At 46.6% G+C, this 72,089-nt stretch overlaps 1 protein-coding gene across 2 annotated transcripts; it reads left to right on the top strand.

The window, feature by feature from the left end:
- The first annotated feature begins 27,854 nt into the window (after nucleotides 1-27,854).
- Nucleotides 27,855-56,585, top strand: SRSF4 (serine and arginine rich splicing factor 4). 2 transcript variants are annotated; one of them, XM_069623004.1, is made up of 7 exons: nucleotides 27,855-28,232; nucleotides 33,242-33,384; nucleotides 38,467-38,544; nucleotides 38,747-38,850; nucleotides 39,916-40,130; nucleotides 44,494-44,577; nucleotides 54,367-56,585. In XM_069623004.1, the coding sequence occupies exons 1-7, from the start codon at nucleotides 28,126-28,128 to the stop codon at nucleotides 56,036-56,038; spliced, it is 2,403 nt and encodes an 800-aa protein (XP_069479105.1). In that variant the 5' UTR covers nucleotides 27,855-28,125; the 3' UTR covers nucleotides 56,039-56,585. The 2 variants fall into 2 exon arrangements, with proteins under 2 accessions (XP_069479105.1, XP_069479106.1); XM_069623005.1 differs by lacking the exons at nucleotides 27,855-28,232; nucleotides 33,242-33,384 and adding an exon at nucleotides 37,797-37,974.
- The last annotated feature ends 15,504 nt before the right edge of the window (nucleotides 56,586-72,089 follow it).

Here is a 72,089-nt window from a genome sequence, read left to right as displayed (position 1 = left end):
TTAACCCCTGAACATTAACAGTCTGAATAAAGGTCTCACTAGCAACAATACCGGCTCCTGTCCTGATAGTCACAGGAACACAACTCCACCTAATTCTGTGCAGCTGGGCATTTAGTTCTTTTTTTCTTTTTGAGAATGCCCAAATTAAATGTGACCCCCGGTTTACCAGTGTACTTGCTGCTGACTAAGATTCTAAGCTCATGATGCCAGTAATTGTTTAGCATCCGCTTCAAATCCCAGTGACTGTTCTGCATTGTTTCCTCACAGGATTTCCCACTAATTATTAGGGAGGCATTTAGACTTTTGATGTCAGTAGAACACCACAGCAGACGATTCCCCTGTAGATACACCATTGGATTACTAGACAATGGCCCTCATTACGACCCTGGCGGTAAGTGAAAAACGATGCCGGTAAAGAATTACCGGCATTGCTTACCGCTAGGTCTGATTATGACCCGAGATAGTGCTATTAGCAGCACCGTAAACAACGATGCCGTTAAAAGCACCAAGGGCGTGGGCACACGACACCCATTCCATAAATACCGCCATGGCGCTAAGTAGGTAACATCACGAGTCAAGCGGACATGGAAATAACGCCATTGTGAAGGCCGTAAAGTACCTTACCGCCATGGTGCTAATACCGCCATCAGGGACCAACCGGAAATGGCCATGTGCAGTGTCCCCAGCTGCCACAGGTGCACACAATCAGCACAGATGGAGTCAATACAGACTGGGCAAGCACAAAAGGAGCACACCCCACCCCTTCCCACACATAGTTACACTCCACAATGATTCCAATACAACTAGCAATGCTGGGGCTGGAGGACCTGATTGCAGTGGAAGTGCCACAACAGCAACTACAAGAAGTACAACAACAGGCAGCACAGAGGAGACGCAGCAGGAGAAGGAGGGCAAGGCAGGGCCAGCATGCCCCACCAGCACAGCCAGTGCCAGCACGCAGGCAGCCCCCAATCCCATGCATCAGAGCCAGTCCATTCAACCTAACCGCAGAGCAGATCCACACCCTGTACCGCCTGCACCGGGACACCAGCACCACCATTGTGGACATGATACATGACGACATTGTTAGCCTCATTGAAACACGCACCGCCATCCCACCCCTACTGAAGGTAGTGTCTGTGCTCCACTTCCTGGCCACAGGCACATACCAAAACACAGTGGGCCAACAACATGGCATTACACAAACATAATTCTCATGTACGTTTAACCAAGTGCGTGATGCCCTCCTCCAGCACACAGATGGACACATTTCCTTACCACGGTCTGCCCAGGAGGTCTCAAACACCAAAGTGGGTTTCCATTCACTGGATGGAATACCTGGTTGCATTGGCGCCATCAACTGCTGCCATGTGGAATGGGTGGTCCCACATGCCATGGAGGTAGCGTACCGCAACCGTAAGCAATCCCATTCAATCAACGTGCAAATGGTATGTGACTCAAACAAGGACATCACACATGCCTGTGCTCGATTCCCTGGATCAACCCATGAATCATTGGTCCTGCGCAACTCCAGGATTGCAGGCTACATGGAGCGACATGCAGGGCAGAGATCCTGGCTTCTCGATGAGTCGCATGTTAGGCTCATGGAAATGTGATGTGGGTAGGTGATTGAGGCATAGATGCATACTTCACCTGGCTGAGATTGGGGGGGGGGAGATGCAAACATAACCTAGCTGCGAGTGCCAGTGGACATGGAGGGAGCTCACACCCCAAAATCCACCCACACTGGACCTGACACCTGACCACATAAAGCAAGATGCAAGCAGCCCTACTATGTGAATGAGGCGGTGTCCCTACCATCCCACAGACATCTGCATGTGCACTGTACCAAATCTGACCGCATCTCCCACAACGAAATGCAGCCACAATCAACAACCATAGGCAATACAAAGCACAAAACACCTTGAACTGAAAGGCCAGTCCCCCATTACCGCGTACAAAGGAGTCACATGAGGGTGAAATATATCAATACACCGCTACACTGACACAGAGGCCCAACTAAATTGCATGACACCATTTGTTGTGCGTAGTGAGAGCATCATGAGGCTGACATCAACGTTGCCAGGATGACATCATACAAATAAGTGGACATCTGCAAGATCACAGAAACAACGGATGTGCACTGACACAGTGCATGTGCACTCACAAGGAACTGGACCCCCCCCCGCGCACATCAATCAATGACATGCAAAACAGTCCATGAGAGGAATGCACACATAGCAGTCTCATCGTGTTAGTCCATCCATGCATGGAAATTGAGTACAGATGAAGAAACAAATGCATGCCATGGTATCACTTAATTTGGTCAAACATGATGAGATAACTTACACATACATTGTTGCCCACATGCAGGTGATGCAGGATATCCCTTGAAGCGGTTGCACCTTACCCCAGTCCGGAACCCACAGAACAGGCACGAGGAGGACTATAATCGTGCCTATACACGAACCCGTGTGCTGACTGAGCAGACATATGGCCTCTAGAGGGCACGGTTTCACTGCCTCACCAGGCCTTGTGGGGCACTCCTGTACCGCCATGAGAGGTTGGCTAAGATTGTCATGGCATGTGTCATGCTGCACAATATGTGCATCAGACGGAATGTGCCCCAGCCCCCGGACGCAGAACGGCAACCACCTGACGAAGAGGATGGGGAGGGTGGGGATGGGGCAGCACCTCAGGGAGGAAGCGATGCACAGGAGGGACGTGACATGCGTCGGACTCTGTTCTACCAATTCTTCTAAAACACATGGATGGGGGGTGTCACATGGAGATGGCACTTGGGGCACTGGGTGTGTCTGGGACATGCACACTGTGGACTGTTCAGCAATAAAACACACGTACGCAATGATGAATGTCCACACAAGTGATTTGTGCATAACCAAAGTGTGTATTGAAATAGTAATTCTAAGTGAACACACCCACTCTCCCCTCAACTCCCCAACACACCCACTCCCCCCTCAACTCCCCAACACACCCACCCCCCCTCAACTCCCCAACACACCCACCCCCCCTCAACCGCCCCAACACACCCACTCCCCCTTTCCCCTCAATTCCCCATAGCATGGTGTGGATGTCTGTGCTCCAGTGCATCATGTGGGATCGTTCCACAGGGCGGCCTCTATTGGCACCCCCCTCTCCCGGCACCCGGTGCACCCCTGTCTGTACGCCGCAGGTTCCTGCCCGATCTGCGGAGGGGGCTGGTTCGGGTAGAACTGGCAAACGAGGAGGAACTGGGCTGCTCACAAGGACGCATGTCCCTCATAGTTTGGACAAGCACCGAAAGTACGTGCCGCACCGCAGCCAGTTCAGCACAAATATCCTTGGAGGTGGACTCTATGGCAGCCTTTACAGTTTCAGCACATTCGCGCATTTCCCCCCTTGCGCTGGCGCATTCTGCGACATGCTGTGTCAAGAGGGAGGCCAGTTGTTGCCGCGTGATGATTTCATGCATCGACTCCTGGGTTTTTTGGCCTGTGGATGATGCTACTGGCGTGTCCATTGTGCTGCTCCCCTCCTGCACATCTGCCACTGGGCATGGAGTGGCCGGCCAAGAGTTATCAGGAGATTGCCCCTGTATGCCATCGTCATGCTGGCTGCATGGGGACAGGTAGGGGGAATGAAGGAGGGCAGTGGGGGGACCCACGACAACATCAACATCCCCTTCATCATTGTCTGAGCTAGCTGCGGTGGCAGCAGTCTCACCAATCGTGCTGCTTCCTGCACACCCAGTGCCTTCAGTAGACACCACTGGGCGGATGGTTGTCGTTGCTGGTGCCGTAGTGCTTGACTTGCTGCACATCAGTGCCGTGGCCTGTGATGTGCTTGTGAATTTTGGCTGCTGTGGGGGTTTGCTTTTTGCACCAGAGGTGGAGGGACAGTGTTTTGGGTCTTCGGGCCTGGGCTTCTTGGCAGGTGTACTGCCAGTGTCTTCGTCGGCAATGTCCGAATGAGAGCCTGTGGTGGACCAAAGGAGGGAAAAGGTTAGTGATGGGTCTGCGGACATTGAGCAGGCATTGTGATGGCTGCATTCATTTTGATTACTAGATGGTGCACATTGGAGGCAGTGACATACAGGTTGTCTCCCTCTTAGGTGGTAGAAGCATGGAGGCATGTGGGTGGCTACGAAAAGGGTGTGCATAATGCATGTGTACAAGGTGGAGGTCAGCACTGCCTGTAGGCAGTCTTCTGCTAATGTGCCGTGTCGACCCTGTTAGGCATCATTGCACTTCCCAAAAATCTGGACTTCAGTGAGTTTGGCATGGCTAGATTTAAGGCACCTACCTGCGTCACCTGATGTCAGGGCTCCTCTCTCCATATCTCCGACCCCCTCTATGCTCTCTGTGCCTATGGTTGCGGCACATATCTCCTCCCACGGCTACAGTTTGATGGGTGACTCAGCTCCTCCGCCAGTCGCCATGCCCAGATTTCTATTTGCTGCCAGTATACTCCTGATGCGGAGACGTAGATCGTCCCACCTTTTTCTGCACTGTCTGGCATTGCGGGGTGTTGTGCCGACTGCACTGACCCTGTGGGCTACCATGGCCCATATGGCCTTCTTTCTCATAATTGCCAGTCTGGTCATCTCTGTTGAGAAGACTACATCGGCATGCTCTTGTAGGGTTTCAGCCAACATATTTAACTCCTCCCTAGAAAAGCGCTCCTGCCGCAGCCGATCTATGTTTTTTTTCAGAACTTTAGGCATTCTGATGAGTAATGGGTGTAGGAGAAGGTTTGGGGAGGTTGTGGGGGTCAGGTGTCCACTGGTTGAAGAGGATGGCAATGGATTGTGTTTTTAAAGATGGCCGTCGTGCTCTTTCCCGTTCCTGTGTGGTGACGCAACTTCCGGATCCGCTTATTTGCGGTCACTGCTAATTGCGGTTCCCGCTATTTGCGGTCACCGCTATTAGCAGTGACCGCTAATATCGATAGCTAGGGTGACGGAGGTGCTATTTGCATGGCATACGATGCCGGTAAGTGGGGTTTTAAGGACTTTAGCGGCATGGCAGTGATTACATTACCGGCATGGCGCAATGCTCGTGCCCGAGAAGTCGTAATGTGCCGCTTTTAGCGGTGTCTGGCCAGCACGCACACATTAATTCCGCCATGCTGGTAATGACCGTTACTTACCGCCAGGGTCGTAATGAGGGCCAATGTTTCATATGATTTTACAATGGAAACAGTTCACTTCATGGTGAGCATAACAAGATCACTCATATCAATCTTGGACGTCAGATAGTGAGGCATCAAATCCAAGATTGTCGAGTTCACAAAAATAAAATACAGCTGCTGTGCACACCATTAGTCCAAGTTGCACACCATTAGTCCAAGTTGCATACTCTCAGAGAGCATATTGACAAGGGGATGTAAATCAAATTGTGCCAAGAGCTGACACCACTCCTGGCCCCTTTTTGATGCCAATGATGTTTGCCCTAATCCCACTGTCCCTGAAGAGGCTGATAAGCAATCAGCTTTAAAGTCACCCATAAGTATGATTCCTGCCTTGCACCACAATGTAGACCAGACCCGCAGAGTGTCTGTCACTACTTCCATAAACTCTGCATATAGACACCTCTGAGGGTCAAGAAGTGTGGCTACCAAAGTCCCACTAGTGCCATGAGGGAAAGTGCAGAGATGGATAGGAAGAAAGTTAATATGTTCTCTCACACCAATAAAAGGTGACATTGCAAATTCACATTTAGCTCTGATACAACGGCCGCCCTTAGGATGACCTGCAGTCGGTCTAGGGGAAAGATGGCAAGCCTGAGAGAAACCATCAATATTAAATGGGGAAGTAAGCCATGTCTCCTGCAATAGGAAAAGGTGTACCTTCATTATCAGAATACAACAAAAGTACTCTTAAATTACTGTAATGATCTGGCTTCATAACTGTCACATAGTAGCTCGCGCTGATCTTGCTCCTCGTGACCAGCGCGAGTCAACGCACGTTCTGAGGGTGGCAGTTGGGACAAGAGAGAGGCTCCTGCTCGGCCGCCCCACCTGGTCTTTCCCTCGGCTCCTTAGCCATTAATAAAGCCATGAACTTAACTATTTGTCTGGCTGTCGTTTCCCTCGTTACAAGTGGCGATGAGGAATGGGATCAAGCAACTGAGGCACGTCGGCGGTGGTAACTGAGCTGTGTGTTTACACACATTTCTCTGCACACCGACGTATGCTATCTCCACCTCGTCTCCTGTGAGGAAATCTTAACAGGGACTTTAACCCTGTGAGTGCCGTGGGGCTTGCAGCCACTTACGAACCAGCTTAAGGTTGGTAAGGAGCATCCAGAGGGAGAGTGGGGCCAATTTGATTTAAATTTAAAAACTAAAGGGAAGCAAAACCATACACCCCCAGAAAAATCATCTTTTTGGGGTGTTATTGAGGAACTTTAAGGTGATTATCGTGGAGTTGCTTTCCATTCTTTTTTTGGTCTTCTAAAAAGAGAAAAAAATAAATCAGAATAAATAAGGAAGGAAGGCTCCACAAAGGAATAATCATATTCTCAGATTAACATGGAGGGGGACAGAAATAACGTGAGAAGGAACTTCAATATGGCTGTACAACCACCAATACAATTTTTACAATCTCCAGGGAACCCCAGCATGAAATGGGAATTGTGGAGTGATTTGTTTGAAGCATACTTAGATGCACAGAATAGTGAAGAGTTATTAGCTTAAAAGAAACTGTCACTGTTGAAAACAGCGATTGGAGTGGAAGTTGTGAGGCTCATGAAACACCTCTGGGGCAGGAGGAGGAAGATAAAGATCTATTTAGCATATGGATGTTGAGGATAGAAGAATGGTTTGCAGAGAAAACTAATGTAGTTCTTGAATGGTTTAATTTTTATTCAAGAAACAGATGCCTGGAGAAGGTATTGATGGCAATGTGGGAGTATTAAGAGGTTTGGCAGCAAAATGTGAATCTGAAAAATAACTGGATCAAGTGCTGCGGGATCAGATTTTGATGAGTGCACTCAACAACAAAATTAGAGAAAGACTTTGGACTGGTGCCAATCTGGATTTACAACACACAGTAGAGATAGCGAGGAGCATTGAGGCGTCAGAACTGTGCACTAAGAAAGATGATTTGTATGCCATTCTGTAAACTGGTATAGAATCAAAGACTTACATTTTCACCAACCTGGGCAGACAGAGACTTGCACCAGAGACAATAGGCAGAGATTGAGGAATGCCCTGTGGCAGTCCTGCTCTCTCTCACTCCCCGGATTGGATATCAGAGAGGAGGGAGGCAGAATCCCCAGGGAAACCCTCCAGGGGAATAAAACCCTGAATCGTGGTGGCTCTTCGGAACGAAGGGTAGCAGCTTGGAAGGTCCCTCTAGGCGAGCTGTAGTGCGAAGAGGATTGGAAACCTTTCCGGGGAACAAGATAGAACAGGTAAATGCCAGGTAGGAAGGAGTGAGAAAAAAGAGAGTACTACTGTTTTGGAAGGGAAACGTATGTGGTATTCAGAATGAGATCCTCAATGGGATGAGGACGTTCTTGGGAATCTCCGGATGGCTGGAAGTCTTAGATTTGTTGTGCTGAGTGAACGGATAAGTAAGGGAATGAATGTTAGCAATGGGAGGATTGAATGTGTTAAAGAGTGCACTAAGTTTAAGGGAACTTACAGACACGGGCGAAACTCCTAGCTTGAAACCTATGGTGGAGACGGGATACGGCCTGAGAAAAAATCTGTGGGTATGGGAGGCAGACAGAAAAGAGGTAAGTTTAGATTTCAGAGGAGAATGCAAGATAGCAATATCAGAAGGAGGAATCCTAGCGGCGAACTTACGGAGCTTCGGTATGAACAGTAGCGATGCGTATGCTAGTAACACTTCCTTCCTTATCAGGAGTCACGTGAGTAGACGCAGGAACGTAAGATGTGCGTGGAACAACTAGACCGTGGTCTTCCTCACAAGGGACCGTCGCTTTGGGAGCCTGCATTATAACGTTATGTGCCGTTCTTCCTAATCTCCTTCTTTGTCACCATGACCAACGCTGATAATGTGTAACACATTAGACCAGTGAAATAGGTGATACAAAGAGGAAGAAGGGATTTTCAGAGTTCATATGTGCATCAACCAAGAGAAGAAAAGGGACATTGCTTTAGGTGCGGGATGGAGGATCATCTTGCTAATAACAAGAACTGTACAGCCTTGGAGAAAGACTGTTTGAATTGTGGTCGGAAAGGACACTTCTGAAGCATGTTTTAGGTGCGGCATAAGAACAAGGTGCATTACACTGAAGGAAATGCCATCAACATTGAGGAAGGTGCTGCTGATTATGTTTTAATGGTGAATGGAGGTCCTGATCAGGATGATCGCGAAAGGCCTTGGTGCTCGGTCTCATTTCATAAACACAATAAGATAGTAATGGAAGACTCATGTTCAAAGTACACCATTTTGGGGTTGGAGGACTTTAAGGATTTTTTTGGGGAATGTAAAATGTTCAAGACATACATCAATCCAGGAGGATATTGCAGTGGTAAAATTGACATTTTAGGATATGTACTTTGTGACATTAAATACAATGGCAGGAAAACAAGGGCTAAAGTGTATATGGCGGAAACTGGAGAACCTATTCTAGGATGGATTCAGCAAGGAGAGTTACAGATGAAGTTGGATCCTGAGGAGGATGAGGTTTTATGTATTGTGGCGGGCGAGGAAAGATATAATTGATGCCTGTCCAACAGTGTTTAAGAAGGAATTGCATTTGTTGAGCAAATGTGTGCATGATATAAGGTTGAAGGAGGGTGCCGTGCCTGTGAGAAGCAAGGTGCGCAAGGTACCCATTACAGTGAGGAAAGATTTGGACTTATTATTAGAGGAGATGGTAAGCGAAGATATTATAGAACCCATAGAGTGTGCAAAATGGGTGTCCCCAGTGGTTCTGACAAGAACATGTCATGGAAATATGAGGCTATATGTGGATTTGAGGAATGTGAATGAGTTTGTGGTTGCTGATTGTCATCTCTTCCTAATCTGCAAAAGATATTTAAGTTATTGGCTGAGTCAAGAGTGTTCAGCACTTTGGATATGACGAGTGCATATCATCAGGTGAAGTTACATAACAACTCAAAACATTTGATAGCTTTCATTCCACCTAATGTATCAGTTTAAGAGGATGCCATTCGGTTTGGTTAGTGCCTGTTCTGTGTTCCAGAGAATTATGTACAATCTCTTCAAGGAAGTACGAGGTGTGGTGGCATTTCAGGATGATGTTTTGGTCACTGGTAAGATTTAGGAGCAGCACGACCATAGTCTCAAGGACGTTTTAACAATATTGGAATGTAGTGGCATGACCCTCAAAGGTGGAAAATGCAAGATTGGTCTGAATGAAGTAGAATACTTAGGTCACTGCATTTCAGGGAATGGCATTAAACCAAAACAAAATCACATTGATGCAATACAAGGAGCACCCGGTCCAGTGAACGTTGAACAGTTGACGTCATTTCTGGGGTGAACAGAATTTTACTTGAGATTTGATGAACTATTTGCAGACAAAACAGAACCTTTGAAGAAATTACCTAGAAAGGGTAGAGTGTTTGAGTGGACTGAAGAGGGAGAGAGATGTTTTAAAGAAGGAATTAAAGTGGCTTTACTGCTCAAACACTTTGAGAGTGGGAAAAGATGTGTGTTGGGTGTGGTTGCGAGCAGTTACGACTTGGGTGCTGCTCTACCACAGAAGGAAAATGGGCAGCTACAGGTAGTAGCACACGTGTCTAGAACTTTGTCAGTGAACGGAAGTTTTCCGTTTTTGAAAAGGAGGCCCTGGCGTGCACCTTGGCCGTGGAACATTTTAGGATGTTTTTGAGGGGTACGGAATTCACAATCAAAACCGATCATAATCCGTTGTTACATGTGTGGGCACCAGGAGGGGGTACACACCTATCAGCTAGACTGCAGAGACTTGTATTCAATCTTCAAGGTTATACATTTGAAACAGAATACATCTGCGGTAGGGATAATGTGCGGGCCAATTGTCGAGATTACCAATGGCGATATCTCAAGGTATTGTGAAGTGGCATGGATAGAGGATGAAGAGCAGATAGACATTAAAGGGGCTGGCTTGGTGAGAAGGCGATTTAAAGAGATGAATGGCGTGAGGAAGGAAAGAAGGATGAGGTGTTAAGGCAAGCCAAGTAGTACTGCGTCAAGGGTTGGCCTTCAGAGAGAACTTTGCGAGGTGATAATAATAATGTATTTCTTATATAGCGCTACACACCCATATGTCTCAGAGCACTGAAATAACAGAAGACATTATTGATCTAAGTTCAATGAGGAAAATTGTTGATGAGATTTGTATTCAAGGTGATTGTGTGGTGAGGGGTGAAGTGTTGATTCCCCCCAGGTCATTGAGAGCGAGAATAATCAGAGTTGCGCATGAAGGCCATCTGGGTATTTCGACTACCAAGAGAAGAATAAGGGCAGATTTTTGTGGCCGAGTATGGGCTTGGAAATAGAAAAAGTTGTGAGATTATGCATTCTGTGCCAAAATAGTGACAATGGTATAACTACAAGAGTGAGTCTGATGACTTAAAGGGATTTGCCTGCGGGGCTGTGGAAAAAAATAGCCATCGATATAGCAGGTCCCTTCCAAGTATTGCCAGAGGATTGCAAATATTTGGTGTTTGTGATGGACTATTAGTCTAAGTGGCCTGTTGTTCAACTCATGAGGGAGGTAAATACTATGAATGTGTTGACCCTATTAGAGAAACTATTTGCTAATGAAGGTGTACCAGAAAGAATTGTGTCGGACAACGGTGTACAGTTTAAATCACAAGAGATGAGGGCATTTTTGGGTGAACATAATGTGGTACAGGTGTGTATATCTTTGTATCACCCTCAATCTAACGGTATGATGGAAAGATGGTCCAGATGTGTGTGCAGAATAACTGGAACTTCAAGAGAGAGCTGGTTAAATTCCTTGTTTCTTACTGTACTATGCCCCCCAGTGTAACGGACGTGTCCCCATTCCAATGAATGTGGGGTGACTCCCCTGCAGTCGGTTGTGTCCTGGATAGGTGAGAGATGAAGAAAGACAATACAAGTGGGATGAAGAAATGCAAAGAGAGTTACAAGAGAGAGTAGAAGTTATACAGGGTGTGCAGAAGAAGTATACTGATGAAAAACAATGTACCAAAATGCTTGGTATTAAAAAAAGAAGATTGGGTCAGAATAAAGTTGCCAGGAAAAACGGTCAAGGGGTTGTTGAGATGTTCAAGTCCCAAAAGAGTAAGAGAGTGTAGTGGTTTGTGCATGTATTTGGAAAATGAGAAAAGATGGAATATGAATAGGATCACACCCAGTCAAGGAGTGGAAAGTGCATGGGATGAAGGAATGTGTGGTTCATGCTGGTGGACTATCAAAGAGAAAATGAGCAGGACATTCCTGTTGTTGAGGAGGATCATGTTTGTTTTTTAATTGAAATTTAGCAGAAATAAATCTACTTTTTTCAATTTTTAAGAAACTTTACAAAATCTTTAGATAGTTACAACAACAAGATAAAAAACATTCTTAAGATATACACATCATAGCATAAATCTACTGCATTCACTCTAAATTACAGAAAGAAAAATTAGGTAATTTATAAAACGTCAATAAAGTTGCTTTAACTATTTACATGGTTAACATGGTTACAAAACCTCAATGACTTGCAGTCTAGAATGGGAAAGAAAAACAAAACCTTGTCATATACATATTACCCAAGTTCATTTTCCTGAAACAGTGTGTCGAAAAAAGTCACCAAGGCTATAATCAAACTCCTATTGTTGGTATTAAGAAGAAAAGCCCATCTAAGTTCAGGCTGCACATTTGCAACAAGGGAGATATGCTTCACAAACATTTTGTTTCTCAAAGGGATCAACCCTGAACACTGAATTATTAGATGTTCTAGTGTTTCCTTTTGTACTGGATCATTGCAAAATCTACAAAAGTTCTCTGACACAAGAATTTGTTTTCGTTGAGCCAAAACTACACGGGTAGGCCACAGGTTGAATTGCGTTCTCACCATAGCCATGCGAATATGCGGAGAGGGAGATTTAATCAAATACGAGGCAACAACTTCATTTCTCTTGTCAACATAACCTTTAAAGTGTTTAAACTGTAAACATAATGTGCGTGTAAGAATCCAATCATAGAGAAAGATTTTCTGTTTAGCTCTAACTGGATTCATTATGAGCATTTCCAGGTCTACGTCTGCCATTGCTAATACTTGATACACATATTTGGTCCATTTCTGGATGAAAGCATGGTTTGATGTGAATAGATAGGATGCTAATATTGCAAGAATTGACAATGTATTAGTGTTGACAAGGCATTTACGAAATAAGGCACATAGTTGCCAATGATATTTTGCACCCAAGGATATCAGACCCAGCTCATATCGCAAACAAGCACCAGGAGTTGATTGAGGAACCTTAAGAATTTGTCTCCAAAACTTAGCTTCTAGTTTGCTCAGAACATTAGTTGACATTATTGCTCTTGATTCTAGCCCATACAACAAAACAGGAGAGACTTTTTGTTGCCAGAAGAGAAGTGCTGGCTTGATGGTGAGTTTACCGTACTTGTATAACATTATTTTAGTTTGAGATAAGGCTGATGTTAGTTTTTCTTGTAGCATCTGTGCATGCACTAGTGCAGAATTATTGTTTTCAAAAGGTAGACCCAGATATCTATAGTGAGGTACTACATCTAGAATAATGTCCTTGACTCTCCATACAAATCGATTTCTGCGTGTCAGGTTTTTAGAGTATGCTACAATTTGTGACTTTTTGACGTTCATCGTTAATTCATTTTCATCAAAATATGCAGTTACGACTGATACGAGTTTTTGTAGTCCTATAGAAGTCTTGGAAATGAGGACAAGGTCATCAGCATACCATAGTGCCTGAATTGGAATGGTGTTTAACTTGGGTGAATCTGAACAAATATGATTGAAAATGTCTCTAGCATCATGGATGAAAAAGTTGAATAGAGCCGAAGCCAAAATACAGCCCTGTTTCAGTCCTCTTGCAGTTTTTATGACAGCTGACAGCAGTCCCGTGAAGGTTAAACGAACTTGAATGGAGGTCAAGGAGTGCAGTAAGTAGATGATGTCAATCAGATCCTGAGGGCAACGAGCTTTAACCAATTTCTCAATTAGTTTCACTCTTGAGACAGAGTCAAAGGCCGCGTTTAAGTCGATAAACGCAAAGAACAATAATGTATTTGAATTTTTTGCTTGCTCTTTTAGAGCATTAATTATCATTAGGTTGACTGAAGTCCCAAGACCTGGAACAAAACCCGTTTGATTTCGGTCACGTAGATTAAACGATTGTGACCAGTTATTAAAGTCTCTCAGAACTAAGCGATTGCAGATTTTGCCCGGGGAGTCTAGAAGAGTTATCAGTCGGTAGTTCGATGGAATACCACGATCATCCTTTTTGAAAATTGGTACAATAAGTGATGTGCGCCAAGTGTCCGGAATTTTCTTTGTAAAAAGGATACGTTGAAAGATGTTGTTGAGGATGACTGCCCAAAGACTAGGATGCTGTTTTAGCATTTGGTTATTAATTCCATCCGGTACGACGGCTCGCGATGAGGATGATTTTGAAATAAGTTCTTCAATTATACCCTCTGAACACTCCAAGTTCCATGGTGAGGTAGATGGTATTTCATAGATGAGTGAATCAAAGGACTGATCCATATATAGGGCTGTAAAATGAGCAATCCACTTGATCTCAGACACTCCATTTGCTTGTGAGACAAATTGGTTATCAGTTGTATCTAGATTTAATAGTTGCCAAATTTGAGCTGAATTTTTATTTGATGTAGCCACCAAAAACGCTTCTCCATCCTGTTGGTAAAGTTTGCCTTTGAACGATCGAGCCCATGATCTAAAATGAGATTTAATGGTTTTACGAGCCTTAATCTTCTCCATCAAGGGCAGCCTATTGGTGGCTCGTAGATCTTTTGGCGATAGAGTTTTTTTGTTTGATGCATATGGTGGTTAAATGCATGATTATGTTTTTTCTTGGTTGGTATTTGAAACTTTTTAAACATTGACAAGGAATCCGCATCCGATTGAGATTGGCATGATGTCAATCATTCACACAGTATTGCATTGTATGCCATTAGGGACTTTGGAGTCCACCTGAAGCATGTCTTGGCATTGTTTATATTTAACTCCTGGGGCATCCAAGAACGGTTTTGTTGATTTTCAAGGTCAATGCTGGGCCAAGTAAGCATTAACATGTAATGGTCACTTGCAGATTGCGTTATTATTTTGAGACTTGTTGCTTGCATAAAAAGTGTATTTGATAGATAGATATAATCTATTGTGCTGGTAGATGCACCTCTCTGCCATGTAGAATGAGATCGAATATCACCTGGCAGCGAGCCATTTCCCATTTGCATCCCGGGGTGAGTCATGTAATTATTGCATTTATTTACTTCTTCACTTTTCTTCCCTTTGGATGTTTTAGTACAGTCCAAATTGAGATCTCCAACGAGAATAGTTGACATGGTTTCATTCGATTTTGCAATCAGTTCAAATAGTGACGTTAGGTCTCGATAAAATAAACCATCCGATATTGCTGCAGGGTTTCTATATAGATTAATTACTGCTAGGGTCTGGCCATCAAATTTCATTTTAACTAGTTGCATTTAAGTGTTAGGACTGGCCCATTGGAGTAATTCGATGGTTGAACTCAATTTAACTGCTACTAAGAGACCTGCCATTGGACAACCTTTTTGTACCGTTATTGCTGGAATGAAGAATATGTCATGGTTGTCCCATAAGGGAAGAGAGGTCATCCAAGTTTCTTGTAAGAGTACAATATCCACCTCCGACAGCTGTTTTGATCCCACTGTAAATGGCTATGACCTCTCGTATTCCAACTTATAAGTGCGATAGAGTTTGCTTGCCTTGTAGAAGAATCACGCTGCAATGATGGTTATGCGTGAACATGAGTGCACTGATCAGTGGAGATTTTTCGATCTAGAGAGCAGAAGGAACATTGACATTCGCTTTCACATGAATTTTTGGCCTTCTGTGCTTCACATGGGACTTCATAGTTATTTCTTTCCGGATCTTGTGCCAAGAGAAAGCCCATTTTAAATAAGATCATCTTCGCTCGTCATAGTGTATTTAGAACCAGACCAGACTTCATCCATAGTCGAACTATGGATAAGTTCACATCGCAAATGAATTCCACCTGGTCGATGTCAGCAAATGTTAAGTCTTCTAGTTTCGGGATATCATTAAAGATGTTGAGCACACTAGTTCTGGAGAGATCATACTGATGGTGTGGCGCAGCTCGACATTTCAGTATGAGCGTATGATAGTTGTTAAAACTATTTCTTTTTGTTTTGATGTCTGATTTTTGCAGCTTTAGTTTAGGGCCTTCTATCATTTGTTGGTCTGTAACTGAGGATTTTTTTGCAGAACTAGGAATCTTGTACCATGGCGTTGCTTCATTCATCAAAATATTACTGATTGAATGTAAGGAGCTTAGCTCTGTAATTGTAGTTTGAGTGCTACAATTTGGTGCTAGAGCGTACTGCTTGAAGTATGCTTCAACTGCTGTTTTGATGGTCTCGTTATGTTCATTCATTACCTGAGATTGGTTCATTTCTTTAGCAAAACCTGGCAGAGAATTGGCAAAGGTCACTTGTCTCGGTAAATCCGAGTTTTCTTGTCGGTTCAGTTTTGGTTGAATGACATTGGCTGTGGGGTCCTAAATAATTTCAATTGTTGTTTTTGGGGCAGACTGATTTAATGTCATACCCTCTGCTCATTCCACTAGTGAACCTAGGTCCCCTTCAGCCTGACTGACCCCACAACCCCCACAACTCACTTCACGTAACTCTCATGGTTTCCGGGGCTCACGTTGGCAATCCGGTTTTGCCCGCGGACGGGCGCAACATCGGCCCAAGGTTTGCACCCTGCATTCACGCCTGCGACCTTTTCTTCATTGGCAGTTGCCCTGGAGACTAGGAAGCAGCACGCTTCGAGGAACGCATCCTCGTCGCGTTGCCGTTTCCATTCATACACCTGACCCAGAGTCTCGGTCACGTGACACGTTCTCACTTCATGTGACCAGGAAGCGTTCAGTACAAAAGCTGTAATTTGCTTTCGTAACGCGCTTCACAGCTGTTTTTTCTTCGGAAACTCTGTTTGGCTCTTGTGCTTCCTGTGTTTGCTCTTGGAAACTGTACCCGGCTTCGTCCCATGGATTGTGTTTGGATTACCCTTGGCTTTGGATTGGAACTTTGAAATTGCTACTTGCCTGCCGACCTCGGACCGTTTTATGGACTTGCTTTTGGATTGCCCCTGGCCTTCGTCCTACTGACTCGGAATTCTACGGACTCTCCTGCTATCACGTGCTCTTGCCAAGTACTAAGTAACCCGCTCCAGGAACGAGCCCAGGTGGGGTTTCTTTCCTGCTGCTTCCGTCGCATCTTGAACCTGTCTGCGTGAGCCCTGGAACCCTTCCACACCCCTAGGTTTCCCTCAGTACTTCTGACAACACTTGGTAAGGTCTCTTGTTTTACCTACCTTTGCACAAGTTATTCCTGCTTGCCTGGTATTTAACCTACATTTCTTTTCAGCTTCCTTGGGGTTTCCAGCACTCGGCGGCGTCGGATCTCTCCACCTGTGGCCTCAAGGGTTATACAGGGAGTAGCATTATATCTCCCTGTGTGACAGTTGGGGACGGAGGTCTCACATATCTGCACGACGATCAAGGTCTAACAGACTGTGAAGCCATTATCGTGCCGGATATGGTGGGCGCCGCAGAGGACCCCATGGCTGCTGTAATTCAGGCAATCACGGTACTTCGGGCAGACATGGTTGCTGCTAATACAGCAATCCACCAACGTCTTGATCTGTTACAAAGCGCCCAGCATCCCCTGCCCTCTGATCCGGAGCTCGGGATGCTGCCCCGCTACCCCCACTGCCCGTGGTCCCGAACCCAAACATCCCGAATCCCGTTCCTGTAGTGCTACCTTCCCCCTTTCCGCTGGCAGCCCCCGAAAGGTTCCAGGGAGACCCTGGGAAGTTCAGAACGTTCCTTAATCAATGTAAGTTGCACTTCCTATGCAGACCCCTTGCTTTCCCCGATCCCACTACAAAGGCGGCATTTATCCTTTCACACTTGTCCGGCATAGCTGCTACATGGGCCAACCCTCTGTTAGAAACCGACCACCCCGCCCTCTATGATTTCGATCTCTTGATAACTGAAATGTCACGTGTGTTCCATACCAGACACAAGGCGCAGTCTCATGACTTAGAACTGTTAGAACTCACTCAAGGCAGAGGGTCCCTTATCGAATACATCACTCGATTTAATCAACTAGTGGCGGAAACATCATGGCTGGAAAATAAGAAATCAGTGGTCTTCTACCGGGGTTTAAGTAATCCGATGAAAGACGCCCTCTCAGTGGTCCCATCCTTGCCTACCCAATTTCCTGATCTTGTTGATTTGACTCTCCAAGTGGACGTTCTGAACGGAGGGCCCAGGCTGGGTCTCCCTTCCCCTCAGATACACCCACACCCGCGTCCTCTTCTGATGCCTCCGGGGAACCCATGCAGATCGGAGGGGTTAGGTGCCCTATTACTTCAAGGGAAAGAGAGAGGAGGAGAACAGATAATGCCAGTTTCTATTGTGGCTTGAACGGTCACTTTGTTAAAGAATGTCCCAGTCGACCTAAACCAAAGACTCAGGTTTTTCGCACAGCTTGACCCTAGAATTGGGGCCTGGATCGAGCGCTCTTTGTCAGACCCCAGACTCTGTTCCCGCGTTTGGCCGTGTTAGGCCCATTCAGTTACAGGCCACCCTTCAGCCTGGCACCATCCATCCAGTCACTATCATTATCGATTCAGGAGCCACAGGGAATTACATTGATATCACCGTAGCCCAAACACTGAACCTACCTTTAGTTAACAAAATCCGACCAGAACCTGTACAAGCAGTCGATGGAACTGCATTGACCACCGGTCCCATTAAACAACAAACAGCACCACTCATGTTAACAATCCAGTCCGTGCACAGTGAAACCATTCATTTCGATTTGATCGCCATGCCCCAGTTTGGGCTGATACTAGGGATACCCTGGTTACGGGACCATAACCATCATATCAATTGGGGAACGGGTCAGGTGCACTTCGAGTCGGAGCTATGCCAGAACTACTGCCTCCCTATGGTCAGAGAGGAAGGAACAGCTGGGTCAGTATCGGGGGCTATCGCCCATCTCAGGGTGTCAGACGACCTCGAATCTCTCCATATGGTGGGCATGGTTGCCGCTAATGTCCCCGCGGTATACCATTATTATGCTGAAGTCTTTGACCTGGGTTCTTCCGAGGTACTTCCCCCGCATCGCCCCTATGATTGTCCCATTGATCTAAGCCCTGGGATCCCAGTACCTGTGGCTCGAATCTATTCTCTGTCCCCATCCGAGGATCAAGCCCTTAAGGACTATATTACAAAATCCCTACGTTTGGGCCATATTAGACCCTCCAAATCATCAGCTGCCAGTCCAATCTTCTTCGTCCCGAAGAAGGAGGGCGATCTTCGTCCCTGTGTGGACTACCGACATCTCAATGCTATTACGGTTAAGAATCGGTATCCCATACCCCTTATCTCTCCCTTACTGGACCGCCTAACCAATGCTTCAGTTTTTTCCAAACTGGATCTACAGGGGGCGTATAACCTCGTTCGAATGCGCAAAGGGGACGAGTGGAAAACCGCCTTCTGTACACGATATGGTCTTTTCGAATACACTGTCATGCCTTTCGGGCTCTGCAATGCCCCAGCCACGTTCCAGCATTTCATGAATGATGTTTTTTGTGATATACTGGACGTGTTCGTGGTAGTATATTTAGATGATATACTCATCTTTTCGCATAGTCTGGAAGAACACGTACAACACGTCCGAGAAGTGCTCTCTCGCTTGAGGAAACACTCCTTATTCGCTAAACCTGAGAAATGCCAGTTTCATGTAGATAACATCGAATTCCTGGGGTTCAACATCACACCTGGTGGCCTGGCGATGAATTATTCCAAGGTACAAGCGGTCTTAGAATGGCCAACTCCGAAGACCCTAAAGGCCCTACAATCTTTCTTGGGTTTCTCCAACTTCTATCGCCGCTTTATCTCTGGGTTCTCTTGCATAGTGTCACCACTTACGTCCCTTACTAGCCCTCACACCCCTTTCGTCTGGACAGAGGTACACCAAAAGGCCTTTGAGGATCTAAAGACGGCCTTTACTACCGCTCCCGTATTGCAATATCCCGATTCCGAACGTCCATTTATTGTCGAGGCAGACGCCTCCTCATTTGCTCTAGGGGCAGTTCTGTCACAAACCTGTGCCTCCATTGGGCGTTTGCATCCCGTGGCCTACCACTCCCGTAAGTTTAGCTCCACGGAGGCCCATTACACCGTCACCGAGAAGGAGCTCCTGGCGGTTATGGACGCCTTTCGGGTTTGGCGACACCACCACCTGGGGGCGAAGCATAAAACCACTGTGTTTACCGACCATCAGAATCTGCAAGACCTAGCCTCCCTTAAGTGTGTGAATAGCAGACAGGTTAGGTGGCATCAGTTTTTTGCAGCCTTCGACTTCCAAATCAGGCATCGCTCTGGCATGGCTCACGGCAAGGCTGACGCGCTGTCTCGTTCTCCTGGGGGGGTTGCACTACCTGTCTTCCCGAGACACTCCTACCCCAAGGAAATGTTATCTGTACCTGTACACCCCCACTAGCGCTACTTGACACGATCCGTACTTGGGTACTGCCGCACCCCGATCAGGCATCAGAATGGGACCCTGTATTTTATGATGGATTACCTTATGTGCAAAACCGTCTAGTCCTACCCACCAGCGAAACCAGAAATATAGCCCTGGAGTGGTCCCACGACTCCCCTGTCAACGGCCACCCAGGTCAGGACCGTACTCTGAACCTCTTGAAACGCTGGTGCTGGTGGCCCTCCATGAAGCGGGACGTGGTACAGTACGTACAGACATGCTCAGTGTGTTCCCAGTGTAAACACCGCAGGGGCCGACCGGTGGGCCTCCTACGACCGCTACCCGTTCCACCGAGACTTTGGCACACTCTGATCATGGATTTTGTGACTGACCTTCCTAGGGTCCTGGGATTCGACACTATCTGGGTGGTGGTTGATACCTTCACTAAAATGGCCCGTTTTCTTCCCTGCCAGGGCATTCCATCAGCCCCTAAATTAGCGAACCTGTTTTTTGAGTCAATTTTTTGTTTTTTTGGCCTGCCATCGGTACTCATTTCGGATAGGGGTTCCCAGTCTACGTCCCGTTTTTGGCATGCCCTGACCGGCCTTCTCGGTATTGACACGCGCTACTCCTCTGCCTACCACCCAGAAACCGATGGTCAGACCGAAAGGACGAACCAGTCAATGGAACAATACCTGCGTTGTTTGACTCTGCAACTACAGACAAACTGGTTGCAGGCCCTCCGGTTTGCGGAGTTTGCCTACAACAATGCTGTCCATGCTTCCACCGGTTCCTCACCCTTTTATGCTTTGTATGGCCAGAATCCGCGGGTTTATCCCGTCCCAGATATCTCTTCGGCGGTCAATCCGGCCGCTGCTGCCTGCATTCGGGATATGTCCTCCGTTCATGCACAAACCATCACTCACCTCAGAGAGGCGCAGGCATCAATGAAGTCCCGGGCATACGCGACCCGGCCCCGGTATATTCTGTGGGGTCCCGGGTATGGTTATCCACCCGTCACCTTCGCTTGGTGGGTTGTCGGAAGCTGCTGCCCCGTTTCATTGGTCCCTACGTGGTTTCCTGAGTCATCAATCCCGTAGCTTACCGTCTGGTACTCCCGTCCTCTTGGCGCATACATCCCGTCTTTCACACATCCCTGCTCAAACCTTGTCTGGACACTTCCCGTCTTCGTTCCTCTCCTGCCCCGGTGTCCCTAGGTTCCCCTGATGTTTTCGAGGTTTCTGATATCCTGGGTTCCCGTCTCATTAGGGGTGGCTTGCAGTATTTAGTGGACTGGAAGGGTTATGGTCCGGAAGAGAGGTCCTGGGTTTCCGCTGCAGATGTCCAAGCCCCCCGTTTGGTGGCCCGATTCCATCTGGAACATCCTTCCTGCCCACATGGTTGTGGGCCTTTGGGAGGGGCCCTGTCATACCCTCTGCTCATTCCACTAGTGAACCCATGTCCCCTTCAGCCCGACTGACCCCACAACCCCCACAACTCACTTCACGTAACTCTCATGGTTTCCGGGGCTCACGTTGGCAATCCGGTTTGCACCCGCGGACGGGCGCAACATCGGCCCAAGGTTTGCACCCTGCATTCACGCCTGCAACCTTTTCTTCATTGGCAGTTGCCCTGGAGACTAGGAAGCAGCACGCTTCGAGGAACGCATCCTTGTCGCGTTGCCGTTTCCATCCATACACGTGACCCAGAGTCTCGGTCACGTGACACGTTCTCACTTCATGTGACCAGGAAGCGTTCAGTACAAAAGCTGTAATTTGCTTTCGTACCACGCTTCACAGCTGTTTTTTCTTCGGAAACTCTGTTTGGCTCTTGTGCTTCCTGTGTTTGCTCTTGGAAACTGTACTCGGCTTCGTCCCACGGATTGTGTTTGGATTACCCTTGGCTTTGGATTGGAACTTTGAAATTGCTACTTGCCTGCCGACCTCGGACCGTTTTATGGACTTACTTTTGGATTGCCCCTGGCCTTCGTCCTACTGACTCGGAATTCTACGGACTCTCCTGCTATCACGTGCTCTTGCCAAGTACTAAGTAACCCGCTCCAGGAACGAGCACAGGTGGGGTTTCTTTCCTGCTGCTTCCGTCGCATCTTGAACCTGTCTGCGTGAGCCCTGGAACCCTTCCACACCCCTAGGTTTCCCTCAGTACTTCTGACAACACTTGGTAAGGTCTCTTGTTTTACCTACCTTTGCACAAGTTATTCCTGCTTGCCTGGTATTTAACCTATATTTCTTTTCAGCTTCCTTGGGGTTTCCAGCACTCAGCGGCGTCAGATCTCTCCACCTGTGGCCTCAAGGGTTATACAGGGAGTAGCATTATATCTCCCTGTGTGACAGTTGGGGACGGAGGTCTCACATATCTGCACGACGATCAAGGTCTTACATTAAAGGGCACCACCATATTTGCTTTGTTAGTACGTTGTAAAAGATAGGCATAAACCGCTGCTTTAATAATATCACTCTGAGTAGGTTCTTTAGGAATTGAAGCTTGTTGTGTTGCCGCCGGTTGTAAAATATGCTTTGGTGGTAATTTAGATTTCGCACATGGGCCCTGTGAGGTTAGTTGGTCCGAGAAAGCCTGCGCATTATCATCCAAAGTGATAAGTTGGTTCAAAGGTGAGCGATTGATAGGTGGACCGCCTGGATTTTCAGTTTGTGTTATTGACAGTTGTTCTTCAGGCAAATCATCAACCACTGTAATTTGATCACAAGGAGCTTTTGCAGATTTGGTTAGATCAATTGAGGTAGTACATGGTGCAAAAAAGGCAGCTTTCATCGTTTTTCTAGTCGTTAAAAAGGGTTTGGTCATGAGATGTCGTGCCTTGCCTTTAGCGCAGGAGCGCTTGTTTAGAACATCCGGAACTACCTTTTTTACTTGACGCTTTTCAACTGGCTTGGTACTATCTACACTTATCCACGAGGAGTTGTGGGGGGCTGATGTTGGAGAATCAGATTCAATTGGGCAAATAACGTGTTCAAATAATGGTAATGCTTGTGTGGTATTAGATGGTAAAGCTGAAGATGCTGATATAGGTGGTATTACTGTGGCAATTTCTATTTCATCTAATTCATGACGTAAAGGAAGCAGTTTCTGGTGAGGATGAGATTTCATCCACATAACAATCTGGTCAATCTTTTCGGATTGTCTGTTGATTTTTGATTCAAGTGACTCAAAGAGTTTGAGTAAACTTTGAATTGTTGAGTTTACTGCCACTAGAGTGATTTCAATAAGACCTGGGTTTGAGTAGGTAATCGCTTTCTCTCTAGAAGAAGTTCGATGTCTAGGAGTTGGTAAGATATATGAGGCTGTTAAAAAGATAGTTGAATCCATTGAACATCGTTGGCGGTAATCAGGTGAAGCCGAATGAGGAGATGAATTGATTTCTCGACTACTTGTGTGTAATGAAGTTTTTAAAAAACTTCTTGATTGTCATCAGAGTCTGAGAGTTCCTCAATCTGATCTAACTGTTGCTTAGTAACTTTGTCTTTGTCAGTGATTTTAGTGGCCTGTAGCATTGTATCATCAGAAAGAGGAAGGACCTCTTTGTTTAGCAAATCTTCATGGGCTATAGGTGGACCTTGGGAAGGACAAGGTTCGGTTGAAGGATTTTCCATGCCGTCTGGCGGTATTATAGTTGTTAGCATTACAGATTCTCCATGATTTATTAATTTTGCTTAGGGTGAGGGTAACAGTGATATTGATGGGCTTGAGTCGCATAATTCGCTGGGTCTTGACAATCCTCCTGAATCGTTGTGGCAAGGGAGTTGGAAGCTGGTTGTAAATCAGTTGGCGTACCATCCGCGGTCATGATTTTCAGTGGGGGACAAAATTGCCTGATGTCCTTACTCGAGGTTGGAGTTTTCGCTCGAATTTTAGATCGAGGAGTAAGAGTAATCTATGTACATGAAGACACTGTGCGCATTTTGTCTTTAGTTTTACTTGCGGAAGGGCGTAACGGAGTGCCTGCTTGTGGAATTGTGTTCGGCATGTTTGATTTAAGGGTGTGAGGTTGCATAAATTACAATAAGAAATCCTTCCTAGTTGCTTGTTAAATACTCACTTTAAGTAGCAATGAAATAACAATAACAATGAAACGAATGTATTAGGAACTAGACTTGGATTGTGAAGTCTAGTGCACAAAGGACACAGGGGAAATGGTTAAGACACCCCAAATGTAACAATCATGTTGTTATTAACGTTGCATTCATCTTGTGCAAGTGACTAGAATCTTGAGATGGAATGCAGGGCTTAGAATGTTTATCTATGAGTGAGTTCCAGGTTTGTTATTTGCAAGGATGTAAGCCCTGAGAGAGGATGCCGGTGGGTGTCCTATGTCCCCTTTTACTTACCTGACTCTAAGAACTGTATTTGGTGTACCTAAACTTAAGTAAATAAGTTAACAGTTCACTGGAGTGTCAGAGTCATTTGTGGCCAAACCCTGAATTCAACACTGGCGACGAGGATGGGATCTGGCTGTGCTGGGGGGACAGCGAGACACCCACCGCCCCCCCCTCTGAGAAGTGATCCTCTCTCAGGTAAGAGCGCTGGATGGCTGTCAGACACTGCAAGTGCAGTGAGGGCAATTGAGGTCCAGACAGAGGTGCTACAGAGGCAGAGGGGGCAAGAAAGGCCCAGACAGAGGTGCTACGAAGGCACTGGAATAACAGAGCAGCTATGGATGTAAAGGTGCTGCATGAGGCAGTGGAGAGGTTCTGCCAGGGCAGTGAGGCGCTACAATGGGCAATGAGATGTTGCAGAGGCAGTGAGGCGCTGCATGAAGAGGTGCTGCGAGGGCAGTTAGGCGCTGCAACAGGCAGTGAAGAGGCGCTGCAGAGACAGTGAAGCGCTGCTAGGGGCAGTGAGATGCTACAGAGGCAGTGAGGCGCTGCATGAAGAAGTGCTGCAAGGGCAGTGAGGTGCTGCAACAGGCAGTGAAGACGCGCTGCAGGGGCAGTGAGGTGCTGAGTTAGGCAGTGAAGAGGTGCTGCGTGAGGCAGTGAAGAGGTGCTGCATGAGGCAGTGAAGAGATTCTGCAAGGGCAGTGAGGCACTGCAAGATGCAGTTAAGAGGTGCTGCAAGAGGCAGTGAGTGGTCGCTGCAGAGGCTGTGAAGTGCTGCATGGTGCAGTGAAGAGGTGAGGCGCTGCGAGGGCAGTGAAGAGGCACTGCATAGGGAGTGAAGAGGCACTTCAGTGACAAGGGTGTGCTGCAAAGGGCAGTGGGGACAAGAAGTTCTAGTGTTGAAAGGTACAATGGTCTGCTGTAAAGTGCAGTGGGCTCTGTGAGACTTATGGTTATTAGAAGGAGCTGTGAAGTTCATTGGAGCAGCAAGGTTCATTCATTCATTGGCATGGTGAAGTTCAAGGTGGCAGTCTCTCATAAAGCATTTAAGAGAATTGAGACTGTACAAACATTCAGAAGAGTTGGAAGTTGTTAATGGATCTAGGAGGGGCCTGGGGCCCATGGACTGTGCAAACATCTGTTGCGCCAAGGCTACAAGCTATTGGTCATAGTGAAGGCAGCGGAGATCACTGACAAAGTTATCCGATGTCAGCGCTTACCTTTGACTGGAACCGAAGGTTGCTGCGGTTGGCTTGAGTGGAGTCCTGGAGTTCGGCATGAGTGCTGCAGCGGGAGGCCTTACTCAGTTATGAAGTTTGATGGGGATGGGAGCTCTGTGTTCCTCCGTTACTCTCTATGCAATGGTGAAGTAGGAGAGAATGCAGAGGTGCTGGCGATTAGAGTTGAGATACTAGAGCTGATATATATTAGTTTATTAGAGTGATGTTGTAGGTACATGTCTCTCTCTTTAATTGAGTTATGTAGTTTAACATATTTTTCTCCACAGGAGGACTTTTGACATTTTTATGCATGGATGGACTTTTGATGTTAATAGATTTTTGCAAACGATGTTAGAAAGCAATCCTGCATTTAGTTTTAATGTGCACTGAACTGCTACACAGCTTACCATGGCTGAATGTCAGGCCTCTGTTGGATAAGGCACTTTAATGAAGTGAATGTGTAGTGAAAACTACTATAGTGTTAAGGATATAGAATGTCTAACAAGAATGTTTAAACAAAAAAATTCTTTCAACATGTGGATATTAAGGCTTAAAAGTTGGTGCGCACTGTTTAGTTTTTGCTTTGACACACGTGTGATGTTTGAATGAGTGTCAAAGCAAGTGTTTTTGGGAAATGGTTCTTTAACCATACATTTTCCCACAGACACATTATCAGTATGGGCCCTGCAGGCTTGAATTTTGGACATTGATGGGGCATTTCCTTTACTTGGTTACCATGTTCAATGCTCAGTTGTCCTATATGGTATGTGTGTGGGGAATGGTGTGGTTGTTGACTCAGGTATAAGGTCAACGTTATAGTGTTTATATGTTGCATGAATAGTGTTTGCACAGTTTGTAAGGGAACGGGTGGTTCCTAGGGTGTGGTGCCAAAGGTGTTGAGATAACAGTTTACAAGGGAAATGTTGTTCCTAGACTTTGGTGCCATTGTTTTGGCATATGTTGGTAGACATGTATGCGGTGATGTGTGAGTGAAATAAGATATTAAGGTTTTGAGTGTTTATTAAATCTTCATTAGAGTTTTAAGTTGATAACAGTGTTCATCATTAGCTGTTCTATGTAGGCAGATTAATATGTTCTCTCCACAGGTGGACTTTTAATTTTAATCCACAGATGGACATTGATGTTAATGTTAAAAGATTTTGAAGTGGTGACAGGGTCTAAACCTTTTGGAGTTGGTTGTGGTTATATATGAAATGCTTTGAATAATCTTTTGTTTTTTAGGTGGGACTTTACTGGACAAATCTTTTGATGAAATATTCATCTTGCCACCGATACTTTACTGTTCTTGTTGTTGTCCCTATAGGGGAAAGATGTGTTGTGATTAACTTTGCATTCATCTTGTGCAAGTGACTAGAATCTTGAGATGGAATGCAGGGCTTAGAATGTTTATCTATGAGTGAGTTCCAGGTTTGTTAGTTGCAAGGATGTAAGCCCTGAGAGAGGATGCCGGTGGGTGTCCTATGTCCCCTTTTACTTACCTGACTCTAAGAACTGTATTTGGTGTACCTAAACTTAAGTAAATAAGTTAACAGTTCACTGGAGTGTCAGAGTCATTTGTGGCCAAACCCTGAACTCAACAAACCACAAAAAAGAATACTACAATTATAATTTTTAACAAAAATGAACAGAGATTTCCCGACCTCAGAACCGCAGTTCTGCGGCTAAGCGGCAAAGCGGGACTTGAGGGGACTTGCTTGGGTGCAAGTCCCCTCAAGTAAGCAAAGCCTAAACAATAAAAAGTAAATAGTGTTTAGTAAATAGTTTGATAGTAGAACTATCTTAAAGTCACTGATGATGATTCACCTTGTGGGTGTAGAAGTCCGTTAGTTTAAATCCGAGTGGAATGGAATCCAAAATGCACACGGTGAGCAAGAAAGCGTCCCAGGAGCAGCAACAGCAGAGTCTTGCGGCAACGCGGGACTTGAAGGGACGTGCTTGGGTGCGCATGGATCATGTACAATGTAACAGAAGTGACGGTGTACCAGAGAAAGGGAATGATTAACATAGGTCTCAATCCAGAGGAAGATCAAGATCCCTATAAAGATCATGTAATGTACTAAGTTCTGTATTCCTACTTGTTAATGTAAAAGAGGAAGATGTATCACATCCTGTTTCGCGCGCTTGTCTTGCTCCATGTGACCAGCACAAGCCACCAAATGTTCTGAGGACGATGGTTGGGACCAGAGAGAGGCTCCCGCTCTGCACCCCCAACTGCTCTCTCCCTCTGCCCCTTAACCATTAATAAAGACAGAAACTTAACTCTTTGTCTGGGCGTTATTTTCCTCTTTACAATAACCTTTTTTAATTAGTTCAAAACTCAGTTTACTTTGTATTGTTTAGATATTTATCTTCTGAGACTTCTTATATTTTCTACTTACAATTATTATATTTACTTTACTGTAATTACCACATATGTGTATCACGTGTCTCCGATCTTATTCAACAATTTCATAAAAGGGAATCAAATCTAAAAGAAAATGTCTGTTTTCTATTCTATCTCCCGACAAGCTTCTTGAATAGTGCGCTTTCTTCGCATGCTAATTTTTCGTTGTGCGTAACATTGACGCTAGACTCCGCCTCCCCATGACGTTGAGACGTACTATAAATAGTGTGACGTCACGCGCAACGCCGTCGGACGGACGCCGGAGGGGAGCGCGAGGAGAGGAGTTGAGCGCGCGGCTTGCATCGGATTCTCGAAAGTAATCCTTGTACCACCCCAGCAACCAGATTATCCGTGCCGGCGACGTCCGGCCAAGCACTCAGCCAGTCTGGATCGCCGCGCTATGCCGCGCGTCTACATAGGACGCCTCAGCTACCAGGCCCGGGAGCGTGATGTGGAGCGATTCTTCAAGGGCTATGGTAAAATCGTGGAAGTGGACCTGAAAAACGGGTAAGCAGTCGGGCCCGTGGGGTGGATGGGTGGGGGGAGGGTTTCCGAAATGCGCCACCAGCTTCGGGCTTCTGCTCTAGTTAGTAGGCCCTGGCGTCGGACGCATGCGTCGGCCGCATGCGTCGGCGTTCGTGTGTTCTTAATGCGCACGCGCATTGGGGTTCATGTAGGTTTTTGTCTTGCAGGAATGTTGCTTCCAAACAGTGGCCTCTCGGTGTCAATATCCCGCGCTCGTTGCATGTTCAATACGCAGAAACCGCCCCCACGTGTGTGAGCACCCGTGGATTTCCCATGCGTGCGCCCTAAAACGTGTAGTTGGCATGATGCCAACTGGTACCACGATGTCGGCCACATACCATATGTGGCAAATCGGAAGGATCAGTAGCGCTACTTAACAATTGAACCTGGCTATTTTCTGCCTGTAGGGACCCTGATGCGGAGGAGAGCATATGGAGACCTGCTGTTTGAGCAATGAAACATGAGACACATTGCCACCCGGAGAACCTTTTAAAAAGAGAATAGCATAACTGCCAATTGCTAGTCGTAGAATAGCATATTGTTCGTTTTATTTTTGCACGCCGGTGATACGGTTCCCCATTTACACGATTCTTTGAGCTGCCTCGTATATCGACGCTTGGACTCAACCTTGTCCAGAGCGTTGGGGTGACTACTGAATGTTTCCATTATGCATTTTGTGCTAACTGTAATAAGCAACAAGGCGGTTGGATCTTTGAGATCTTGACCCGATTAGAAAGGTGGCCTTTCGAGTCTACCGCTCAAGACGTAAAGACATTGGGGTCTTCCATGTTCTCCGCGCCGAGCGGTGGGGTTATAAATGGGACTGCTTCTATTCCCCCTGATGTTTACCTAATGTTTCTATTAAGACCAGATGGTCGTGTGTGCTAAAAGTATCCCCTAGTAGCTGTTGGTGCCAGGAATAGCTTCCAGCTATTTCAAACCATTCGCCGTTCGAAACATGCAGGTAGCGCCGTTTTCTATTCGCTTAGTCAATTGTCACTAGCCAATGGCAAGGCACATTATGCGCACTGAAGTTACGCAATGAGGACATTATCTCAACGCCCCGTTTCGAACGTGCGTGTTTATTTGGTAATGTCTTGTGTGGGGAGCTGTGTGCGTTACATGCCCCCTATTTCGCTTCGACATGACTGGAGGAGGCACATCCTCCATAAAGTGTGACATTGCAATATTTTTCCTAATCCACGTGCTTCTGGGAATAGGCATTTTGCCATACACAGTACAGAGGCTGTCCGATTGTCTGCCTGCTGTCGGAATATTGCAACACGGTTGGTCAGTTTTGTGCCCCCACACGCCCCCTCGCATTGGTAGGCGGTACTTGGACAGCATGGCGATGCAAATTCCGCCTATTTAACGAAACTGGAAAGAAGTTGAGTCATCGCTGAGTGCGATTTCACTGCACCTGAAGAAAAACGTTAGTGAAAGAGATCAGATATCTCCTAACCCATAGGACTATGTGTTAGCCACCAGAAAGGCAGAATTCAGAGTTGACACTTTATATCCGTCTACTAAACTGATTCGAATGGTGACACCTGTACAGTTGTATGGCAGGCTCCCTCTGGGTAACACAACATAGGTGATGGTTGTAAGATTTAAAATTAACCTTAAACCTGTGTCAATTGCTCTGGTTCACTGTTGCATGTCTGCCAAGTTATTACAGAAAGGGCAAAGGCCATATGCAAATCGGCCTTGGTCCAGCCCAAACTATAGGTAGTATCTCTTCTGCATGAGACCGCAAGCATCCCTGGACCTGTTTCGCCATCAGTGAGTAGCTTGGGTCTCTATACCCACGACCGCGCATACACGTTGCGCTCGGGTTGACGCAGCAAAACAATGGGGTGGCTTGAAGTGTTAAAATGAATCTTAAACCTCTCATTATTGCCCTGGGCAACCCTCCAGGCCATCATTCTTCGCCTGCCAAACCATTACAGAAATGGGAAAGATGAGGCTTGATAACCACCCCCAAGGGGGCAGTCCAGCCCTCGGTAGACCATTGACTGCAGTGATGGCAGAGCTCTTCAGCCATCTTTCAAGCATATTATCACTGTCTGTAGATTCAGGTTCTCTAATTGCCTGCAAGACTGCCATGTGCTGCTAAAGTTGTGCTCTATCCCCCTGGACAGGTCCCAATGGGTGCAACCCCACCGTTTGAAGGCCCCTGTCCTAAACCGATAACACATTTCATGAAGAATTTGCATGGACACTGGAGACATGGGACATTTGAGAGCCTGTGCCAACAGTTTCAAATCCTGTACATGGGTTGTCTTGTAAAGTTGACTTCTACCAGTAATGTTGGGTTTGCTACACATGGGTCTGTAAGAGGCCTGGTTGGTGGAGGCTGGTAGTGGGAAGGAGACGGCTGCATACATCTGTTGGTGGGTGCAGTTTCAGAAGTCTGGTGCTCTCCCATGCAAAGTTACCTTAAAGGTAGATTCCAGAGTATGGTCAGTGCCTTTTCCTCCTGAAGCTAGGAACTAGTGCTAAAGCGACTCTGTTGTACCTTGGGGACTTGGATTGTGCGTAGTGCGGGAATTTCCTAGTAAATGCAACATGATCATCATGTTCCTACGACCATCCAAATGCCTGGGAGGTATCTGCCCGGCTTCCATAATCAAAGAAGCAGCAAGAAACTTTGCCCCATTCAACTCCACCTTTTTCAACAACACCTTCAAATCCTGCTCAGTACCCTGCAATCTCAAAGATGCCTGGGTAATACCCCGAATTTAGGGGAAAAAAAGCCTACCCTAGAGCCGAAATCTCGACCAACCATAGGTCCATCGTTTTTCTCCTCAGGACCTTAAACAAAGCCGCATACATCCAGATCCAAGCATCTGGTTACCGCCAGTCGGGCTTCAGGCACGGGACAGACGGTCCTTATAGGCCTTAATAACCAACTAGACGATCAGGCGGATCATGGCGGAGCATCCATCCTCCCTGACCTGTCCTCCGCATTCGACCTGGTAAACCATAATGTCCTTAGCAATCAGCTGCTCGCTTTTCTAATGACCCCACCTTCTGGATAACATCATTCCTGGGCAAAAGGACCATGCAGGTCTTCTCACCGATCGATGTAGCTGACCCAGTACCCATCACGTGTAGACTACCTCAAGGCTCCTGCGTCTCCCCCACCCGTTACAATATTTTCACTAAGCCCTTGTTTGATATACTTGATGATCTGGGTGTCTCATATACTACTTATGCCGACGACACCCATATTGTCATCCCCGTCTCCGGCAATCACAAGGGCACATCCATGATCAACACAATTTACCTAATCATCGATGGCCACCCATGGATTATGCCTTAACGACAAGAAAACTGAGCTCCTCGTCTTTGGGTCCCCAAAAAAACTGGCTAAACTTTCCACCCACTACCACAAAATGTACCTAATTGACGGCCACCCATGGATTATGCCTTAACGACAAAAAAACTGTGCTCGTCGTTGGGTCCCCAAAAAAACTGGCTAAACTTTCCACCCATTACCACTCCATTATCGACGGCATCACGATCAAAGTATCCAATGTGGTAGAAATCCTAGATTTCTATCTCGACTCAGATCTCAACAAACAAATCGGCGCCTCAGCCTCCAACTACACATGCAAACTGATACGTGCCCGCAAATCCTTCCTGTCCACAGCTAGCTGTATCACAATTGCCAGAGCCCTCATCCTCTCCAAAATTGATTACTGTAATGCCCTATACCTTGGCACCAGCAAACGCAACACATCCAAACCACGAATAATTACAATCATTTCCATGCTAGGTGCAGTTGGTTGATAGTCTAGCGTTTTCTTGGCCAATGAAGAATGCTTGGGTGTAGTGTGTGCAAACCCTTTCAGTCCGCCTGCTGCATTTTGGAGGCTTGGGCTGTTTTCCATTTGCCAAAGGTACATTTTGGCCCAGTACTGATGTTGATGGTACTGGCCATGGGGTCAAAAGTCAGTGGTTGTTGGATGCTGCTGGATCTTTGAATTTTTTTGAATGTCTTAAATATTGGCTTTGTTGTGCTGCTTTTATACAGAGGTGTGCTTTCTTCGTTTTGGCCCTTTAGGAACCTAACTTCTGGCAGGTATGCAAGTCTGCCTGCTTGTCGGTTTTTTCCGCCCTATATTTCACTTTTTTAAAATGTTTAATTTTCATTTAATTTAGTGCCCTGTTTAGTACGCTTATTTATTTGTAGCGTAATGTTATCCTGTTTCACTACCTTCCATTATCTAACTAGGGCTCTTCCATTGGATAGTTCCACACGAGTACGTCTTGGGATGTAACTCGACAGTGTTTGCTTTGAGTGAACTTGTAGTTTGTTCCTCTTTTTCAAGCCAGGTGTTGAAATGTCATATTCATGAGGTATTATTGATCCACGGATAGGACTGCAATAATCTGTAATGAGTCGTGGAGTATTACATGGCCTGCACATGAGAATTGATCTTAGTTAATCGCTTTTGGAGTTTGAGCTGGTAAGGGCATGCCGCAGTGTTGAGATTTGGAACAAACCTGTATACCAGTGCTATCCCGCTTCCTCTCCTATTGGTGTGATTTTTGCATTTGATCTTGTAGCAATGCTGGGTGATTGTCAGACGGCCTATATTTGGTCCTCTGAGGGGGCCGTTGACAATGTTGAGCCTGTTTGGCAACAAAGTCAATGTGAATGGTGCCTGGTCAGAAGTAGTTTGCCTCGGATGGCCGTTTCAGTGTCCTCAATTTTTGGCCAACTCACACTGAACACCTGGCTCTTATCTGATAGGATCGTGAAAGGAAGTGTCTTGAAAATCCAAGAATGCTAAAATGCTTCTCTGGTCAGAGGGATACTTCTTGGTAGGAGACAGGAAAGTGGGTGTGAAGAAACTAGCTTAAGAGGCCTGATTTGTGAATCCTGTACAGTTGCATAATTTGGATGCTTTGTTTAATTGCTCAATCTGTATGACAGTGTGACCCAAGTTAAAACTGCAATATATCCTCCTACCCCTTTTCAGTTATGGTTTTGTGGAGTTTGACGATCTACGCGATGCAGACGATGCGGTGTACGAACTCAACGGTAAAGACATTTGTGGCGAGCGTGTTATTGTGGAGCATGCTCGAGGGCCACGCCGTGACGGCAGCTACGCATCTGACCGCAGTAAGTGTCTGCTTCTTTCGATTGGCTGATAAAATGAAATATAGGTGCGCGTTCAACCATCTCTACTTGCCCCTGCATTTCAGTGAAACTACATTTGGGAGTAGGAGTGTTGCCACTTTTTTGTGTGAAATGCACTTTGATTGGGTAGGAGTGGCCCTCCTTATTGTACATGCAGTAAGAGTGACCATCTTGCAATGGTGTTACTTAATATATATTGTTGGTAAATTTCATACTGCATATTACCGTCTGTATATCGCTTGTGCTTGGTAGAATCTTGGTTTTCACTTTTAAATGCTTTAAAAATCGAACTTTCTAATTGATACAAATTGCAATTTCCAAAGGCTATGTGCAAACAAACACTAGTCCAAGATGGCCACGACTGCCCATTTTAACAGCAGTGCTCGCAAAGACTCCTATCTGCCAATCAAACTGTATTTCACGTTGCTATTTTTTAAATATTCGGGAAGCCACTGTGACAACTGTACATCTTTTGTGCAGCCTTTAACTGTAAAGATTTACCTCTGAATCCTACACAGCTCCCTCATGAGCGAACACCGCTTTGTGTACATCCATCACACCTCGGTAGTGCACAGCCAGTCCCACCATAGGAAGAAACGCCAGATTTACATTGCACGACCACAAAAATAACGTGCTGTAAAATTTGGCTGTTAACCCGCAAATATGAGCACTTGCAATCAACATACGCTGTCAAAGTAGCAAAGGGTGCGGAAAACACCAAGTGGTGTGAATCCGGGACAGTTGCCGAGTACTCTTACATTCATGCATTAGTATTCTGTTCACTTAGTTTATAAACAAGGTTTAACTGCGGCTCGAGGCAATGGGCAGTTTCATTGTAGAATGGGAGCACATCTAGGTGGTGTGTAGTTAACTTCACAAAAATAGAACATCGTGTAGCAAATCTGCAGCTAATTTACTGTTTGTATTCATGGCAGCCATGGTAAAGGAAAAGCAAGTCCCCATCTCTCATGCGTTACAAGTAAATGTTCACATTTCCAGTCACTTCCTCGTCCAGCTCACCATCCTGTCGTCTTCATGGCAGGAACCAAATGGGTTGAGCTTGCCCTGTGCACATGGGACGTTAAGACTGCTACACAAACTTTGCACTAAACTGCCACCCTTCTTACCATCCTCATAGACGTGACTCTTGCCTGATTTAGACCCTTGTTCCGGAATTAACCCTATATATCGTAGACACTTTTTCTACTTCATCTCCCTCGCCTTTCGTAGCCGAAAGGCTGCTAGCCACCCTCATTCGCCTGGTATACCTGTGCTGCAAGTGAGTGAATTGGAATGCCATTTTGTGCTGCCACGTTACCATCACCCCCCAAGATAACTAGCACAGGAAACTGGTACTGGTTGCGGGCACCCAGTCCCAATGGCTCGGGGTCGCGCCCGCCTCCTTTTCCTATTAAGCGTCAGTTGTGCTATACCACTTTAACGGGGGCAAAATTATCGAGTTGCAAGCTACTTCGTTCCGTGCACTCATCACCAGCCCGTGGCAAGTGCACATTTTGGAGTCTTGCTTTGTCAACATTTTAAAAAAAAATGGGCGTGGGAAAGTTCCTCGGGGGTTTAGTTTATTTATAGAGCGCACCAAACCTGAAGGTACATGGGCGCTTAAGCTTGATGAGGTACAGTGAACATACTGTTAGCACTAGCGTTGTTTTACAGATCAGGCTACGTGCCTGACATGAGCGTTACTTATGGTATATTCTATTTATATCACGCTCGTACACAGGTGTTTCAGGGCGCGACCAGGCAAAGGGGAACGGGAAGATCTTACTAGACCCAGTGCCATCGAGAACGTGCAAGGTAATGGTGCAAGGGGGGGGGATTGGAAAGTGCAGAGCATAGAAGAGAACAAGATAAATAATTAGTAAATAAGGTGATAAAGAACAGTGGTAGTGCAGCCTGTGAGTGGCAAAGTGCAAGGTTGGTCAGGTAGGGTGTATCTGTTAAGTTCAGAAGAATGGGGGTGGAGGGGCAGTGCAAGAGGGTGGCAGGCTGTCCCGGTACCTGTGCCCGAAGGACAGAGGGTGGCTAGGTGCGACTGCCGAGAGAGAAATCAGATCAACTGGGGAGAAGAGGGGCAGAGGCGAAGAGGAAGGTCTTGAGGAGCTTCCGGGACCATAGCTGGTTCTTCTTAGGTTTCAAGGTAGCAGGGAGGCAGTTCCAAAGGGACGCCCCAGCCGAAGACGGATCTGCCCCCAGCTCGTTTCTTTGAAAAACTGACCCTGAAGGAGTTGACGTAGAGGAACAAAGGGGTCGAACAGGGAGGTATTTACGGAGGGATAGTTGAAGGTATTTTGGACCCAGGCCCCAGAAAGCCTTGTGGACAATGCAAAGGGTTTTAAATTTAGTCCTTGGACCCACTGGGAGCCAGTGAAGGGATTTGAGCTGGAGAGATGTGATCCCAGGGCCTGGGGCCAAGGACCAGTCTCACAGTCAAGTTCTGGATTAGTTGTAAAGGGAGGAGAGTGGAGGTAGGTAGATTTAGAAAGGCTGTTACAGTAGTCCAACCTAGAGAGAATCAGAGCTTGGGAGACTGAGCTTATGAGGGAAGGAGAGGAAAGGAAGAGTACCTCCTAAGGGGGGTTCAGTAAGAAGTTAGACTTTTTAGAGACGTCTTAAGTTACATACATTAGCTGGGCATACATGTCGAGTGCCTAGTGTTAAAGATCTAGGCATTTAAACTTAGCGGCTTTGCCCCCTGGCTTATGGCTCTCTGGTCGTGGGCAGCAGCACGGCCTGGATGTTGGGTAGGACACAGCCCTGGACAATGGTGACATCGTTGCGGGTGGCTCCAGGATCTCAGCAGTCAGGTGCTCATCCGACAAGTTAAGTGGGCCATTCACCCAGTTTAAGTGCATAGCCGATTAGGCACCATTTTGTTGGTGGCTTTTTGGTTTGGTGAGTACAGCTTTGCCAAACTCTTGGAAATGAGCCTACCAGCTCTCCCTGCATACAAAACATTACAACGACTAGCTCTTAATGTTTCACATAGATTTGGCCATGGCTGGAAGGATACAGATGTCGAGGCCAGTGAGTCAAGTGTTTGGATTGATGGTTGACATTTCCTGGCAAGAAGCTTTCAGGGTTGAATCTTTGCAACCCTTTGAAGCTTGGAACCCGTTAGCTTGACCCTTATTTGCTCTTGTCGCTAAAAGACATGAATGGAAGACATGTCCAAGGCCTGCCGAAACCAGATTCTTGCTCTGTTGATGCCGAGACCCAGCTACCATGGAGAGACAAAGTGCTTGCCCTCCCTGTCCAAATCTGCCTTGATTTTCTCATGCCACTGTGCCTACGGAAAGCCTAGTTCACCAGTTATGTTTCTTGGTGTCTGTTGCTCATCTTTGCCATGTGCTGTCACTGTTGCCTAATATGGTCTGCATCATACCTTTGTGGCTTATCGGCTACTCATATTACAAAGAAACCCCTTGCATCTGGTGTGGCAGCATATGTGCTCTGGGGCAGGGAGAACTGCAGACGTTAACAGGAGAATAAATGGCTGTAATTGCCGGAGCCAAAGAAGCCCTCGTGAGATAGTTGGAAAAGTCTTGGTACCCCTTAGTCACCACCACTGTTGGGCCTTTCTACAATTAATCTTTTTGCATTGACCATTCCTTTGAGTGTGAAAAGGTTTACCAATAGTTGAGCCAGCTATGACTTCCTGATGATGCTCATCTGGGATCTAATCACACCACCACGCACATGGTCTAGGGAAAACATAGCTGCTATTTAGATTGATACAAAATGACTGCACAAAAACGAGTCCGCTATGCTACCAGCTTCCTACCTATTTTGCGGCTAGAGACTTGGGGCTCTTGCTTATTGCAACTCTAGCCCTTGCCTTTGGGTTACAGCCATGATAATGTCTTTGATGCCTAACACGTTTTACATATAGTCCGGTGCTTGCTTGGTTTCACTTACTCGTGCACTCAGCCTCTCGTAGGTGTCGCCCACAAGTCTTGGGTAAAATATAATTGGTCCTCCCACAAATATAATTGAGAACTTTCCAGAAGTGTATACACCCTTGCTCCTAATGCATTCTCTGAAATGTGCTGGCAAGTAAGGCCGTTGTGAATCGCGATTTACAGGCATAATGAACGTTTAAAAATAGTTTCTTGAAATTGATTTATTAAAAGTACATTTTATTTCTATTCAGGAATTACATCTGTTCACACCGTTGCATTGATATGTTTATATTTAAATTGTATTTAAATGTAGCTTTAACAAAATGCTTACAGTATATGAATGGTTTTGTTCATTGTGATGTTTACTGTAGATTTAACAAAGTCCTCAATGTTTTAATTGAAAGAGATCTTAGAGGCTAAGATGACTGACTGCCCGTGCCATATGCTGACCTTGGGGGTACCTTTCCATGCGTGTGGTGTGGCGTGGCTCTTTGACCATTGCGGCCCTTGGCTGACCCAAAAAGAGGAAGCCATGTGACGATCGCTACCTTTGCCCATTAGACCAGGGTGGTGAGGATCCCAAGGGTTAGAGACAGACGAAATTAAAGTGAAATGTTTTTCATGCCAGATATTCTCAAAACCACTAATTACAGTAAGTAATAATTAGTCATTGGCCTAGTGGTTTGGATACTTAAATGTTAAACATTGTTTAAATTTGTAATTTTCTTTGCATGTTAATTTTAATGTGAGCATAATAGTATATTACTTTTATGCTAGTTTTGCTGTGAATACTAAGTGATTTTGTTTAAAGTAATTTTCAATCGAGCCCAGTGGCTTGTTGCTAGTGCATAGTACTGCTGTGGAGGTTGAATTGGTATCTCTTGCCCCGGCGTTGAAAGGTTGCGGAGGCATCTTCTACATCCCTGGTGGGAAGAGATCTGACCAGACCACTGCATGAGCAACTTCCTCTCCATTGCATTGTGAGCAAGGCGGTGTCTGTTTCTTGGAGAAGGGACAGTTGCTGGTTCTCACTTGGGTAGAGGTTGCTGCAGATTAGGCCAAGTGGGTGGGGTTATAATTTTGAATCGAGGCCGTGCAGAACGGCCTTCCTGAAGCATCCGGACTACCTGTTTTTTCCCCACAGACCGATCAGACCGTTCTCCCATCTCGCCCGGGTCTCCACCACGTCGCGGGTCAGGACGTGGCCTTTCCAGCTCGGACGGTAAGGAAAGGGGCACTGTGTGCTAGATGCCCACTATGTGGGCATTGGTGGAAGCACGATTGGGAGGAGAGGGTGGGAGTCAGATGGATGCTTGAGGCTAAGCTGGCAGTAATTGGGTCAGTGCAGCTTGTCTGTTAAGCTAGAGGGGCAGGTTTCTGTTCATTCAATAAAATTGCGTGTGTATGATTTTTGTGCTTTTTAGGTTACCGGAGAGCTGGAAGAGATAAATATGGACCACCTACCCGTACAGAATACAGGCTGGTTGTAGAAAATCTGTCGAGCCGTTGCAGTTGGCAAGATCTGAAGGTTTCAACTATTTATTTTAATGTTACGCATACTTCTGCTTGCCTCTCATTGTTCTGTCTTGTGCTCCTTCTGCATTTCATTTGGGGGATGCAGGGGCAGCTTTTTTTCTCATTCCTTTGCTCATGCCAGAACTGTGGAGGTTAGATGAGTTCCATGTTAGTTTGGGGATCTGAGAACAAAAATTGCTGTGCAGTTGCATGGACTGGCCAGGGATCTGCTGGGCAACAAAATTGGGTTCCCGGGATTAACATGCATAGTTGATACAATTTGTGTATAGCGGCGTTATGTAGCTGAGGATAATGCAAATTAATCAAATGTCAGGCTTCCGATTGTTTTAATGTCAAAGGCCAAATTAGCAAGGGATATTTGCAAATACAGGGGTACACATTCTACAATGTAAGCTGCCAGTCTCACTTGCCAACTCCATTATGCACATACGCACATCACTCCATCTATTGCTTGCCAAGAGTCCATCAGTAGCTCATGCAGGGTTAGGTTTGGCTAAGCAGGAGCTAAACTCTTGTGCGTGTCGAGTATCACGGCACTACCACTAGGGAATGCGGAGCTGGTGCATAGGGTTCCAAACATTTAACTTCCACATACGTTTATTTTATTACCCTCATGCATTGTCCTGAACCTACAGCATTAAGTTCACATCTGTTGGCCGTAGGAGCCAAAATAAGATCCTGTAAGCTAGCCAGGCTCTTCTAGACTACAGCTCTCCCCAATTTCGAACCCTACAGTGGCTAGTGACATTTTGAGCCCTGGCAAATAGGAACCGTAACCGTTTAGGAAGGGGTTTAGGCCTTATTTTGTTTGCTTGGAATGTTTCCCACGCTGACCCTCAACACAGGAAAAAAACATTCTAGAAGTATTAGTATTTTTAGGTAAATGCAGATATAGTTAAACTCAGTCTTTTCTGGGCCTATTAACGTCTATTTCTTACCCTAAAAGTCACTCGAGATTAATACTGCTACAAAGCGTACACACTAAACGTAGTGAATTCGTTTTTGCTACCCTACACAGCCTCAAATATCTTGCATGGTTTTCTTTTTATCTATGTAGGATTATATGCGCCAAGCAGGAGAAGTGACTTATGCTGATGCGCACAAATCTAAAAAGAATGAGGGAGTGATTGAGTTCAAGTCCTACTCTGATATGAGGCGCGCATTGGATAAACTGGATGGTACTGAAGTAAACGGCCGAAAAATACGATTGGTGGAAGATAAAAGCCGCAATAGACGTCAGCGCTCATACTCCAGAAGCCGCAGCCGTTCCAGGTAACTATTCGTTAAGTTAAATCGATGGGCTCCTGGGTTATCCTTGTATTTGGACAGTATGCTACACGTGCTTGCAACGACCCGACTGCTAATGCCTGCATCATGGTGATGCTTTTTGTGCAGTGTCATGAAGGAGCCACCTTGGAAAGTTAACATCTGGGTTTCACTTGGCAGTTGCATTTTGCATCATCACCACCACTAATCTTAGTCTGTCGAGGTTCCATGCGCTTCCTGTGATTTCATTGTTTTTGTTTGTTTTTTTGTTTTGGTGTGATCATTGCTGTTTTGCATTTATATAGGGCCTTGGGTACCATTGGTATGTAACTTTTATATCATTTCGCCCCCACTGTACCAGTCAATTGCCAGTCAATGAAAGGGACCCTTGAATTGTATTTTTAGTACTTATTGAGAAACTTGGCATTTCAAATAAAATACTTTCAAGGTAGGCAAAGGTGCCTTATTTGTTCTATGTGGCAAAACCCTCTCGCCTCCATATCACATTGCCACACCCAAACCCCCCTTTCGTGTTCATGGCAAACATTTGGTACAAAATGGTTTGGCGAATACTGGATACAACCATAACATGGCATTGTATGAGCAGTCCCAGCAGCGATGGGCGGACATATCTTTTATATAGTGGGCCTGAGTGCAGAATCCAGCTGAGGTGGGCCAACATTTAGGCTGCATGCAGGGGCAGTGTTTTGGGGGGCTCTTTTTGTCACTAGTTGGAGTTTAAGATGGAAGTTGTGCTGAACAGGTAATGGCTGGGCGCAGGGTGTGCTTTCCTTTGGAATGCAGAACTAATTGGTAGAAGAGATGTGGTGTTGGGATTGGATTTTTAGACCTTTGGACCAGTAGTTGGAATGTAAAATTGCTTATTTTGCTCAGTGGTATCCAGCATGGTGAGCATAGGTGGAGCCGAATGTGATGGTTGAAAGGGGTGCTCTTTGCAAAGTCGAAGACTTGAGGGGTGCGTATGCATAGAGGAAAACAGTCAAATTTGCTGCACTGCGCACCAGAAGTGTTTTGTGTGGGTGGAATTTTGTAAAGTTTGGGTTGGTTCTAGCAACAGTGAGTGGCCATGACAAATTGGCGGCGGTTTAAGGGGCTGGTATTAGAATTAAGGCAAATATGTCTCTTTGCGGAGTGTAGGGTGATGCAGTGTAGTGCCATCTGTAGTGAACTGAAACCACCCTAACCTCAATCTGGGATGACCTCAAATTAAATGGATAGCTTCATTCCTCAAAGATAGATACCAAATAACGATACTTTCTGCCTATACCTCCCAAGCCCGACCAGTTGACACGCGAGTCCCATAAGGAGCATGCCTATCGACCTCCTGTTCAATCTACACTTGATCACCCTCCCACCAATAATTTGTTCACACAACATCCTGTTACAACCACGCCAACGACACTCCTAATTCTAAACCTCCTGAACTTAAAACCCAACTCCCGACCTGGCCTCCTGCCTCCTTGACATAGAACTCTGGATGACCCAAAGCCACCCCTTGTTAAACACCTCCAAAACGGAAATCATGGTATGTGGCAACTCGGAACTTCTTCCGCACCCACTACCATGGCCATCCGCCATGGGCGACTCACCGACCCCCTCCAACTCAGTGAAAAATCTTGGATGCACCCTTTACTCTGACCTAACACTCTTGGGCCAATTCAACATCTCAAAGTCCTGCCACTTCCACCTTAAAACCCATGGGTGCATTTTTCCATACCTCTCCTTTCCCAACACGCTCTCCACGGTCCAATCAATCGTTATATCCAGACTGGACTGCGCAAACCCCTTATACCTCGGAGTCCACACGTACCAACTGAATAAACTCCAAAGAGCACAAAACGCGGCAGCCAAATTGCTACTTGCGCTCGGCCCAAGAGACCACATCTCCCCAGCCCTTAAGGCGCTGCACTGTCTTCCAGTAGCCCGAAGAGTGACTTTCAAAACCTTATGCATCTCCCATCGAGCACTGCATAAAACCGGACAAGCTAAAACCCTACCGCCTCCCACGCACCCTAAGATCAAGCTCAGCCGGCCTCCTAGTCATACCAAAGACAAACTCGGTCAGGTTAGGCGGATCATCATTCTCAGCCTTGTCCCCCACGCTATGGAACTCACTCCCTCTCCCACCCCACATCCGCCTAACTGAGGATTTAACGTCTTTCTGCAAACTGCTGAAAACCTGGCTAACCCGTACCAAACTAACCCAAACAGACTAACAGCATCTCAATGACACCAATCCAACAAAAACTGCCTTATGCGAGAAATTGATAGCTAACAACCCCTAATATATATTAGAAGGATAAACTGAATCAAACGAATAAAGTGGTTAATAATAATAAGAGTAAATCATACGGATACGGTAAAGAGATTTAAACTCCTGAAATGGACATAATGCACGAGGAGTGAACAAAGTGAATGGTGTGGAAGAAATAGTTAGAATGGATGGAACAGATGAATGCGCTGAGTGGACGAATACATGAGTGGATGAACAGATGACTATAGTTCGAATGAGTGTGGAAATCAAAGGTGTGTGGAAATCGGATGTGTGTATAGAATGGATGGACATGTTGAGCGGCTGGTGTGTAGAGCGGACAAGCGGGTAGCGCGGAAAAATGCGTAAATACAGAGAAACGAGTAGAACGCAGGGGTGCGTAAAACATGAGTATGGGGAGCACCGAGAGTGTAGATCGCTGGAGCAGATGAATGTACAGACCAGGTGAGTGGATAGAGCGGGTGATGGTATAACAGATGAGTAGAGATGAACAAATGGAACAGGATATTGCTGTTGAATGCGTGAAAAGCATGAGTGCATGGAGCGGATGGGTGCATAGAGCGGATATGCACAGGGAGCGGGTGAATTCGGGGAGCGGGTGAGTGCGGAGAGCAGGCGATTGCGTGGGGTGGGTGATTGCGTAGAGCAGATGAAGGTGTAGTGCATGCAAGGGGATAAAGCGGACAAACGCCAGGAGCGGATGAGTTACACAGACCGATGAGTGCATAGAACGGATGAATGGGGAATGCATGCAGAGTGCGGGGAACGGATGAACGAGTGGAGCGGGATGGATGAGCTGTGCTCAAGAATGTGTAGAGTGGAAGACTACATAGAACAGACTAGTGGGTATGGCCGGCAAATATATAGAACGGACGAGTGTATATGAGCGAATGATCGTTTATGAAAAAGGTACATAGAGGGGTTGAGTGTGTAAAACAGGTGAATGGGGTGAGTGCATAAAACAAGTGAATGCATAGTACATGTGAGGGCATAAAGCGAACGAGTGCCTGGAGCTACTGAATGCGTGGCCCGTGGGGCAGGCTGGAATGCATGAGTTCGTGGAGCGGACCGGAGTGTGTGGAGCAGACAGGGGTGCACAGAGAGGATAGGAGTGCCCGGAACGGACTGGAGCACATATAATGGCGTGACGTATATAGAATGGCTTGGAATGCAGAGAACGTTTGAAAGAGCATATACCCCATCATATCATGCCACCATGATTACTCTCTCCTTTACATCAACACTCAAGTAGAATACAGAGATACTATGACACCATTCGGTATAACTGTTCTCATACCAATATCCGCCGCTCACTCAACATCTAAGTAAACACTGCTGGTTACACACCCCCCAGCCAGGCGTTCTCCTCGGGCCTAACGCAGCCACACTCGATCTGGATAAATCCTGCCCGAACAAACATACTCCTAATCTCTCACCCACCACACCTACTGCTAAAAATTAGCTATTACACAAATACCCACCAGCTGCACACATACCCGGTGCTCACACGCACCTTTTGACTCTCCCTACTGATCTGAACTTCGGTTCCCAGGGGCGTTCAACCTACCAGTGCCTTCAGACCATACCAATGGTATATAAGGCGTTATATAAATGCAAAATAACACGCCATCCAGTGGTGGATGGCAGTTAAGCAGTTGGTTGCGAGTTCAGAGACTAGCTGGGCACAGCCACAATTATCCACATAGCGCTACATTTTATTTGCCAAGAGTCAGTTAACACTAGCTTATGGCTATTTCCTACTATGGGGCTAGGCCTAGGAGGTTGAAGTAGAGTGGAACGCAGGGGTGTGGGCAGTCTTTATACAATTTTGTCGGCCTTGGTTTTGGAAATACCCAACCTAAACTGGCCGGGCCAAAGGCTATGAACCAGTGTATTACAGAACTTTTTATCACCGAAATTGGTAGTTTGGCACTGAGGTTAGATTGTTTATTTGTTCTCCATAGTATTTGGGTGCCAGTTCATGAAGCATGCAGACGATCGCCCAATTGTGTAGCTGAGGGACTGAAATGTGTTAAATCCTGAATAATTTAATTATTTGTATACTTTATCTCGAAGATCTCGGTCTCGAAACAGATATTCTCGCAGAAGCCGAAGTGGAAGCAGCAGAAGCAGTCGGTCAAAGAGCCGCTCTCGGTCCAGGTATGTTAAGGGAACGAATGCTGAGTTTGTTCGTTTTTGCTTGCCCCCTCTGTTCTTCTTTTTAATCTTGGACTGTTAATCCCTATGGCCATTCCTACCCAGTTTCTGCCCCTCCACCCAAAACTACTCATGGGAACTCTTTGAGCTCTTTAATCAAGCCATGTCAACAAACTCTGCACTCAGCAGTCTTCTGAGAGTTAATGACTGAGTTGTAAACGCGCTACTGGTGTAATAAAAATGTCTTGGCTGGGTCTGCCTTCAGTCACAGCATATGCATGCGTCTGAAATTCTAGCAAAGACGTCTGTACCGTGGTGATGTCTGAAACCAGACTATCTTGGGTGCAAGATAATACATTTCTCAAATGCGTGCATTTGATGGGCACTTTTTTATAAAGTACCTTAAGAAGGAAGTGACATTTGGTAATGGGATAAAGGATACCTGGGTCAAGTCCTGGCTTTTTAATCAGAGGGGTGATATTAGCTTTTTATAGAATCGGGCACTTGAACACATAGAAAAGGGAGTTGACAAAACTTTTCAAAAAGGAGCAACAATTTCCTTATGATCTAGGATAAGGTTAGCTGGAATGGTGAACACTGGGATGAACACATGGTGGAGAGGGTAGCCATATCCGCGAGAGATGCAGGAGCAAAGCTAAACGTGCATTCCAACATTAATTTGGGTGTACAGGCGGGGGTGTTAGTGAAGCCCTGATTTTGTCCCACGACGACCCATTAAAGATGCACTGTATGTCAGAACATAATTGGTCCATGGGGGCTATAGCCGTAGAAAGGACACTAGGCTTTTCTAAAGATTAAACAATCTGAAAAAGCTTTTTAGAGCAGTTATATTGGCTTCCTCAATTTGTCCGCTGAATGGCCATCCCTGGTTCAACTGGACCCTTTTCTCTCCCCCACCTCACTCTCCACTTCTGTTGTCCCTCGGGGCTCTCTCGCCTTGGCTTTTCAACATCTACCGTGCCCCCCTAGCCCTTTGATCTCTGCCATGTCTCCTAGCTCCAGTGTTATGCAGACCACACAGAACTCCCCTTCAAGCTTCCCTCTGCCGCCACCTCCTTGTCTGCTATTCAGGCATGGTGCGCTGATGACGATCTCTGCTTTAATGCCAGTAAGACTACGATCTTTCTCATTGGGACCCCAGTTCCTCCTACACTCTGGCCTCTCTCCATGGGGCCCCCCTTCACCCTCTTGAGGGAAAAACCCCGGGTGTAATCTTCGACTCCTCTACTTCTCACATCACAACCTTGCTAAGAAGGCCCACTTTCAGCTGCATCTTTTCAGGGGCATTCCCTCCCCTTCCCTCAAGAAATCCAATGTCTACAGTGCTGTGATCCTCTCCAGGCTGGACTACTGCAACAGCCTCTTCCTCAACCTGTCTTAACTCTTCCCCTGCCCCCTTCAACTAATTCACAATAGGACTGCGGGGCATCTTTCGCTTCCCTCCAGCCCTAAAATCTCGCCACTGGCTCCCAGTTGCTGTGAGGATCAAGTCCAAACCCCTCTGGCCTTCTGGGCTCCCTCACCCTGCACTAGCCTGGCTGGGCCTGCACCACATTGACACCCTCACTCCGGCCCTTGCTGATTTTTGCAACCACTCCTTTGCCTCTGGATCCTTCCCCTCCCCTCTGAAGCACTCCTTTGTGCATCCTCTTCTCAAGAAACCCACAGCTGATCCTTTTTGTCCAGCTAACTATCGCCCAATTTTCATTACTCCCTTTCTTGGCAAACTCCTGGAAAAGTTGGCCATTTCTCAGCTTAACCTTCATTCCAATTCTGTTGGCTGTCTCCATGACCACCAGTCTGGCTTCATAGCTGCCAGAAGCACGGAAACTGCTCTCCTAAACATCCGTGAAGATCTGCTCACCAACCTTGACTCTCATTCCTCTGTCCTCCTCCTCGATCTCTCTTCTGCCTTCGACACGGTCAACCATACCATCCTTCTCAACCGTCTCCGTGAAAACCTCTTTCCTCTCAGATCGACCCTCCCAGGTCCAACTTGGGTCCTTCATTTCATCTATCTTTCTCTCTACCTGTGGTGTTCCCCAGGGGTCTAACCTCTCGCCCTGGCTTTTCAACCAATACCTGGCAACTCTCGCCCACTGCATTGCCATTTTCAGCTCAAATTTCCAGTGCTACGCTGACGACACTCAACTCATTTTCAGGCTGCCCTCTGCCCACCTCCTCTCCCTCTCTCATCTCTGATTGCCTAACTGCCATTCAAGATTGGTGTGACGCCAATGATCTTTGTCTGAATGCCAGCAAGATGGAGATCCTCCTCATCGGCACACCTTCACCCTCCTTTCCCCTCACTCTCTGGCCGGCCTCCCTTGGCACTCCTCCTACCCCCACCTGCGAGGCTAAGAACCTCGGGGTCATCTTTGACTCCACCCTTTCCTTCTCCGCCCACATCTGAGGTCTCTAAAAAGTCACATTTCCGACTCCACCTCCTCAGAGGTACTCTGCCTTTCCTCTCCTTCCCCCAGAAGCTCATGGTATCTCAAGCTCTTGTTCTCTCTAGCTTGGACTATTGTAATAGCCTTTCTAAATCTACCTGCCTCTAATCTCCGCCCTCTGCAACTAATCCAGAACAGGACTGCGAGACTTGTCCTTGGCCTCAAGCCCTGGTATTGTATCTCTCCAGCTCTGAAATCTCTTCACTGGCTCCCAGTGGATGCAAGCATTAAATTCAAAACCCTCTGCATTGTCCACAAGGCTTTCTGGGGCCTGGGTCCAAAATACCTTCAACTATCCCTCCGCAAATACCTCCCCCCTCGAGCTCTTCGATCCTCTACCTCCAACTCACTCGGGGTCAGTCGTTTTTCTAAGAAACGAGCTGGGGGTAGATCTGTCTTCGCCTGGGGCCTCCCTCTGGAACAGCCTCCCTGCCACCTAAAACTTGAGGAGAACTATCTCCGGTTCCAGAAGCACCTCAAGACCTTCTTTTCTTCTGCCTTCGCTCCCCCTCTCCCCTGCTGATATGTTCTCTCTTGGCACTGTGCACCTGGCCATCCTGTATTTTTGGGCCCAGGTACCTGCTCATCCTGTCACCCTCCCGCACTGCCTCCGGGCCACCCCTTACACTGGGGTCTGTCTGTACCCATACAGCCCCCCCTTTTTCTTCCTGCACTTATCGGACCTACCCTGTCTGCTGCCTTAAACTGAGCACTTGCAAATTGCTGGCTGCATTACCACTGTTTGTTGCCTTTATTATTTGTTTCTCCTCTGCTTTGCACTTTCCACCTCTCCCCCTTCCATGCACTTTTCCCCTCCCCCCTCTCCCATGCACTTGCGCGTTCTCAATGTCACTGGGCCTAGTAAGATCGCTCTTTTGTTCTCCCCTGTTCCCCTCCCCCTCCCTTGCCTTGTCGCGCTCTGAAACAACGAGCGCAATAGAAATAAAATATCAATCAACCACCGAGCCCTTCCAGCTCTGTTCTTGCACTTAGCACGTGGACCTTCTGCTCCTGCACACTTCACCCAGTGCTCTATCCACCTAAACCCCCCGAGTCCCCTTTGGTACTCTTAGTGCAGGTTCTGAACTTGCACCATCTGAATGGCACTAGACCTAGTAAGACAGTTTGTTTTATCATCCCTGTAACAACTCACCCCCTTCCTTTCCTTGTTGCGCCATGAACCGCTTTGTGTATAGCCGCCCTATAAATATGCAGGTTTGTTCTGCATGGGGGAGAAGTGTGCACTGCTCCTATTAATGTGTACTTGATGGCTTTAGGCTCATACTTTTTGTTTGCGATCACTCAAATGTGATTTACTTTGACCCGTATTATAGACTGCTAGGGCTCGAAATTAAGACTGGATAAGCTGGAGCTGAAAGCAAGCGTCCCCAAACAGCACGATCCTCCCCGCAATGAGAGACAATGAAAGACTCTCCCAAAATGGGAATAAGGCCAAGACAGAGTGCGGGTGAGCGTAAATGGGAGTTTATCAATCAGAATAGGGCATGCAAAGAACTCTGCAAACTCCGAGAGCGCTCTCTGACAATAGCAAAGACAGGCGTATATATTTACAAAAAACGTCATCAAAACCTACATACTATAGGGGGCACAAGTTCATTGGGATTGGGTGGCGACGACTAACTATAGGTGCTGCTGCGGCGTGGTTGGTCTTGGCTGGAGGACGTCACTGGTCACCCTCGTGGGTTGGGCTGGGCCTGGCAGGTCGGCTTGAGTTCATCCGGGCGGTGTTGGTGTGGCAATGCTGCCTGTGGCAGAGATGAATGCCTTTCCTGACTTACTTGCCCTCGGCCATGCACACCGCAGTCATTCAGTCATTTACAGTCTTATTCTCTTTAGTAAATCTTCCAATAGGTTATTTTATAGGTTAATGCAACACAGGAGGAATGCACCTTGTGAGGGGTCTGGAGGTAATATATCGAGGCCTGGCTACCCGTGTCCTGTTGACCGGGGCCATAGGTCGAGGGCTAAGCTTCGGGGCCTGGGACGGGCGGTACAGGTCTTTCTGCCTTGTTAGAAGTTATGGATGTTCCGCTGCGTGTTGTCAAAGTGTTGGGTGTCCTGATTGCACAGGGCCATAAGTCTAAGATGGTCCGGTGGGTTGTGGGGTTTACGAGGGGGCGCTTGAGTTTAGACAAGGGTTTACTGCTGTGTTGTAAATAATGCAGGTGGCTGGCCGCGGCCTTGGGTGCTGCAGTGGGGCTACAAATCTTTGAAGCGGCTCCAGTCTGGTCGGGGGAGGTGGGATAGCGCAGAGCGGCCTCTGTTCTCATGTCTTGGCAGCCTTCGCAGGGTGGGAGGGGGATACATCGAGGCCTTGTACGCATTCACAAAGGTATCTCCCTCGTGTGTTGCTGAATGTAGGTAAAGACATCGCAAACATTTGAACACTTTCTATAATACTTATTTAAAATCACTTCAAAACATGCATTTAACCTTTGCTGGATGTGTCTCGATTATACCCAGTCCGAGCACCATATTTGTACATTATATTCTAGCAGCTACAGTGTTTTAGTTACATGCATATACATTCGCAGTAAATGAGGTAGTAGTTGGATCGGTGGAGTACATAGAAAACGACCCGCCACTGTACGTGACGGTGGTGGCACATAAGGGGCTTAGACATACACACATAAGTGCATTCTCGCGCATCCTTTACATGAGTTCATAGTATAGTTGCATTCGCTTTCTCGTGTACTCTAGCAGCATTAGCTTGGTTATGGCGCAAAACCATGGGAGGTAGGTTGCCCAGTGATACACGCAACAAACAGATCCCTGGAGCGTTCCTTTATTATTAGCATTCACCTGTAATGGTGTGAGCTCACCATTGCTTATATCATGGGAGCATGCTCTCTCATTTTAATACATTCTACAGGCGTTTGTAATATTCTCTCATTTTAATACATTCTACAGGCGTTTGTAATATAAGAGATTTTGTGGAAGAAAGCATACTTTGCAAGAGGTCTTGACATTAATATATACATATATATAAAGACTGTCTGCCATCAGATGACCATTTTACCGTTCTTCTCATTGTTCAGGCCTGCTGGCCGGGTCATGCTGATAGTGATAGTACACTGCGGGAGGTGAACTGTTACAATGTTAGCGTATTGCGCTAGCTCATGTCCGTCTTGTTCGTGGGAACGTGCTCGCAGCGGATCTGCCAGGGTGCTGCGGCAACAGGGATGTGACTCCAAGGGTGGGGGCCGCGCTACAGTGCGCTGAGCTCACACCATCTTTACCGGACAAAAAATGGTTTCTGGGCCTAGCTAAATTTGTATGGGCAATCAATACGTGTGGGCAATGTCTCCAGCGGGTGAGCCCTCCACCACCTGGGCCCGGGTGGCACGAGGGAACGCCCAATGAGCCATAGCCCTCACCTGGGGAGAAAACGCAGGCGAGAGGGTCTCCTGGACCAGTCCTCCCCTACAGAGCTTATAACTTCTCGTGAGTATCTAGATTTAACCAGTGGCCAGGAGCTAGCACTGGATGGAGATCAAGGAGCTGGTGCATTGCTTTCTGCAAGTCTAGCCTCAAGATACATAATTTGACTATTTTCTATAAATTGCCCCAAATGCACAGTTAAATTCACATAAGAATGTGTGTTTAGCATCTATTGGTCTAGGGGGCCAAAAGTACCTCCTGGGAGCAGTTGGTGTTAGGCTAAGCAAGCAGGAGCTATATGGCTCTCAGCTCTCCAATTTGTGAAACCTTGAACGGACTTTTACTGGTGGGTTAGGTTAGAGCAAATCCTGACTGGTGAGAATCCTGAAGTCTGTTTACTGTGAATGTACGTGCTGCCCTGGACCACATTTGTTATGGGACTCCAATTTATGGGTTAACTAAAAGGTGATGTGAGTAGTGCATATAAACACTTCATACACTAAAGCAGCTGACTTCATTTGAGGGCTTGGCAATACTTCAAATGCACATTATGTTCCATTTGGTCAACATTGCACATGCTTATGTATTCTATTGCTGTGCCTCCTTCCCGCGGTCCTGAGGGCAGTTGGATGGTGGGGAGAGGAGCAGGTCCAATGAATACATTGTTTGGACATGTGCAACGTACACTAACCCAGTTGGCTGGCTTTTATTTTTTATAAATCTGTTTATGATTTTGCAATGAAGGTCGCTTGGAGACAACTGGTTATAAGACGGTACAATACATGGGTGTCTCTGGTTAGCAGGGGAATGAGTGCATCAGGTTACTGCACATTCAGTACGTAGTGGACTCTGCCCCCACCAGGACATTCCAGTGAAGTGCTCACACGGTTTGTTCTTTTCCCCAGACCTGAAACTTCCCAGAGCATCCCCATGCATGCATTATAAATTTGCCTCGAGGTACGCACATCTGTCCACTTCTTCGACCCAACAAGCAGAGTTGTAGGCATTTAGTATGTCAGTGCCGTCTCTACTGTTGGGCAAAGACTCAAGGGAGGCAAGAATGGAGGGCTCCAGTAATTCCTTCATTAGTCTGATCATGGAATAGTCTGTCCAGGGTCACATGGAGGGGACTTGGGTAGGAATGTTGACAAATGGGATCCAGTCAAGGATCCGGCCCTTGGAGTGGGTACTGGGTAGGCTGTTTTGGGGCCCTTGGCCTTCTGGGCTGTGGGGGGCCCTTGGCCTTCTGGGCTGTGGGGGGCCCTTGGCCTTCTGGGCTGTGGGGGGCCCTTGGCCTTCTGTTGGCATCTGCGGAGTCGATGTTATTTGGTTGTCCTGTCGAGGAGCAGTAGGATATTCAGTGGTTTGAGGGTAAGGTTCAATTTTAGCTGGAGTTCGTAGCTTGGCAAGGGGGAGGCTCTTGATGTGGAGGGATATTTTGGAGATAATGGTAACTCCTATCAGTACTGAGAATAGAGTAGCCAGTGGGTAGGGTGAGATGGAAGGGCTAGCTGCCTATGCAAGCAAGTCAAGGTTGTTGTCAAGGAGGTCATGAATATGGGGGGCGTGGCCGCAGATGGAGCGAGTGTTGATGAGGGCGCTGGCAAGGTGTTCAGGCCCGGCAGAGGTGGTTGGAAATGAGGCTGGTGGCTTGGGGGTGGTGTTTGCAGGGTGCGGGAAGTGACTGGAGGTAGGCCTAGATTTTTACTACTGTATGAGCATGTCGTTTGCAGTGCGTCTGTTCCTGGATATGGTACCCAGTCTGGTGATGCCCGTGCAGGCAAGATGGTGTTTCCAGAGGTGAGGGGTGTAAGGCTGGTGGCTCCAGTGCCAGTGTTTCAGGGGGTTGGCGTGGTGACTAGTGATGCCCTGTCAGGGAGTCGTGTGCACAACTGATTCTGAAGTGGGGGGTGGCAGAGTAGTAGACTAGGAGCATGGCTGTTATAGCATGATTAGGTGCAGCCGCTGAGCCCAGTCCTCCAAGTTAGGCTGGTGGGATGGAGGGAATCTGTGGGTAACTGGAGAGGGTGATTTGGAAGTATATACCTTTGTATGATGGAATGACATCCTCTCGTGTACCTGAGCCAGTGAGTCACCTTTTAGGGCTTCCTTGTTTTATGGTTCCTACTCTCCGCCTTAGACTTTCACCAGGTAAACAAAACCTTCCTGCTCCGGTACCCCTTTCCATTTTATGGTCAGGCAATATCCCTCCAATGTTTGGCTAATAATCCAGGGTCTGTCATACCCCCCCCCCCACCCTCCCCGGTCCCCCTTGAGGAGGGCCAGGAGCGGATGCATTACTTTGCAACCTTTGCATTGGGCATGTTAACCTCCCTTCATGATCTTTTCCCAGGAGAAGGTAGTCTTGAGGGCTCGGCCCTCCTTCCTAAGGTGGTATCCATATTCTATCAAAAAATGACCTTGCAGGCATTTTACGCATTTTACACACCACCTCCTTCCAGGGAGGATCATAGACTTGACCCCAAAAGGTTTCCTAAATTGTCATATTTCCAGGCTGGCAAATGTCAATCACGATCAGCTTTTTTGGTCCTCCTTCCAATTAATAATTTTAGATCATACTTGTGAACCAGTTGTGCATTAAATGAGTAATGAGCAGGTCTTTGAGATTAGTCCCTTGGATGATTCTTCCTCTTGTAATAGATTTTCATCTTTAATGCCCTTGTGGTGATACAAAGCTAGATGGAGCAACCTGTCTTAATTTCGCATAGTAAATCATGTTGCTCTACCTTGGCTATTGGTCCGGTTGGCGTAACTGGCATTTGGAAGGGATTGAGCAATGCTGAAAGTAAAATTGCAGTGTGCAAAATGTAATGTTAAATTCTGATAACTGCAAAAGTCAGTCTCTTTTGTGAATGAAGGGTGGTGTGTGACCAGAACAAATGATTACTAAACTTAACACAGTAAGTTGCCTGGCACCAAGTGTGTAATTTTAAATTGCAATCCACAACTCAAACAGATGTTGCATCCCGTCTGCATGTTAAACAAGTAATGTATGTTTACCGCTGCTCCTAAACCAGTAGGAGCAGACCTTTTGTACGCAGTTGGAGACCTAGACATAGAATTTGGAACTAGGACACCTGGGTTCCTATCCTGGTTTAGGTGTGCTGTCAAAGTGGCTAATGCTATACTGACTTGTATCATTCCTTCACCTCTTTTCTATCCACCTTCCATTTTGATGTCCCTCATCCCCTCCACAGGCACTTTATTTTGTATGTGGACCGTCAGTGACACATATTGGTCTTTTTTCTCAGATGCATACTAATTGACCTTTTCGTGAAAAGGTCACTTAGGACATGTATGCGGGGGAACCCGCAACCCCCACTCAAATAAAAAAAACCTGCAACCCCTACCAATCCCATTATATTTATTACCCCCAGCCCACCCCATATCTATATGGATAGATATAGTAAAGGTCAATTGTAGAAGGTAAATTTGGGTAATACCTTTCTCATTGCTTTCATTTGCCCAAGTGTGCAAAGATATATATTTTCTTGTTTACTCTGACCCCATCACGGACACTTTGACCTACGTAGGGAGGTAATCCTCTTGCACTTTCTTTGCCTGGCATCAACCAGGAGTTCTGTCAGCAGACATTCCACATGGCCATAAAACCGTGATTGCCAATTACATGTACATTTTCTGTTAGAATTGTTTGTAGTCTGTTGGCAGGTCTCATTTTGACGTATGTAGCATATTAAAGAAACTTGCCTGTTTCCTACCTCTTCTGTGGCGTTGCTAGATATTTGCTCAATCTAAGAATAATAAAAGCTGTTTGCAAGCACAAGACCACATGCTGGAAAATAAATTGGGGGTTTGGGGGGGGGTGGAAACTTTTATTGTAAGCATATTGGTTACTTTGTAATCCATTAATTTCGTTTGTTCTCCACCAAACTAGGTCACGGTCACATTCTAGAAGCAAGAGTCGCAGTCTGAGCAAAAAGAGGTCACCTAGCAAAGAGAAGAGCCGAAGCAAAAGTGCTGAACGTGCACGAAGTAAAAGCGCTGAACATGCACGAAGTAAGAGCAAAGAGAAGGAGGTGGAGAAGGAAGACGGGGCTGACGAGGAGGCTGCTGAAGCTAATGAAGACAACGAGGCAGCAGAAAGCAGAAGCCTCAGTCAAGAGAAGAAAAGCAAAGGCACTAGCAAGGACAGGCGGGATAGAAAAAGTGGGAGCAGAAGTAATGATAAAAGGGGTAAGGAAACCAAAAAGAAGAGCCGTAGTAGAAGCAGAGACAGGAGGAAAGGAAGAAAGCGGGGCAGAGGGGACCGGGATAGTAGGAGCCGCAGTAAGGGAGAAAGAAGCAAAAGGCGCAGCAAGCGGGAAGGCAAATCTAGCAGGAAGAAGGAGGGCAAGAAATCCAGATCGCAATCCCAGGAGCCTTTAGTACCAGAGTCTGATAAAGAAGCAAAAAGCGATGGAGAAGACATGGAGACAAATCGCAATTCACGTTCTAGGTCCCACTCTATCCCAAAGTCCAACTCTAAAGCAAATGCTGCCTCACGCTCCAGGTCCGGATCCAAAGCCAGGTCGGATACTGAGGTGAAAACTGCATCCTTGCGTTCAAGATCCAGATCCAAATCAAAGTCTGACCATAAGATTAAATCCACCTCACGATCCAGGTCCCGATCGAAGCCTAGAGTGGAACGTAAAGTGAAATCTCGTTCCAGGTCTCGCTCCAAGCCACGATCTGATCGCAAAGTGAAATCACGTTCTAGGTCCCGATCCAAAACCAGATCCAAACGACGAGCAAAATCCACCTCCCGATCTAAATCTAGCTCTAAACGCAAGGCAAAATCCACCTCGCATTCTCGCTCACGGTCCAAATCTAGGTCAAAACGTAAAGTGAAATCCCCCTCACGCTCCAGGTCACGATCCAAATCTAGATCGAAGCGCAAGACAAAATCCCCTTCACGCTCTAGATCCCACTCCAAACCAAGGTCTGACCGTAAAGTGAAGTCCACCTCCCGTTCTAAGGCTTCGCGATCTAGGTCACGATCGAAATCGAAGACTCATCGAAAAGTGAAATCCACTTCCCGTTCAAAGAAATCACGCTCCAGGTCTCGTTCCAATCCTAGGTCTGATCGTAAAGTTAAGTCTACCACACGCTCCAGGTCCAGGTCCAAGCCTAGGTCTGAGGGCAAAGTCAAGTCCGTCTCTCGGTCCAGGTCCAGATCAAAGTCAAGGTCTGAGCGGAAAGTAAAATCTCCCTCTAGGTCTAGATCACGGTCCAATCCTAGATCTGACCATAAAGTGAGATCCAGCTCCCGTTCCAGGTCCCGATCCAATCCTAGGTCCGACCACCAAGCCAAATCCACGTCACGCTCAAGGTCACGGTCCAATCCAAGGTCTGATCCTGATGGTAAGCGTGCATACTCTCGTTCTCGTTCCAGATCTAATCCTAAATCTGAAACCGATGTGCAGCGAGCTTCTCGCTCCAGATCTCGGTCTAATCCTAGGTCTTATACAGATGAGCGATCAGACGTGCGTTCCCGGTCCAAATCGCCTGAGAAAGTAAGATCCCGCTCTAAATCTGGTTCCAGGTCACCCTCACCAATGGAAACCTAACCTGCTTCAGCCACAATTTGGAACTCTATACAAAGTTAAATCTTTTATTTTATTTTTTTTTTTGTACATGTTCGATAGTCGTAGCAGAAGTGATTTGAAGTAAACACATTTCGATGCTGTACATTTTTAACTGCCTGATGGCGTGTCTGTAATTGTTGAATGTGCTGGGCTTCATAAAGTTGGAATGAGTACTTTTAAGTAGGTAATGGTGCATTCACCTAGTTCTTCAATGCCCACCCTCATCCACTTCAATGTATGCCATCTAGTGAGAGATGACTAGTCTTAAGTCTTGCGATGCAATTTATTTTTAGTTTTCTTATTCTCCTGCTCACTTTGCAAGTTGAGTAGGAAGGTCCGGCAAATAACCTGCAGTGATTATAGGAAAAATACGAGCTAGAGTTCCATCTCCTAGCATTGTGACAATATTCCTGTTTTATATTCTCACCCTGCCTTTTTTATTTTTGATCCACCCCCTCTTCCATCTTGGAAAGTGCAGTCATCCATGTTTCCATAAAATTTGAATAAATACTATTTTTGCTTGACAACATTTTATTGTAGTCCTGGTTTTGCTGAATGCAAGTTAATGTCTGGTGGTTAATTTTTTTTATCTATTCTGTTAAGTTTATTCCAGGTGGTGTGTATCGAAGGCAGGGCAGTATAGGTTACACACTTGCACTCTGCCAGGATTATGCCCGGGTAAAGCAAACATCTAATTTGTCTTTGAAACAATATTGTGCTTTGAACAGAAACCTGGGCAAACGATAAATACAGTAATCTTGGGCCACATGCTTTACATTAATTGAGCGGGTTGAAGGGAGAATTATAGTAGAACCAAGCACTGAATACTAATGCCTTGCTAGGCCTGGATGTGTATTTTCCAGTTAAATGTGATGAAGTGCTGATTTGAAGGAGTAGATTGTACGTCGTGTCCATTGATATGGGCGTGTAGTGAAAGGGGTTTGAAACTGGAGGATGTACCAGGTGGGAAAGGAACATGGTGTTAGTGTTTGTGCGAGCTTATGTTAGCAGTAGAGAAATAGTAAGCAATTGTGGGTGGTATGTAGAGGACTAGTTAGTCCATGAATACTTTCTTAGTGAAAAGATGGAGTGGTTGCTCATTGAAAGGCAGTTTATGTAGAGGTCATGGAAGACTAGCGTGGGAGGTTGTAGGATACACGTAGAAACGTTCAATATTTTCTATTGTATTTGGTTATTTATATAGCGCTCTTTGCACACTTGGGTGGCCCAATGCGCTTTATTCCTCGGTTGGACCGCCCTTTGTTACCGTAGTCGATGTGGTTGGAAATTCTAGGGAGTTTAGCTTAGGAGATGCATGTGTGCATATTGCTGTTCTAAGACTTGGGTGGCTTGCAAGGCTCGGCTAAGCTGCCAGAGGACACATGGGTGTGTTCTGTTGAGGGTTGGAGATGGATTGCTATTGTGAGAGTCTATGTGAGGCCAGCTATACCAGTTTCCTTTCAGGCAGTGGACACTGTAGGCTAGTGACAGAGGTGTTGAGGTACGTCTGGTGTTTGTCTGGACGGCTGTGTGAACTACAAGGGATGTGCTTGGCCGTAGCCGTATTCTATCGTGCATGGATGCTTGGCCGTGCCTGAGGCCTGTGTCAACACTAGTGGTGTGAAGATGTATGTACCGTAGGCTGTGGGATTGCTCGGCTGGCATAATATATGTCCAGGTCTAGCATTGAGTCCTATACCAATGGGATTAGCTTTCATACTGTAGCAGGTATCCGCGTATATTAAACAGATGGGAGGCTAGCCTATATCTGAGAATCCTGTACAGTGCGTGAGAGGCCTCGGTATCACAATGCAAATGTTTTGAATCATACTGTAAATAATGGAGGCTACACATATATTCTGTAGTGTGCAAGCGTCCTAGGTCCCTAAATTGCAGTAGGTCTCTTATAGTAAACAAAGGGGAGGCTACACCTTGATTCGAGAATCCTGGGTGGGAGGGGCTAGGCTTTAGAGGACCGTAGGTTTCAGACTAGTACAGTAGGTTTCTGTAGTGTGACAGACATGGTTTGTACATAGATTTGGGAATACCTTTGTAGTGGGGGGATTGCTAGTGGTGATAGCTTCCCTGAATGAGTGATGCAGGTTAATAGTGGCAGTGAATTACTTGGTGATGGGCGTGTGCTACCCTGGGCTACTTATTTCATTCAGTTGACTCGCGTGTGGGACACAGTGAGAATGTTGTGAGTGTGCCAAAGCAACGGCTGCTGGCTTAACTGGGGTGCTTGTCCGGTGGGCGTGTTGTGGGTGGGTTGATGGTGGATCAGGTGTGCCACAACAAAAGCTTTTGGGTTACCTGGAGTACCACTCGGCTGGCAGTGTTGAGCATTATGTGGTGGTGTCAGGTGAAACCACTGCAAGGGCTGCCGTCCCCTGAGTTGTGATCTATGCGGGGGCGTTTATTAGTGGTGCATTCACAGGGAGCAGTGGATTAGGACAGTATTGGAAAGAGCCAGGTTTTAAGGGCCTTCCTGAATTTCAGGTGTTTTTCCATGTTGCAAATGTGTAATGAAGGGAATTCCAGGTGATTGGTGCTTGGACGGAGAGGGAGGACCCGCCAAGTCTAATGGAGCTGTGGGGTGGATCACTAGGCGGCATGCAGTGCGAGATCTGAGGTTCCTGGAACGTTGATGGCGACAATTTTGTCTCTTAAGGAATTCAGGGCCGTTGTTGTGGAATGCGCATGGCTCTTTGAAGGTGCTGCACGTGGCTTTGAAGGTGCTGCACGTGGCTTTGACGTTGCTACATCGAGCCAGTGGTGGACTGTCAGGGTAGGGATGGTGTGTTCGGGCAGGTTAATGAGCAGGCGTGCTGCAGCATTTTGGATTCTTGAGTTTCTTTAGTTGGGATGCTGGGACTCCTAGGTAGGGAAGTTTGCATAGTGTAGGCGGGAAAGGATGGAGTTGATGGCTGGGAAAACGATGGGGATAAGTGAGGTAGGAGAAAATCTGTCTGAGGATATGTAGGTGGAAGAAACAGGTTTTGGGTGAGGGATAAATCTCAGTCAAATTCGCATCCAACGTTTTTAACCACGTTAGAGGGTGCCGGTGCTCTTGTCCTAGTGAATTGGGCCACAGGATTAGTATGGGGGAGGGGGTGATGAGTGATTTCCGCGGACTAGATTTCAGTTTTCCCGGGGTTGAGAATGAGCTGGTTGGTCATCCAGTGGTCAATGTCCGAGAGGCACAATGACAGGTCCAGGCTGCTAGAGCCTTGGGAGTTTGGGATTTTGAGGATGATCTGGTTATCGTCTGCATAGTTGTAGCAGGTAAGGTTGTACGAGCAGAATGCAGGAATGGGTTGTATTTAGAAGTTGAAGATTAGTGGTGACGTGGATGCTCCTTGGGGGCCACCTTTACGAACGGGACGTGATATGGATGTGAACTGGTTGGGGTGCTTGATTTGCAACCGGTTAGAGAGGGATCCATGAAAGGGCTGTGCTTTTGATTCCTAGTGTTTGTAGCCTGACTAATAGAATCGAATGATCAATGACATCGAAGGCTGCAGAGAGATCTAGCAGGATGAGGACCACGCAGTCATCTGCATTGGCTGTTCTTTTTAGGTCGTCCCATATGGAGACTAGGGAGGATTTGGTTCCCCTTAGTGGTCTGAAACCTGATTGCGCTGGGTCTAGGAGGTTGTTGGCTTCGGCAAATTGGCAAAGATGTTTGTAGCCTGCACAGTCAATTAAGTTTTAGCATTGAGGGTGGGCACATGTCTTCTGGGGAGCATCAGACCGATGAATTCTTGGTGTGTGATGGGAGAAAGTCAAAGGAAGATTGTGATTGTGGGGGGGTTGGGTGTGGGGCTGGGGTTGACTGGGCAGTGGCGGTAGGATTTATAGTTTGACAATGTTGTTCGTTGGCAGCATTGTAGAAGTGGAGCGAGAGGCTGTCGAATAAGGCTTGGATTGGACAGGCGAGAGCATGAGGGGGATTTGAATCCTGCTATGATTTTATGTAGTCCCTCAATTGGGTTGCAAGCATTTTGGATTTGGTTCCCATAGAATGATTTTTTTTTTTGTTGCTTTTTCTGATTTCCGATCTGTAAATTCTGGTTTTCCTTGCTAGCAGGGGTTGTTTTTGGGCTGAAGGGTCACCTCTCCAGGCACATTCCAGGCAGTGCTTGAAGCTTTTAGAAGTTGAGATTGGGGGTGAACCACCTCTACGTTGGGCCATATATTTGCGAGGGACATTTGTAGGGTAAACCAGAGGTTGGAGGAGTCTTATTGCTGGGGGTTGTTCCGCGAGGTAGAGGTAGTTGCGGAGTGAGAATTCAAGATCTGGGGTGATTACCACTTTGTTCCATAGTGGGTAAGTGGAGGGGGGCGGTTGGTAGACATGGGGTGTTGGCTGCAGACCACGGTGAGTGGTACGGTGAAACAGAGTGCTGAGTGATCTGACCATGACTTAGTGGCGCGAGGGCTGGGTAGATATGTTTGCTGTGCTGAATATTGTGTCATGGTTGTTGGCTCTCGTGTGGGTGAGAATGGAGGTGTTGTGTTTCAGATTTGGTGGATCTAGACTCTGAATGCCCTGGCCATAGGGCTTGATGGGGAGTTGAACCGTAAATTGAAATCTCCTAGGATGGTGAGGGTTGGGTGTAGGTTAAGGTTTGCAGCCGGTGCAGTGCTTCACAAAATGTGTCTGGGAAGTTTTTGTTATAGGCGGGGGGGGGGGGGGGTCTGTAGATAAGTAGGAAGCTGTGTGAGGCAGATGGGGCGAGTTGGAGTTTTAACAGGAGGGATTCGTAGTCTGTGGTGCTTGTGGAAGTGTCCTTGGTTTTTAGCTTGAAATGGTCTGTGTAATGTTGCAAGCCCTCCTCCCGCTTCGTGATCTGTTCTGGACGGTGAGAATGTAACCAGGTGGGTAAGGTGTCGTGCGCAAGGGGATGTCTGGGCTTTCTTCAGTGATTAGGTCATAGATAGTTTTTTTGGAAACTGATCTGGCGTTGAAGGTGGAAGATATTTGGGATGACTTTGTGGAGGGTAGGGATGGGAGAGTGGGAGGTGGAGTGTGGAGATGATGGAGCAGTTGATTGGGGGGCGCAGGAGGAAGAGCTAGGACTGCGTTGGGTGCGGGCAGTGAGGTTTCACTCCTATATTGCGGTGGCAGTGGTTGCGAGCTGTCGGAGAATGGGTGGTGCTGGGGGTGGCATTGGGTGTCTGCGGTTTCGCCCTTTCCTTGCATTGAGCAGTTATGGGTGTATGGGAGAGTGGGTGGTTTTCTGGTGGATGGGGTATTGGCTAGGGCTTCTCTTGCTGCGCGAAGGGTGGGTACGTGATTGTTGGGGTGGGTGGCTGAGAAGTTGATTGGGGAGATTGAGCGGGAGGTGTCAGGTTTGGTTGCTGGCACTGTTGGAGTGATGGGCATATTAGGTGACTTACTGCATTCTCTGGTGTTCCGTGGGGGATGCTCTCTAATCTTGCTGCTTTTATTTGTGCAGAACGGAATCTACAGGTGGGGGAGGGTGATGGTTTGAGGCGGGTAGCTTTGGTTAGGATGGGGGGAAAGAGGGGTGAGGGATGCAAGTGCGCTGTGGAAGTGGAGTGGGCTGTGTGATGGCGGGGGGTAGTGAAAGACTGCGGAGGGTCTCGTTGGGGCTAGTGGTGCACCAGGGATCTGCATTATTGTGGTGTGAGAGTGACATGGCACCTAGTTGACTGTGTTGCGCGGTTGAGGCCCAAGTTTCACAATGCAGTTTGAGAACAGGGTAGAACAGAACTACCTTTTGTGTATAAAGTTAACATAGCTGGATTTGAGACTCCTGTATAGTGGGAGAGAGGGAGACGGGAGTAATCCCAGTATTATCCAGGCGTAGTGAAGTTTGCTAAGTGGCTGGTATTCTGGGGTAGAGTAATACAATTGTGGGGAAGAGGATGGAACCCACACTGACAAAAGGTTGGTCGAGGGGGAAGGTCACGAGCACCAAGCAGCTACAAAGGCCATCAAGAGGAAATGAGCATCAAAATGTGGTGACTCTTTGGAAATAGGCAACACTGATATATTGAATGCATTTTCCACCAGAACAAAGTACAATCCAGTCACTAACACCCTGTTATCATCATGTCACAGGACTTGTTTATTGCATCAATTATTGGGACCACCCACAAAATGTCTGGGCACAGTTTTTTAGGTCCTCAATGAAAATGTCCATGCCTCTTAGATAGGTATGGGACGGGGATCCCACTGGTGCTCCCTGGGACCACCGCTGAGCTTTGGGACAAGCACCCAAGGCACATTCCTCTGCCCCAGCACACACCACTAACAATCAACCACCACGCGCAATGGGGAGGTGGGTTGGGAGGAGGTGTCAAGGGTGAGGGTTCCCACCAAGCTTTTTTGTCCACTTTCAGCACTGCCTATGCGCAAACAAAAAAAATCATTACAAATTGTACCCTCCCCAGGGGGAAGGTTTTGCTAGGCGACCTAGTGAGGTTAGAATTTGCATGCCTCATCCCTTGTGCCAGAGGGGGAGAGGGCAGCGTATCTGCTAAGTGTCCCCCGCCCCTAAAAGGAGACCCGGGGGGAGGAGGGGTCTAGTGGCCATTGCTGCTGCCTGGATGTAGCAAAATGGTGGAAAATACTATTGCCACCCCCAGGGCATGGGGGACATTTAGTGGGCTGACCCTGCAATTGTTTCCAGCCAACTGAAATACCTCAGTGTACAGGGGGGAATTGGATTGGGATCAAGATGGAACTGTGCTCTTCCTGGAGCTCCATTCCATGTACACAAGATGTCCAAGCCCCCTCAAGTTGAGGAAGCTCTCCGCCCCCGATTGCAGTGAGTCTCCTGAACGCTGTGTCTAAAACATGTGAAGCAGAGAGCTTTGTTGACTTGGGGGGGGGGGGGGCTTATGGCACTCTGTAATATATCACTGCTCAGCTGCACACAGAGACCCAGGCACATTGTTATATGCGTGCACTATACAGAGAGGTCAGACTGCATTTGAAAGTTGTGCTTTTCTCAACTGCCCAAGTTCAAACATTGAAACTGTTGAAAACTGTATGTATTGTATGTCATGATTTTCACACATGTTACTGTAAGGGTGACCATTCTGGCAAATGGAAAGAGCTCCATACCAAGTGTGCATTGCATGCTCAGAAGAAATTGCATTACTAGCAGACTTGTTTGACAAAGTGGGGGTCATTATGTTTCCAAAATGCACTTTGTTTTTATGCAAAACAGCCTGCATCCTCTATTCAGGGCATGCACATCATTGCACACTTAGTCTGCACCACCTTTTTCTGCCCACCCCACTGACAATTTGTCCCCCTTTATAATGTATAATAAGGAAAGAAGTACTATTTGTTCTACTTATATAAGACCGTGAAAGCTTCAGCTGCAACCACCGACAACCACTACACTGCCGCAAATAAGACTGCGAAAGAGGAAGGCCCAATAATAGGCTGGAGCAGTTGTCACAGGTGGCAATAAACTATTTGATTATGTTAAAGGTTCTACCGTGCACGGTTTACACTTGTGTGGTTTCTGGTGGATCTGTAAAGCAAGGTAAGAGGTGGGTAAGTTAGGACTGAGTGGGAGTAAACGGCAAGAGAGCTGTGATGCTGTTGGCAGCTTCAGTTCGTAGGACACTGTTCGCAGAGCGTAGGTGTTCGTTTGGTTGGTTGCCGACATGTGCTGTTGGGTGAGGCTGTGTGGTTTGTTTCGTTGTGAAGCACGTTTGCTTTGTTGTGATGAGGTATGATGTTTAGTTCAGAGTTTAAAGGAATGGTTCGGTCAGGAATATTATTGTCCCTATGGTACGGCCATGCGCTTTTAACCATAATTCACGCTTTTAACCATAATTCAATCTATCGTACAAACATTTCACCTTACCCAAGTTTTCGTCTCATGAACACAAGCAAAATCAGGCAGCAGGGCGCGACCATCTTGTGATAATCTTATCACTTGCCGCATGGCCCTGGGTGACCTGCGTTTGCGGCACTAAATCGTGGCCCCTGACATCACCAAATCATATTCTCCTCTCCGTGACGTTGCTGGGCTGCGTGGACAAACGCGCCCAGTCGTCAGCTACGCGACTAGACGCAGAAACAGGAAAACACCCATCGTCTCGCGGCGCGTCACAATTAGGAATATGAAACTGTACTTTAAAGGGAAACCACACTGTACAATTGGTAAAGTACATATATTTCACATTAAATGTTCCGATAACATTCGGCGTGTGACCAAATCAATTAAAATTGAACTTTTTTTCTTTGCTCATTTCATAAATCCGCAAATGTTTATCGTGAGTCACGCCCTGTTCCTTTTGGGTACACAGGGTGTTTGTTGTGGGTAAACTAAGCACTTCGGTTGCACAGTGAATTGCAAGGCTGGCGCTTCAACTTGGAACTAGACCACCGTAAAGGTTATGTGGCACCTAATCGCCGGTACCGCATACAGACAGATTGGACCTTGTCTGTCGTCCCAAAAAACGGTCAAGTAGATCCAGTGATTGACATGTAGCTGCAGCTGGTGGTTGAAGAAGCCATTGGTCGGGGTAATAGATGACCATCGCAGAACGGCACGATGTACCTGTTTGCAAAAGATAAAAATCGAAAAGTATCTCAGTAGCTGATCTTTATTACAATTTATCATTTCCTTTATTAGCGCAGAGGTGACACAATGTGAACCGAGAGAATACAACGTGGAATATCAAAGTACTCAATTTGCTTCCGAGGATAGTGCGAATGAGAATGTTGAGCTCTAAACGTAATGCATAAACTGGTGCAAGATTTTGAGGTGCAAAAACAATGTAATGATTTATTGGCGTAGAGCCAGGGAGAAACAAGTGGTCTACATCTTGATGCTGGCCTGCCCATGTGCCCGGGAGATAGCCCTGCACACAAAGGTTGTACTAGCATTTCATTGCAATATGCCAAACAGAACGAACAAGTACAATGTCATCCAGCAGTAACGGTCAGCTATTGTATTTCGATTAGTTCTGGTATGAAATCGTCTAAAGAGAAAATTATATTATATTCGGCATTTCCATTTTCTAGGCGTAATGCAGACTCCTCCGTGTCAATGTTTTCTCATAAACTGAACATATATGTAACTAGGTTCAGTTTTGGAATGGGCAACCTTATCATATACGATATTCCTCCCCCCCCCCCCCCCTCTTCAATTCAATCCCTTTCGGAATGGTCCCTGCCTCTCAAGGTCAAAAAACAATAGAAACTTATACTGTGCGTAGGATGCGTGGGCCTCCCAGCTCTCTAGCAAAAATTCAAAGCTGGTGTCCTTCACTCAAAATGAACATAGATTCTTACTTTGCAACATCCCGTGTCAATGCATCCATGAGAACATGAATTTTGAAGCGCGGGCACAGAAAATTGGGGGCTATCACTGCTCGTTCGTGGCTGCTGAGCTGCAGGTGAAATTTGCCAATGCCAGAATGCCACCTATTCCCAAATAGTCGATGTAACACAAAAACTGAGTCAAAATGTGTCTACTAGTAGGGCCACCTCTGCTTATCTCATGGGCTCCTACCCCATGGCATGTTTTCACAGTCGGTACATCTTGCGTGCCTAGAATGTTTTCTGGCCTCGGTCTAATCCCTTTTGTAGGTCCAACAGTTATTCAGCTTTTTGCTGAACTTTATCGCAAGTCAACTGCCAAAACCCAAATATTCTTACACACTGTTACCCATTGGTCATTAACACGAAAAATGAAGGTCCTACAGTATCTCAAACTGTGAAATGTGAAAGCAATCGTAATAATTGTAATATATTTTTAAGAAAATGACTGAGGATAGTTTTCAAAAGACAAAATGCATACATTTGTAGTTTATAGAAACATTTTTTGCAAAAATAAAAAGACGGTAATCATTTCAACCGGGATTAGAACGATTTAACAAGCTCTGCTTTGGGTGGACATGGCACGCTGGCAATATTTTGTGGCAATGTATGTGTGCAACAAATTTGTGCGCGATTCCATGAGTATGCATCTCAACGACATTAACAATAAGATCTTTCACAAAATCAAATTCCATTTTCTCATATACTGGTTTGACAACCCATTTTTTGCTTCTTTTCATAAAGTATGCAATCACAAGGGGTGTGTGTGGCCCTCTTTTTTGGTCGGTCGGGGGGGGGCTATGTCATGAGGGTATATAACAGTATTTTGTAACACAGGGACATAGGCTACCCCACCTGTATGACACTTGCCGGTAGTGTGATATAGCACTAAAGACTGTCTTTACATAAAACAGAGTACACCAATATTCATTCTTATGTGACAATTTATTTTTCAATTAATGATTAATTTTCAACTTTTTCATGGAGAATTACATACAAAAGCCATCATATTGCATCTTCATATGACTAACAAATTGTAGTACTGATAACTTGTGAGGGTTAGTATCAAAAGTGACTTATGATGCGGTTAAGCTACATAACACATCTATCTAGTCGACACTTCTGGTGTTTCTGGCACAAGCTAGATGGTTGGCTGTGCTAGTGCCGTCTTCAGGACTTAGCAAGGGAGCTTTGAGGTATCTCTTGCGGACCCCTTTGGTGTGACATCTAAGAAAGTGAGTAGAAAAACTAAAATCAGATATTGGTGTCTGTCTGTAGGGATAAACAATGCCTACACGTTGTGCTGCGACATCGTCCTACCTGAGCCAGTTAATAATGGTGTCACAGGGATGTAGAAGAAATGCTCTGTTCTATGAAGGAGCCAGTAGTGCGCCTTCTGGGTCTTGATCCTGATCAAGGTGGTCTGGTCAATGCCCACGTGGTTAAACTGTAAAGTTAATGGAGGCTGTTAGTCACCTTCAAGTACTATCAACAGATATCTTGTTACATTCTGTTGAAGCTACCTTCATTAATACGGGATTTTTAGAGTTATGTCTAGCTGGGCTTGACATCCCTGCTTGTGGATAGCCAGCATGTGGCTAATTACATGTGTAGCATGCCCATTACGAGAGTGTTCGATTTAAAAATGGCCGATTATTCTGTGCGATCCTCAATGCGTGATATCCTAGCTGCCCCCTGTGGGATTCCAGTAAGTGAGCCTACTGTCAAAACCGCGACACTAACGTCGGGTGTAGGGGCAACACCGTTCTGTGAGGAGCGGTGGTCTTACCTGCGTCTGCTTCCTGCAGTGCGTAGCTGTACTCTGGAGTAGTCGTGCTTACCCGCGCATGCGTCTTATTACTAATGGAAGCGGCGCGTGTAGCTAAGCAACCGCCGAGCACATCGCGTATGTCTAGTGTTCCCGTGCCGTGGGAAATGCTAAAGGATACAATGGAGCTGTTATTTGTTTGTGGAAAAGCCGTATGGCGACGAACTCAACCAGGAGGCTGGAGTATATTCTATAGTGCTTAATGAGTGCCTTTCAGGTATGAGTGCTCAAAGGGCTGGGAACACACGGATCCTGAGTATTTTGCTTTTGATATTCAAATGCATACTTTCTATTGCTGTGTCATGGGTCATAGGTATTATGCATCACATATATCAACATCATGGCTGGTAACAAGTGGGGATGACATTATTATCCCGGTAACTTTACATCAAGAGATGGAACATCTGTGATTTATGGCAAATGCACGACTCGTTAGATACATGTCTCTTGTGATCTTGCAGTGTAGATGGTTTCAAACATTTGCATGACATATATCACATTGGCTAGACAGAGGTACTGCATTGTAAGACTGGAACAGTTACCACATAGTGCTAAACAGAACTATACACCCTCATGTATGTGTAGTGGCATGTGTCCAGTGCCAAGTCTCCTTTGGCAGCGGTGTTATTTAGAAAAAGAAGTTCCATTCTATTGAAACGTTAAGTCTGTTTTTTACCGTATCTAAACGGTGTATCCATTTCTGCTCGAGTTTCCTAAGTTCCAGATCTCAATCTCCTCCCCTTGCTTTGGCGTTGACGGTTTGGGGGATGCACCACCTTAGCTCTGTGTGTTTGCATTTCATTTTGAAAAAGTGGGCCACCATTGGCTCGTCTTCAACATTGTTTTTTAGGCAAGATCTGTGTTCAGATTCTTTGCCGCACCTCTCGTTTGCTCTTTCCAATATACATCAGGTTGCGTGGGCATTTTATCATGTAGATGCTCCATTTGGTGCGACAATTTGAAAAAGTTTTATACTTCCACGTCATGTCCTTGAGAGATCTCTTTTTGGTCTTGCGTGAGATGGCAGACTGAGCACTTGCCGCATCTGAAGTGTCCGACAACTGGGGGGAGATACCATAGCGTGGTTTGGTCTGTATATTCGGTTTTCTTTGTAGGGTAGGTGTGTACTAAACGGTCTTTTAAATTCTTCATTCTTTTGAATGCAAACCTATGTGTTTCTGGAGTGAAGGTGTATGTTTGCAATAAATTCCAGTTCTGTAGAATCGTTTTTCTGATGGCATTGCTGACTGGGGTAAATGTTGTCACACATGTCATTTTATCTTTATGTTCCTCCCTTGAGCGTTTTGTCAAGCAGTCTGTCCTGTTGGTGTTTCTGGCTGTCTTGCAGGCCTTTCTAATGATAGCTGATGGGTAGCCTCTGGCTTTAAGGCGCTCCTCTAGTTCTTTGCCGAGATGGTCATATTCTGGTAGTGAGGTGCAGTTCCTTTTGATTATGAGGAACTGCCCGTATGGCAGGTTTTCTTTGAGGGCTTGTGGGTGAAAGCTGGTGAATTTCAAAAGTGTGTTCTTGTCCGTCGGTTTGCGGTATAGGGTGGTGGTGATAGTGCCATCTTCCGCCCGGATGATAAGATCCAAAAAGGCTATGTTGGTTCTGTCATAATGCATGGTAAATTTAATGCAGGTATCGACACTGTTGAGCCACACGTGGAAATCCTGTAGTTGCATCGTTGTGCCTCTCCAGATGGTAAAGATGTCTATATATCTGACCCACCCAATCAGGTGGTCTTTCTACATGTTGTCGTTGTAGACCAAAAGTTGTCCATATACAGGTTAGCAATGTCTGGGGCAAAAGTTGATCCCATGCTAGTTCCTCTTATCTGTTGGTAGAATTGATCCTGGTTTATGGAATAATTTTCAGTGAGTGCCAGTCGAATACACTCTTGAATGAAAGAGGTGGATGTAGACCGATCTGTTCTTGCATCTAGATTTGTTTCAGTGTGTTGATGCACTCAATTTGGGGAATGCTCGTATAAAGAGCCTCAACATCAAAGGTGACGAGGATGTTCTGTTGGGATGTCTGTAGAGTATTGAGATGGTGTATCATGGCTGTGGTGTCCTGAATAAATGATTTCATCTTTTTGACGAAAGAACAGAGGAAGAAATCTGTGTAGATCGACACATACGATAGGTCTTCCTGGTGGGTTGTTGATGATTTTGTGCATTTTTGGAATGCAGTAAAATGCCAGTGTCACTGGATATTCTTTGACTAGAAAGGCCTTCTCATCTTCGTCAACCCAGCCTTGTGAGGTAGCAAACAGCATGAGGCTTTTGATTTTGTCGGATGCGGGGAGTAGGGTTGGTGTCCAATTTCTTATAAAAGCGTGTATCGCTCAGCTGCTTGATGTTTTCTGCTTCGCACAGGTCATTGCCCCATAGGACAATGCCTCCCCCTTTGTCAGCTGGTTTGACTACAAAGAGGTCATTTGTTTCCAGATTATTTAGAGGTTGTCTCTATAATTGTTCTTAGTTTTAAAGATGACTTCCATTTCTCTTAGAATCGTGTTTTCGAAGGAGAGTATTTCTGGGCAAACAATGGATGTGATGGGCGTAAAGGTAGATTTGGGTTTTAATCCCGTCGTGGTGTGGTCTATAGGTTTTTCTCTTGTGGAATTCCAGAAGAAATAGCGTAGCCTATTAGCTGGAAAAATTTCCTGATTTCGACCTCAGTGTTGACGGTCTGTTTTGCTTTTTGGAACAAAACTTAGGCATTCACTGAGGTCCTCAGTGTCTTATGCTGTCAAAATGTATTTGCTTAAGTTGAATATGGGGATCACCAAGTTTGCTGTTGGGGTTGTGTGGTCCATTTCGCATCCCGTGGTAGCCCTGGCTTGGTGTTCCCTGTTTGCCTCATCCTTGAAAAAATTGTTGTCCTCTTGATTTGTTGCCTCCTGTTGATGGTCCTCTGGGTGGGGACCCTAACCCACTACTGTTTGACGAGTGAGACAAAGCTACGAATTTCCCGGGTGGTCTGTTTGTACGAGCCTCCTCTCGTATTATTGCTCGAATTCTGTTGATAGAAGCCTGGTTGCAGGTAAGGGTACGTCTTTTCCTCCTTATAGTTCTGGATGTCTTTTTTTCAATTTCCAGATTTTTTTATCCAGTGGAAATTCTTTGAATTTCTTGATTTCTTCCTCTATTTTTTTTCTAGCTGTTAATGTTTGGGATTATTGTTTCTGTATTGATTGTCCTCCAGTTGTTTGAGCTCTTCTGTTTTTTCCCCTTCCTCCTCAGCTGTTTCTATGATCAGTAGAACCCAGTCTCTGGAACATTTGTTCCCCATTCCGCTAAATTTCACCTGGAATTTGGGGTTGTCGATGAATACCTGAGGTATGTTTTTTACCTGCTGGCCTTCTGGGATTACTCCCGCCTTTAAGTATTCCAGCATCAGTAGTCCATGCGACTCGGTACGCACCAGTTTCTTCTTCTCCAGCATGGGGTCTGGCATGGATTCACATGCTCATGAATATTCCCCGTCAGGCTGGGAATCCTCGGTACAGAAAAAATCAGTATCAGTTTCGTTTTTGATCTCTTTCTTAGTAACCAATCACTGATCTCTGGGTCATACTGCCCTCTCCCTAAGCCCCTCCCCTGACAGCCTTCCTCAGATTTTTACCGCACGTTCAAGTGTTGGGAGTCCTTGTGCTTTAGCTCTCAAGCTTTTACTGCATTTTCGCGCTTTTTCAGGAGAAGTTTCTAATTTTTTCGGTTTTATCGAGCCTCAAGCTCCACCGTTTCTACTTCCGATAACAGGGACCCGTTTCGGAATTCTTCTACGCCCCTCAAGGGTGAAGTTTTCGTCGAGTTGCGCTTCTTGGAGGATTCCAGAAGATCTGTGGCCTACCTCAACGGACACGGCCCATGACACGGGAAGCTCGACGCCCGGATCCAAGCTGTTCAGGAGCTGCCCAGGATGCGGATTGCAAAATGTTTTCAAGGAGGATGAGCATTTGAGATGTCTCTACTGCCTTCATGAGGGCAAGACGCACGTGGAGAAGGACTGTGCGTTCTGCAAGAACCTGTCGCAACAGACCAAGCAAGATCATCGTTCCCGCCGCCTGGCTGGAAAAGGGCACAGCAGGTGAGAAGGCGAAGAAAAAGTCTGAGCAGTCTTCTAAGTCCTGTGAGGGCGCCCCGGCGACGGGGGCCCACCAGAAGGCCAATCACCGCGGGCACCCGGAGCACCGAAAGGTCGGGCTCCTCAGCTGCCAGGCAGGGTGCGACTTCCCCGGCACGATCAACCACGAGCCAGCGCTCTGGTTCGGGGAAGAGGAAGTCCGAGAACCCGGGTAAGCTTCTGGAGAGGCCCCGGTCGATCTTGAAGGGAGCCGAGGGGGAGTGAGGCGATGACCCCCCCCCTCGTCCCCCAAAGTGAAGGCCCTAGACGCACCTAAGGTGGTGAGGGCCTTGATCCAACCGGCAAAGGCCTCTATCGAGGTTGTCGCAGCGGCCTTGGGGAAGCCAGCAGAGGCTACGCCAGAGGAGGCGGCCTCGGGGGGGCCCAGAGTTTCCCTGCTACCGCGGAGGGAATCCTCTTTCCAGACCATCAATCAGACCCACGTGAAGACCCCGGTGGAAAAAGGGTGAGGGGGGGTGGTGGCCTTTACGGACTCAGATTCAGCCTCCAAAGAGGATCCGGTGGAAACCGTGAGAGGCCTCAACAAGAGGGTTCGATCCCAGGGGAAGGTTCCCGCAGATGTGATCGAAGATGGCGACAACGAGGGCTCAGTGGAGCAGCCATCCCGTCCGTTGCAGCCATTACCCGAGCCCCAGGATAGCTCGGCAGCCATTTTGTTGGCGATCCAATATTTATGTACTGAGATGGACGAGGTTACCACGGACCCCGACGGAGGATCCAGGACCATCAG

The sequence above is a fragment of the Ambystoma mexicanum genome, chromosome 11 (genome assembly GCF_040938575.1).
Source record: "Ambystoma mexicanum isolate Mex_15411 chromosome 11, UKY_AmexF1_1, whole genome shotgun sequence".
NCBI classification, from domain to species: Eukaryota; Metazoa; Chordata; class Amphibia; order Caudata; family Ambystomatidae; genus Ambystoma; species Ambystoma mexicanum.
The sequence above is the reverse complement of the archived record's forward strand: the minus strand, read 5'-3'. Positions and strand labels throughout refer to the sequence as shown.

What these genes read in the sequence shown, in the direction of transcription:
- SRSF4 (XM_069623004.1), top strand. Translation starts at nt 28,126, where the DNA reads ATGCCGCGCGTCTACATAGGACGCCTCAGCTACCAGGCCCGGGAGCGT. An exon ending in GCAGTTGGCAAGATCTGAAG is followed by an intron (nt 38,851 to 39,915) that starts GTTTCAACTATT and finishes TTATCTATGTAG; the next exon opens with GATTATATGCGCCAAGCAGG. An exon ending in AAGAGCCGCTCTCGGTCCAG is followed by an intron (nt 44,578 to 54,366) that starts GTATGTTAAGGG and finishes CCACCAAACTAG; the next exon opens with GTCACGGTCACATTCTAGAA.